The sequence below is a fragment of the Lepus europaeus genome, chromosome X (assembly GCF_033115175.1).
Source record: "Lepus europaeus isolate LE1 chromosome X, mLepTim1.pri, whole genome shotgun sequence".
In the NCBI taxonomy this organism is placed as follows: Eukaryota; Metazoa; Chordata; class Mammalia; order Lagomorpha; family Leporidae; genus Lepus; species Lepus europaeus.
The window spans coordinates 1,792,302-1,850,105 of record NC_084850.1 but is presented as its reverse complement, the minus strand read 5'-3'; the positions used below and the strand labels follow the sequence as shown (position 1 = coordinate 1,850,105).

Below are 57,804 nucleotides of genomic sequence, written 5' to 3'. Positions count from 1 at the left end.
TTAAGGAAAGAAGAAAGGGATGCTCACAGGACATCTCTTAGTATTGTCATGTCCTGTTATTACGAACAATGGACCACTACAACAACCCAACCCAGGCAGAACTATGAATGGCACAGACTATTTAAGAAAGAAGGTTTGGGTGAACTCATCAGCTAAAGAATCATAAGCAGCTGAGGTGCTTTGCTGAAGGTAAAGGGAATAGATACAAGGTAGTAAAAGAGGGTAGTTATAAATACCAGCTATGATGCATGACCAGTTATAGAAACAAAGACTATAATTGTACTATTGTCATGACCACTTCTGTTTTTCATTACCAATACATTTTCCAGCAAAATGCCTTTGAGTTTCATCCACATTGCTGAAGACTCTGTCATTATATGGACATACCACACTTTATTTATCCATCACACATGGAAAGATATTTGGGTTGTTTCCAAATTTTGCAAAATATTAATAAAGCTTCTATAAATCATCCTATATATGATTTTTGTGAACATAAGTTTTTTAATGATCCTTAACCACTCATTTTTTAGATCTATTTATAAGCTAATATTACAGAGACAGAGACAGAGACAGAGGGAGAGGGAGAAGGAGAGAGAGAATGAGAATCTTCCATCTACTGGCTCACTCCCTAAATGGCCACAAAACCAGAGCTAGGCCAGGTCGACATCAGGAGTGAGGAACTTCTTCCAGGTCTCCCACGCGGGTGCAGGAGTCCAAGCACTTTCCACAGTGATTATACCACTTTTCATGCCCACAAACAGCCACTGCTAGTCCCATACTGAAACCAGGATCCTGGAACCCCATCTGGATCTCTCACATGGGTGACAGGGTCCCAAGCATGTGGGCCATCACCTATGGGATAGGAAACAGAGGAGCCAAAATTCCATCCGACACTCTGATATGCAGGCAATCCCAGGCTATGGTTTAACCCTCTGCATCACAAGGCCACAATGCCTGCCTGTTATATGTTATTATTGACTATAATTACCATGCTGTATATTTGATCTCCAGATTTTCTTCATCTTATAACTGTAATTTGGTATCATAGGTCAAAATCTTCCCATTCCTCCTAACCTTCATCCCTTAGCAACCTAGAGATTCCCTGCTCTCTATTGCTATGAGTTTAACTTCTTTAGATCTCATATCTATTAAGATGATCATATGATTTTTGTTCTTCATTCTATTAACATAGCACATCACATTCATTGGTTTGTATATGTTAAACTATCCTTGTATCCCAGGGATAAATCCCACTTAACCATGGTGTACAATACTTTTAATGTTCTGTTGAATTTGATTTGTTAATATTTAGTGGAGGTTATTTTCGGATCTATATTCATCAGAGTCTCATAATTTTTTTCCATTCTAATTCATGTCTCTCTCCATAATCTCTTTGAAGCAATACATTTACTCAATAAAAGATTGTGGTATCATTTTGATTGACATTGTTTTCGATGTATGACCTGGCTCTTGGGCTGCTTGCACCCAACTTTGTAGTGCTTGTGGCAGATATCAACTCCCATGGTGATGCTTCCTGCTGAATGAAGTCTAGAAGGCCTGATTGGTTCTTTGCACCAGATTGGAAACTAAGGACCATTTTTCCCAGAGCTTACTGTGTGCCAGATTCTGACTGGTAGCCAAGAAGTTTGATGGGGTGGAAGGAGGCATTTGACTAAGCAAGATATCTAGAGTATTCCTTTCCCATCCATTCAAGACCCACTGCAGCCATAGTGTTCACTTTGGTCAGCCTCCAGGTGAAATTGTAGGAAGAAAAGAGCTGCAAGAAAGAGGAGGAAAGATCAATCACTAGACTGTCCATTATGAAAGCAGAAACAGATGAGCTACATAGAAACATTGGGAAAACAGAAAGGAGAAGCAATCCCTTTGTTTGTAAGAGAGTTTCTGGAGTTGTTGGTCTCTGCTGAGATTCTATTTCAAACACAGAAACCTGACTTAGTAGTATTCCAGAAGTGCTGTGAAAGGGAAAGTGAGGCTCTCAAGAGAGCAGAAAGATAGCATGAAAGTCAGAAGTGTACAGCTAGCCTAGACATGGTTTTCTGAAGAGGCCATACAAACCCCAAACTGTGGAGACTGCTGCTGCTGAAGAGCTCTTACCCCTACCTAAGGCATCATTTGCCTACCTGGGACAATCTGCACTGTAGAAAGATATGATCCAGGTGTAATGAATGAGTTTCTACACTCCCTCAAGCGACATTGCTGCCCAGTACTCTTCTCTTCCTCATTCCAACAGCGAGACGTGTGTCAACTTCTAAATAATCAGAAACAAGGGCTGCAGATATAAAATAGGCTATTAAGGAGTAAAAAAAAAAAAAACAGTCCTTGGTCCAAGTATCATACAGAATGATTTAATTTTTTTTTTACTTTTTTTAGAAAGCTCAGAATGACTTAAATACATACTTCCCACTTTGAATATAAAGATACTAAGTGGCACTGAGGACAGGGGGAAAGGATATTAAGAAACCAAGGCTGTCAGCTGGAAGGTGTACAGCCAGGGCCTCAGGCCTGTGTGGAATAGCAATTTCCCCAACCCACTGCCACCCACATGCCTGTGTGACAGCCTTCCCCTGATCCCCTTCCAGATCTACACTCCTTACAGCCTGGGATGTGCATAAAGCAACCCCTAAAGGATGAGCCTGACATTGTGAGGAATAATGGTGGGTTGAAGGGCTACACTGATCCTTATTTACAGTCTACTATAAAAATGATTGAAATCTCTCTCTAAGTAAATAGCAGCCCTGTTTTTAAAAAGGGAAAGAGGACAAAAATAATATGAAATAGGTAGGGAGGAAAGGAAGACAATTTTTTTAAAAAGAACCATGGAAGAGACAAGGGCTCCCATTGAGGAACAGTGCTTTGTTTTGTTATGTTTTCTTTCTCTTCATACTATTTGTTGAATTCACATACTTAGAGTAGGGTTAACTATATGAACATTAAGTATACTGAAAATAGATCACTGTAAAAATTAAGAGTAGGAATGAGAGGGAGAGGGAGGAAGGGTTGCAATGTGGGCAGGAGGGAGGTTGGGGTGAGAGTGCTACTATGTTACTAAATCTGCATATATGAAATATATGAAACTTGTATAACTTAAATAAAATTTTTAAAAAGAACCATAGAGGAAAATAGCAAAAAGAAATCACCTGTTTTTGAGAAGATAGAATGGAAATGAAGGGGAAAGAGAAGGACATAAGAATGTGAATAACTAGGCTAATCCTCCGCCTTGCAGCGCTGGCACACCAGGTTCTAGTCCCGGTCGGGGCGCCGGATTCTATCCCGGTTGCCCCTCTTCCAGGCCAGCTCTCTGCTGTGGCCAGGGAGTGCAGTGGAGGATGGCCCAAGTCCTTGGGCCCTGCACCCCATGGGAGACCAGGAGAAGCACCTGGCTCCTGCCATCGGATCAGCGCGGTGCGCTGGCCGCAGCGCGCCAGCCACAGCAGCCATTGGAGGGTGAACCAACGGCAAAGGAAGACCTTTCTCTCTGTCTCTCTCTCACTGTCCACTCTGCCTGTCCAAAAAAAAAAAAAAAGAAGTTAAAAAAAAAGAATGTGAATAAAAACTTCTAAGAGACTTCTTTGGATAAGAGGTTAGGCGAATCACATTCTAGTTCCTGCTCTGTCACCAACTCGCTAAGTAATGAATGCCATCCTTTCCTTGGGTATCATTTTCCTCAACTGATCATTGTGGGCATGGGGGAACTTAGAGCCACCACCAAAACCCCTGCATATACTACTATCTTGGGGAAAGACAGACCTGTTCACAAAATGAGGCCATCGATGTCGATAAATATCATGTAATTAAACTGATGATGAGTTTCTAACACACCCAAGCACCCATCAATTTATATGAATGGCATCATATCTTCTCATTTTATGCTTCAATTTGATTTTTTAAAACACCCGGGGCCAGTGCCGTGGCTCATTTGGTTAATCTCCGCCTGTGGCGCTGGCATCCCATATGGGCACCGGGTTCTAGTTCCGGTTGCTCTTCTTCCAGTCCAGCTCTCTGCTGTGGCCCAGGAAAGCAGTGGAGGATGGCCCAAGTGCTTGGGCCCCTGCACCCATATGGGAGACCAGGAAGAAGCACCTGGCTCCTGGCTTCGGATCGGCACAGCTCCGGCCGTGGCGGCCATTTGGGGAGTGAACCAATGGAAGGAAGACCTTTCTCTCTGTCTCTCTCTCTCTCTCACTGTCTAACTCTATCTGTCAAATAAATTTTAAAAAATTAAAAACACCCTCTTTGAGTTTTTAGCTATACTTTTGACACAATGTGAGAGACTAGCATATCTCTGGAGTTCCTGAGCCAAGAGAGTCCCAAAGGAATAGGAGAACACAAGAAGAGAGTGTTAGGACTGCTTGAGCAAACTTCCCCTTCCTGCCTGAAAAGTCTTTTTTCAGAGTTAATTTTTGACAGTTTTGAGGTTTTTAAAATAGAGACAATGTACTAGCACACCCATTATCTTATTAGGATTATAATAGAAATTGTATATGATTTTTAAAATTATAATGATTTTAGGGTTACAATAAAATATTTATGATTCTAAAAAGCATCCTTGTTAAGATATAATTCAAATATCTAAACTGTACAATTTAGTGTTTTTAGTAGGTCCACATTATTGTATGACATCACCATCATCCATTTTATATTTCTATCATCCCAATGAGAAACCCTGGACCCATTAGCATTCACTCTCCATTTCCTCTCATCCTAAGCTATCGCTTATCTACTTCATGTCTGTTTAAGTTTGCCTATTCTAGACCTCTTGCGGCATCTTGTGAATTATTTCTTTCCTTTAGCATAATGTTTTGAAGCTTTATTCATATTGTAGCATATACCACAACTGCATTGATTTTAGGGCCAAATAATATTCCATTATTTGGATATACCAAACCTTATTTACCTCCTCATCCATTGGTGAACATTGAGGTTGTTTCCACTTTTTAGATGTTGTGAATAGTACTGCTATAAACATTTGTAGACAACTTTATGTGTAGACATATGCTTGCATTTTTCTTGGATTTATACCAGGAATTGCTAGATGAAATAACAACTGAATGTTTCTTTTTTTTTTTTTGAACAACTGCCAAAATGATAAAGTAGTTGAACCATTTAACAGTCCCACCAGCAAAGTATGATGATCCCAATTTCTCCACATCCTCACCAACACCTGCTATTATCTGTCTTAGACTCTAGCCATCTTAGTGGATATGCAGTGGTATTTGACCATGGTTTTGATTTGTATTTCCCTAATGACTAACCAGCTTGAACTTATTTTGTTGTGCTTATTGGCTATTTATGTCTTCTGTGATAAAATGTCTATTCAAACATTCTGCCCAACTTTCAATTTATCTTTGAGTTGTGAGAGTTCTTTATATAGTCTATAGTAACATATATATATATATATGTAATCTCATAAAACATGTAATTTAAAGATATTAAATGTGTTTTTCAAGGTGTCATTTTTCCTTCCAACTAATAAAAGGCCATAATGAGCAAGTTCCTTTGCCATCTCATCTATCTGATAGTGTAGCAAGTTCCCAAACAGATCTAAACAGCACTCTGACCTCAGAATCAGCCCTTAGGGCATTCTTGTCTGGCTGAAAAGCCCATGAGAGCGTTTCAGGCACTGTGGCAAAAAAAAAAAAAAAAGTCCTATGTGAAGGATCTCTGTGAGTAAGATCTCAGTGGAAAGAAGTGGCCATCAAAGAAGGATGTACTTTTCTCTGAAGGGAGGAGAGAACTTCCACTTTGCTTACGGCCTTGTCCAAATACTGATGGAGATTGTGGATACAAAGGCTTCCACAGCCTTGGCAGCTCATGTCAAGAGCCTTGGGTGATCACTGATGTCATACATAAAAGTGTTATTTGTTAAATCAACAACAGGACTCACTTCTCATGTAGGACTTTTGTCCTCAGTATTAAGAGAATTAACTGTAAAACTTATTCTCCAACAGTTTGTGTGTGTGTGTGTGTGTGTGCAAATTATTGAAATCTTTACTTAGTATAGAGTTGCTCTCCTATGTATAACGTTAATCAAAGATGAATCTTAATGGAGAATGGGACAGGAAATGGGAGAGAGAGGAGGAGGTGGGGTGGGAGTGGGGGTGGGACGGTGAGTAAGATGGGAAGAATCACTACATTCCTAAAGTTGAAATTTGTACTCATTAAATAAAAGGTTTCTTTGGGGGAAAAAAGTTCCCAAGCTGGTAATCTTCTATTAGACCTCTTTTAATCTCCCATTGGACTTTCTACCTTGAATAGACTCTAGGCTTCATCTTCTGTACTCTGTATTTCATGACACAGTGAAAGCTCAATACTTAAAGATTTTCCAGAAACTCTAAGAATAAAAGATGACATTGACACTCTCTCACTTCCCAGGATTCTATCATTTTATTCATGAAGCCTGTGAATTTCATACTTTAATGCCAATGAGTAATGCATTTTTGAAAGATTTATTTATTTTCTTTATTTGAAAAGAAGAGTGACAGAGATAGGTAGAGACAGAGACAGACACAGAGAAAGAGATCTTCCATCTGCTGGTTCACTCCCCAAATGGTTGCCATAGCCAGGTCAGGGCCAGACCAAAGCTAGGAGCCAGAACTCCATCCTGGTCTTCCACATGGGTAAAGGGACCCAAACACTTAAGCCATCTTCCACTGCTTCTCCCAGGCACATAGGCAGAGAGCTGAATAAGCTGTGGAGCAGCTAGGATTTAAACTAGTCCTCACATAGGATGCCAGCATTGCAAACAGCAGCTTAACTCGCTGTGCCACAATGCCAGCCGTGGAATGATGTATTTTCTAAAGATTTGATTCATTTACTCAGCATTTTTGTTCTTTCTGTAATTACGTTTGTTCAGAGTATCTTTTTAAATATGTTGTCAACAATGGAAGCCTGCATTTTCTTTAAAAAAAAAACATTTTATTTTGAAACTATTATAGATTCAAGGAAGGTACAAACACAATAGAGAAGTCCTAAGTATCTTTCATCTAATTTCACCATTTGTTACTAAAACATCCTATCAAACCCAGGAAACTGATATTGATGCAATGCGTTTATATAGTTCGGTTAATTTATCAGAAATGCAAATTTGTTGAGTGGACATAACAAGATACAAATCAACACACAATCAAGATAGAGAACTTTTCCAGCTACAAAGACTTCTTTTGTGCTACCCCTTTATAATTACACTCATCCTCCTCCTCACAAAATTCATAACCTCTGAATATCAGTTGTGTTTCCCATTGCTATAACTTTGTTATTTGAAGAATGTTGTATATATGGAGTCATACAGTATGAGATCTTTTGAGATTGTATGTTTTCATCCAGAATAATGCTGTTGGGGTCTTATAATTTGTTGTATGGATAAATAGTTTGCTCATTTTGATTGCTGAAGACTAGTCCATGGTACTATCACAGGTTGTTGAACCATTCATTTATCAAGTGATATTTTGGTTATTTCCAATTTTTAACCATTAAAAATAAGAGTACTATGAACATTTGTTCTTACTTTCAATGTACTTACATTGTTATATTTGAAGTGAGTTTCTTATGGAAACCATGTAGTTGGAACAGTTTTTAACTCTGCTCTTCCAGTCTATTTTTCAAGTGGTGTATTTAGGACACTTTCTACATTTGAAAGAGCTCATAGCACTTTTCTGGTCTCCATGTTTTCTGAGGAGAAATATCCTGTCAAATCTTCCCATGGCTCCCCACTTTCCTTAGAATCAAGTCCAAAATCCTCTCCATGGTCCACAAGGGACCTCGGCCTCCTATCCAGCCTTGCCGCCTGCCACTCCCTGCTGGGCTTGCCATCTGAGGCTCAGGACCACCCCCATTTCCTTTTTGCAATGAAAGGGTCCCTATGGATACTTTATTTTAAGCTTCTGTGGCCAGTGAAGGTAGCCCTGTCCAGGAGCTGAGGCAAACCAAGCCCCCATCACCTCTAGCTCCTTTGTGGGGTTGTGGGGCAATGCCCATAAATACTAGCTAATTCATCCTCAAATGGCAGGACCACACAAGGAGGTTGTTGATTCCCTATAAGTTCCCTGCCAGGAGTCTTGGGCAGCTTTCTCCCTGATAAGGCATTTTTAAGCCAGAATTCTTCCTGCTCCTTGTTTTGTTTTTAATTTTGGTGGCAAATATACACATAACATAAAATTTACTATCTTAACCATTTTAGGTATACAATTCAATGGGATTAAATGAATTCATAATGTGCACCCATTACCTGTCATCCTTCCCTATTAAACAACTCCCTATTCCCAGCCCCAGCCCCTGGCAACTACCATGTTACTATCTGTCTGGATGAGTTTGATTACTCAATGGACTTCACATGAGTGGGACTACACTGTATTTTTCCTTTTATGACTTGTTTAGTTCTCTTAGCATAAGGAAATACTGGCACGTGTTACAACATGGGTTGTTTCCAACTCTAAGTTATTTGTGAATAATGTGCTCTGAACATGAGTGTGCAAATATCTCTTTAGTCTACTTTCAATTCCTTTGAATAAATACCCAGAAATGGGAGTGCTGAATCCTATAGTAATTCTATGTTTAACTTTTTTAGAAACCTCCATCTGTCTTCCACAGCAGTAGCAACATCTTATAGTACACCTGGGTTCCAATTTCTCCACATCCTCATCAAAACTTGTTATTTTTCTGATTTAGTGGTAGTCACCTTAATGAGTGTGTGGTGGTATCTTACAGTAGTTTTTATTTTTGTTTCCCTAATATTTGATGACGTTGTGCATTCTTTCACGTGTTTTTTGCCCACTTGAATATTTTCGTTAGAGAAATATCTACTCAAGTTGTTTGCCCATTTTTTGATAGAGTTGTGTTTTTTATTCAGTTGTAAAAGTTCTTTATATATTCTGTAAGATAACCCCTTGGGGCTGGCGCTGTGGCATAGCAGGTAAAGCCGCCGCCTGCAGTGCTGGCATCCCATATGGGTGCTGGTTCAAGTTCTGGCTGCAGCACTTCTGATCCAGCTCTCTGCTATGGCCTGAGAAAGCAGTAGAGGATGACCCAATTCCTTGGCCACTGCACCCATGTGGGAGACCAGGAAGAAGCTCCTGGCTCCTGGTTTCGGATTGGCGCAGCTCCAGCCATTGCAGCCAGTTGTAGAGTGAACCAGCGAATGGAAGACCTCTCTCTCTCTCTCTCTCTCTCTCTCTCTCTCTCTCTCTGCCTCTCCTTCTCTCTGTGTAACTCTAACTTTCAAATAAATAAATAAATCTTTAAAAGAAAGAAAATAACCCCTTGTCTGATATATGAATTGTAAATACTTTCTCCCATTTGGTGGGTTAGCTTTTCATTCTACAAGTGTTTCCTTTGATGTGAAATTTTTACTTTCTGTAATCCTGTTTCTCTGTTTGTCCTTTTGTTGCTTGTAGTTTTGGTGCCCTATCCAAGAAATTATCGTGACATCCCACACCATGAAGTTTTATCCTGTGTTTTTCCCCTAAATGCTTTATACATTTAGGTTTACATTTAGGTCTTTGATGCACTTTGAGTGAATTTTTGTATGTGGTGCAAGGTGAGGGTTTAACATTGCCACTTTGCATCTGGATATCCAGTTGTCTCAACAATATTTGTTAAAAGTCCTCAGCTCTTATAAAAAGTAACAAAGCGCAGGGTGGTTGAGGATAACAAGGATAATCCCTTCCCCTTTCTGAATCTATCACTCGCTCAAGGACTCTGGTTATGAATTCATTCATTCATGCATGGTGCATTCATGCATGGTTCAAGCCCATAGTCCACAAACTCCAAAATATTTAGGGAGTCTGTGGTATTAGATGGTAGAATAATACTTCTTTATTTTCACTAACCTTTAACTGAAATTTAATGTGGGTAATGAATGCCAGCAACCAACCACAGGAAGATTAGCAGTACCTGTGACTTTGTCACCAAGAAAAATCCATGGTATTTTCATGTCACATTAATTGTGGCAGCAGCTCTCTCCAAATATCCTCCACACTTGTCTCTTTTTCCAAATTATAGTAGTTATTAGACATGCTACTCAATTTTACTATTTCATGCATTAATGAATATGCATATGTATTTTATGATATTATAATTGTGATTTTAAAATGTTTTGATAACTGCATTTCAATAAAATTGCTTTTCTTTGTATTCCCACTATTTTATTTCATGCATTCAAAAATATTATTCTGAGTGAGGTCCCACAGGTTTTCGCAGAAGCCCTACCCTGTTCTGGGCTCTGAAGACACAGCAGCCCATGACACAGACTCAGCCCCTGACTCCAGGAAGGTCCTAGCATATAGGGGTAGGAGGGCACATGGATATGTAAATACAGTGCTGATTTATGTGCCAGTGATATCAGGCACAGGCCAGAAGCCCACATAAGTTGAAATTGAGCATCCATGTCTTGGAGGTTTGTCTGTGAGGTAGGACTATCCACTGTTCAGCCTTGAGGTCTGAGCCCACCATGGTGACCTGTTTTCCCCTCCTTGGATGAGATTTAGAGAAGCCAGATCCATTCCTCTTGGCAGCAGCAGATCAGCTCCCTTCCCCCACTTCTGCTGACACCAGATATATTCAGCTGTGGAAGCAGAGATGTGCAGTGTGCTCTTGGTAGCTATGGAAATCCCAGGGTTTCCCTAGCAACGGCTTTGAATGGGTCTTGTTGCTAGGGAACACTGGGATTTCCCAGGCTGCCAGATGAGCAAGTCGGCTCTAGCTCCAGGGCAGAGGCTTGAGCTCAGCTGGGAGTCTGAGCCCCAGGGGATAGATAGTTCCCGTTGGCTCTGATCTTTTCAGGGAACCCAGGCCCATAGCCAAGTGAAAGGGGGCTACACACTGGTGAGGGAATCCTGAGAAGGGGATGAGGAGGGCATTGTGGGAAAACAAACTCAGCAAAAACAGTGCAAATGAGCCCAAGATATGCCAGGAAGTCCAGTTCAAACTAAATGCTTAAATAGGCTTGACTTTAGGAAGCTTCTCAACCTTCTTTAAGTCCAGCCTTTGGCTGTTTCTTAAGTTTGTGTTTTCATGAGAAGGCCCAAAATCAAAACCAACACTGCTCTCTTGAGTGTGCAGCCAGGCTCTCATGCCTAGAAGGGCTCTTCAGGATTGATTTAGTACTGTGCTGTTAGCGACTTGAAACAAGGATTTCCAAATTTTTATTTTGCACCAGACCCTACACATTATGCAGGCAGTCCTTGTTTGAATACGCATATTACAAAGAAGTCTGATCCAAGCTCACTAGTTGGAAAACACACCTTAGGGAAAGCATACACTGTGTTTGTCCTTAGCAACTGAGTCAGTTCCCTCACTTGTTTTAGGTGTTGAACTAAGAACTCAAGAAAGCAAGGCCTGAAGGAGTTCCCAATGTCAGAGGGAAGATGGACAGCATTAAGAAAACACAATTGGAATAAGGGCTGAGAAGGTGGCAACAATGAGGCCCTGGCACGTGATGCTATGTGGTATGAAACCCTGAAGAGGGTGTCTACTTCTTTCTGCTACGTTCCTAACTAGGGCAACAGGTATGAGCTGAGTATACGCCCTCTCCGCCACATTCATATGTTGAAGTTGTAATGTCCTATACTTCAGAGTGCGATTGTATTTGGAGATAGGGCCCTTAAAATAAGGTCATTAGGCTAGGTCTTGATCCAATCTAATTTATGACCTTCTGAGAAGAGGAGATTAGAGCAGAGACACACAGAGAATACCACATGAGGACACAGGGAGAAGAGGATCACCTGAAAACCAAGGAGGGGGACCTCGAGAGAAAGCAGCCTTGCCCACACCTTCATCTCAGATGTTTCCATTGGTGCTGTGTTACGGCAAACTGAGGTAAGTACCTTGGCTGCAGCCCTTGACAGAGGGACCTTGGGGCCCTATTGGTATTTTCTGCCCTGAAAACCAAACAAAAGAGCAGATATTAGAGGCTTTTGAAAAGTGTCACAAATGAAAGCAGCAGCTACAAGGGGTCCCCAATCCTTCATTACCAGGAGAAAATCCTTCCTTCAGTGCCAAAGCAGCTGTACAATAAGATCCCAGATTATGTTGTCCTCACACAGAGGAGCCACTTCTCTCTCTCTCTCTGACTCCTTTCATCCCAAAGGCAGCCAGGTGTCTTAAGCTATTCACCCAGAAAGCATACACACACACACACACACACAAGCAACTGCAGGCAGTTAAACTCTTTTTTTTTTCTTGTTGAAAATTTTTTTAGAAATATAAGTGTATGAAGTGACAGATAAGCTAAATATCTTGATTTGATTATTATGCAATGTATACATGTACTGGAATATCCCCTCGCACCCCATAAATATATGTAATTATTATGTGTCAATTAGAAATAAAATTTAAACATATTTTAATGTTTTAGGTTAGCAGTACCATATCAGCATATAATGTACATAGAATAAATTTCATAGATCTTAAGTGCTCACCTAGATGGGAACATTAACAAATGTATGCTCCCATGTAACTACCTGGCAATTGTGTTTGTAGCTAGAAAGCCCCAGTCTTCTCTTACAAGGTTTCCATGACCTTTCTAACCCAGTAAGACAAGAGCAATGGCAGAAGGGACCCGGGCTAGGGCAACACTAAAGAAGAACAGAACTGGCCTGGAGGAGTATGACAAGACTCCCCTACGCTGGATCCTGTACAATAAGAAGGAGTCAGCTGAGAGGAGAGGGCACTCAGATGCCATTGTAGACATAAACATGTGCAAAGGCTTAGGGCATTCAAACACCTCAGAAGAAACAGTTCAAACTAAATGCTTCAAAGGATGGCACATGGGATGCTGCTGGGGGTCAGGAGCAAGGTGTGATTATACAGAAATGAAACTGAGCTTGTTGTCTGATAGAAGCTCTTTCTGAGGCCAGAACAGTCAGTGCCTGCCTAATGTTCATGTCAGGTTTTATTGCTTGTGGTTAGAGGCTGTTGCACAATAACTGAAGCAAAGAACAAGAACCGCATGATTTTTCAGAGCAATGTCCAGAATAAATGTCAATCTCAGCCTGAAAAGTGACACTGCAGAGCGAGTTATATAAACAGGATTATCTAATAGATCATAGCACTAATTGATCAAGATATGTAAATCAGCTTGGTATTGATGTTTAAAGCAGTCTGTATCAAAGAGATATTTAAAGTTATAAAATTTAGGGGGGGAAGCCATTGTAATCCATAAGCTGTACTTTGGAAATTTATATTCATTAAACAAAAGTTTTTAAAAAATTTTAAAAAATAAAGTTATAAAATTTAAATGCATGCTTCACTTCATTGTCCCAACATGTTATTTTCTGCCTCTTTAAGCACTTGTTTTATACTGTCATGTAGAGTGTTTTTCTTAAAAAAATTTTATTTATTTATTTGGAAGGCAAAGTTAGACAAAGAGAGATCTTGCATCCACTGATTCAGCCCCCGAATGGCTGCAACAGTCAAACAGAAGCCAAGATCCAGGAGCTTCTTCCGGGTCTCCCATGCAGATGGCAGGGGCTCAAGCACTTGGGCATCCTTCCATTGCTTTCTTTGGCACACTAGTAGCAGGTATCTGGATTAGAAACAGAAATCTGGGACTCGGAACTGTTGTTCCAATATCGGATGCTGGCGTCCCAAGCAGTGACTTAACCCACTGCACAACACCAGCCTCAAATGTGTCTTCTTAAGCTCTTTTAAAACTTTTATGGAAAAAGAGTATGAAAATAACCATACACATAAATACACACCTGTCTGTATTAGAAAGAGTCCCTTACTCCACATCAGTTTTAATACCTTCCCTACCATTAACCAAATTGCCATATACACGTGACTCTGTTTCAAGACTATTTCTTCTGTTCCTAGTCTATTTATTTGTTCCTAGGTATATATCACATTTTTATTAACTATAGTTCTTGTATTTAACCTTCAAACATTCTGAAGCATGTCTCATTAAAAAAAATTCTCCCCCATGCTACTGCTGCTTGTTCACTAGCTACTATCCTATCTTTTGTGATCAAATTTCTCAAAAATTTCTTTATATGTTCCTCTATTTCTTCATCCTCATTTCGGTCCTAGCTACTGTATCCTTTTTAAAAAAAATACTTTTTTAGGGGTCAGCACTGTGTTACAGTGGGTTAAAGCCCCAGCCTGCAGCACTGGCATCCCAAATGGGTGCCTGTTTGAGTCCCGGCTGCTCCTCTTCCATTGCAGCTCTCTGCTGTGGCCTGGGAAAGCAGTGAAGGATGGCCCAAGTGCTTGAGACCCTGCACCCATGTGGGAGACCCTGAAGAAACTCCTGCTCCTGCCTTCAGCCTGGCCCAGCCTGGTCATTGCAGCCATTTGTAGAGTGAACTAGTGAATGGAAGACCTCTCTCTCTCTCTCTCTAACTCTGCTCTTATATAAACAAAATAAATCTTTTAAAAATTTTGTTTACTTTTTATTTATTTTGAAAGAGAGAGAGAGAGAGAGAGAGAGAATCTTCCATTCACTGGTTCACTCCCCAGATGGCTGCAACAGTGGAGCTGGGCCATGCTGAAGCCAGGATTCAGGAGTTTCTTCCGGATCTCCCATATGGGTGGCAGGGGTCCAAACATTTGGGCCATTTTCCACTGCTTTTCTCAAGCCATTAGCAGGGAGCTGGATTGAAGTAGAGCAGCTGCAACACAATGGGATGCACCCATATGGGATGTCAGCATCACAGGCGGCAGTTTACCTGCTATGCTGCAACACCTGCCCTTTTTTGCTTTCTTTATTTAAGAAAGAGACAGAGTCAAAAACGGAGAGCTCTCATCTGCTGGATCACTCCCCAAATAAATGCATGCAATAGCTGGGGTTGGGCCAGGCCAAAGCTGGGCATGAACTCAATCCAGGTCTCCAATGTGGATGGTGGAGATCTAACCACTTGAGTCATCATTATTGCCTCTCAGGGTCTTCATTAGCAGGAAGCTGGAATTTAAAGCCAGAGCCAGGATTCAACCCAGCTAATCCAATAAAGGATGACAGAGTCTTAACCACTAAGCCAAATGCCTGTCCCATTCTAAAATTTTATTTATGCTCCCACCAGACCACAGAAATAGCTTTTGCTAAAGTTATCAATGGTCTACATGTTGCTAAACCAAAGGTCAAATTCCCAGCCTTTGCTAACTTGACACAGTTGATCACTGCCTCTTTTGGTACACACTCCCTTTGATTCCATTCAATTCTCTTGGGTCTCCTGCAGTCATGTTTCTTATTTTCAGTCTCTCCCTTCTCTGTCTCACTGAAGCTCCCAATATTTTGGTCCTGAGCTACTTCTCTTAGCATGCTCACTACATTCCTCTGTGGTTTCTGTCATTTCCTGTGATAGATCAAGCTACATGTCCACTAGACACCATTTCCTTTCCTCCTTTATATGCAGCTAGTCCATATTTCCAAGAACCCCACATGATTAGGTGCAGTCATGTGCCTGAGTTCTGGCCAAAGTCATGTAGGGAGAGGAAAGGACATATTTCAGGCTCCTGTGTATTGCAGGTTTGGCCATTCAAATTTCACATGTAATTTTTCACTTTATCCCTCTTCACTCATCTGCCAGCCAGGTATAATAGTATGCTATTTCGAAATTAAAGTGGTTGCACTATTACATTCCTACCATCAGTAGATCATAGTTCCATAGCCTTTTCTTTGTTATTTTACCTTTTTTAAGAAATATATAATTAATATATATAATATATAATATAATATATAAAATTATATATAATATATAATATAATATATAAAATTATAGCCATCTTGGTGCAGGCATTGTCACACAGCAGGTTAAGCAACTGCTTATGATGCCAGCATCCAGCATATCAAAGCACCATTCAACTCTTGGCTGCTCTGCTTCAGTTTCAGCTCCCTGCTAGAAAGCCAGCAGTAGTGTTTGGGCCACTACTCCCACATGAAAGACCTGAATGGAGTTCCTGGCTCCTGGCTTCAGCCTGGCCCAGTCCTGACTGTTGCAACCATCTGGGGAGTGAAACAGCAGATGGAAGATTCTCTCTCCCTCCCCCCCACCAACCACTCTGTCTTTGAAATAAATAAATAAATATAATTCTTTAAAAATTACAGTCATCCTAGCAGTATCTAGGAATATTTTATTTTAATATGTAAAATCATACATGAATACACTCTTTTTTAAATTTTATTTTTTATTTGAAATTCAGAGTTACAGAGAGAAAGGGAGAAACAGACATCCCTACATGGGATGCTGGCATCACAGATGGAAGCTTTACCCACTACACCACAACAATGGCCCCCATGAACACAAGCTTGTCCTAAAATATTCAACCCCAGAACAAAATAAAAGGAGAAAGCCAATTTCAGCATAGCTACCTCCAAACTTCTAATCTTCAGAGAAAACCACCATTAAAAGTTTGGTGTGGGGCTGGCGCTGTGGTAGAGCGGGTTAGGCCTGTAGCGCTGGCATCCCATATGGGCGCCGGTTCAGGTCCCGGCTGCTCCACTTCCGAACCAGCTCTCTGCTGTGGCCTGGGAAAGCAGTGGAAGATGGCCCAAGTGCTTGGGCCCCTGCACCCACATGGGAGACCTGGAAGAAGCTCCTGGCTCCTGGCTTCAGATGGCCATTGCAGCCATCTGGGAGTGAACCAACAGGAACAGCTCTCGCTCTCTCTGCCTCTGCCTCTCTGTAACTCTGCCTTTCAAATAAATAAATAATCTTTAAAAAACAAAGTTTGGTGTGCCTCTTTCCTGACTTTGTTCTCTGTGTCTGTATGCTTTCATGTGTGGAAATGTAAGAGGCATACCTTTTCTGTCAATAATGTTGTTTTGCATCCTTCCTTCCACTCATTCCACTGTTGCCTCTCTCAGAGAAACTCCATGTCTGAAACCTTTCCCCTTATCCCACTGGTTTCAACACAGAGTAACTTGGTTTGAGTAGAAGTTTGGTGGCTGCCTCATGCAGAATGCATTGCCTTGCTTGTCTCAAGCCTGTTCTAGGCCTTCCTTCTACTGTCACGTATATCAACCACATTTTAAGCTCTTCTATTTCCTTAAATTACCCTCTTTTGTCTAAGAAATGAGGAATTAGATTTTCTCCTCTTTGAAGAAAACAACTGTCCTATGGTACCAACATAGGGAACAGATAGTGTTTGGTGAGACATCGCCCTCTGCTGGCTGTATAAATCAGGGCTCTACAGAGGGGAAAAAATCAAGAGGAGATATTTAATTTTAGATTATATTTAAATATACATATTATTTAATTCTAAATTTATTATATAAATTTAGTCATTTTATATATATATATATATATAGAGAGAGAGAGAGAGAGAGAGAGAGGAGAGAGAGAAATTTGTTGTAAGAGACTAAAACAATTAGGAAGGTTGGCAAAACCCAGGATCTGAAGGGTGAGTTAGCAAGATGAAGACCCAAGAGAGCCAATGCTGTTGTTCTAATCAGAGTTCAAAAGGTCTAAGAACCAGGAGAGCTGAAGGTGTAGTTCCAGTGTGAAACCCAACACACTTGAGATACGGGAAAAGTTGAAGCTGCAGCTCAATTCTGAAGGCCAGAAAAAGCCAAGGTCTGAGTTTGAGGAATTTTCTCTTATTTGGGGGAGGGTCACCCTTTTTATTCTCTCGGGCCTTTGGCTGACTGAAAGAGGCTCATGCATATTGAGGAAGGCAGTCTGATTTATTCAGTCTACCGATTTAAGCATTAACTTCGGCCAAAAACACCCTCACAGACACACTCAGGAACTCAGGATATTTAGCAAATATCTGTTGACCCCATGACCCAGTCAAGTTGACATAGAAAATAAACCATCATAGTGGCTATGTGGACGTTCTTTGGGGTCATAAACCTATAGCAGGAGCTGCAATGCATCTAACCAATTGCTCTGACAGGCATGGTAGGCATTCAAAATTCTAAGCAAGAACATAAAGAAAAGGAAGCATGTAAGCCAAATTGGAGAGAAAGAGAATTCAATGGCAAAGTGTGTTAATTTCCTGCCCAAAACCCATATCCCTGTCACCCATAGAGCTTAACCTTTGCTGATAGAGTGTATGAGATCTGGACCACACTCTACCTCCTGCTACAACCACATGAGTTTCTCCATTGTTACTCACTGGACCAAGCCCACTGCCATCTGAGAGCCTTTGCACTTGCTGTTGCATCTGCCTGGGCAATCTTTCTCAGATCTTTGTTTAAATGTCAGCTCTATGGCAAGGCCTGTCCTGATCACCCTGCCCTAAATTATATCTCCTCCATTGTCTTCTGCTTCTTTACCCTCTTTGAACTGGTTTTCTGTCTGTCTGCTTCACTGGGATATAAATATCATGAGGCCAGGGGCTTTATTTTATTCACTGCAGGGCCTGTGTCAGAATGATGCTAAGCATTTGCTGAATGAAAGAATAAATGAATGTATGCAAAAGATAGGAGGAGAGAAGAGGCCAAATGATGGATTTAAAAACACATACACAATGGTGTGGATCCAAAGAAATAATTAATTTCAGGAAGGCTAAAGCTGAAAATGAATTGAGGCTTTCAAAAACACTAAAGACAGATAAGTAAAATGCTTCAGAGTAAGGAAAGAAGAGAGCAATTTCCTGGAAGAAAATAAATCCTCTTTTGTTGGTATTTTGCTTTCAAGAAGATCAATCTTCAAGGTAAGAAAGCTGAAGGGAGTGAGGAGAGATAGCAGAAAATTCAGGCAAGCAGTGAGGTTGCTGAATCTCAGAGGCTCCAAGGAACAAATCTAGATAGGGACAGAGATAGCATCCTGGAGATCCCAAGGTCCCAGAGCAGCAAGGAAGCAACAGTGTTATGCCTTAAAGCATGGCATGAGAATGTTGCTAGGGCTGACCCCCTGGAAAAATCTGGGCAGGTCCAGAAACAAGAAGGTCTCAGGAATGGTTGTGTGAACAGAGCATCTCAGAACCACATGCTTCCCAACCAAATGCACATGTGTACACACACAACACACACACACAAACACACACACATTGCTATGGTACAATGCTATGGGTTTGCATATCTTTTTCTGTGCCCCAGTTGACAAAATCCAATTCCAGGACAATGCGTTTGAATGTTTTTTGGTTCATGAATTCTTTGGACAAATCTGGAAAAAAAAAAGTTGTCCACCTGCACATACCCACAAATTGTATATGGTATTTCGGGAGATGTTAAGAACTTGCTCAAGGTGATTCATGGATTCCTGAAGTCTAAGTGTCACAGGTTAGGAAGCACTCTTTCAAAGGTAAACCCCTGAATTCTAATGCTGGGATTAATGACGTAACTCCTGAACCTCATAGTTGAAGATTGCAGCCAAATTCTAAATTCATTCAACCAATATTTATTGAATAACTATCATCCATGGGCTAGCCCTGTTGTAATCCTGTTAAACCCTCACAACTGCCCTTGAGAAAGATTATATTGGTGTCCTTCTCCTCCTTGACAGATGAAGCCACTAAGGTGCCACCAAGGCTTTAGGTGTCTTGCTGCAGGCCATTTATTAATAAAAGTGGAGTCAGTAGTGGAACCCCAGAACTCCGCCCTGGAAACATTCTACAGCTGCCATAGATGCCTCTCACAAGCTTTGTGTCTGTTCTTTTACATAGCCATGTTCACACTGAAAGCATGTCTCTGAAATTCTACAGTATGTAGCAGGTGAGAGACAGCAACCCCCTCTCCCACCATCCTCCACTCATTCATCTTTTTTTAGGCTTTGCTGACTCCATTTTTAATCTTCAGCATGCCTTTTGGGTCTATTTGAGTGCATGTGCTAATATTTTCCAAAATCCAGCATCTCACAAGGAGATGGTCTCACGAGAGTCTATGTCAGCTCATTTCTCAGGAAAGCCACATCCAGTATCCATGGAAAAATGAGTTCCAAGTTCAGGGTTTTGTTTCCTTGGCATCACTGTATGCACTTCTGATCAGTAACTTGTGGGGACAGAGGAAGCTTTTCTGTAACAGAAAAGGATATATGAGTTTGCTAAAGCTGCTGTAACAAAGTACCACAAAGTGCAAGCTTAAAGGATAGAAACATATTGTTGAGCCCCTCATCTTGGAAAGGACGGTCATCTTTTCCTTGCATTCATACTATCTTCCTTCTGTGTGTCTGTCTCTGTGTCCAAATTTCCCCTTTCGATAAGGATACTGGTCTTTTTGACAAAGGCTCACCATCATGAAATAACTCTAACTTGAACACCTCTGTAAAGACTACTAGGTACTGGTGATTAGAACTCCAACACAGGGATTTTGGAGGACACAATCCATTAATAGCAAATAATTCTTGGAGGGGGGCAGATAGGAAAGGCACAAAATGCTAGAAAATTTTTTTTGAATTTTTATTTATTTGAACGGTAGAGAAACAGAGAGGAACACAGAGAGAAAGATAGGAAAAGGGACACAAGAGGGAGGGAAGAAGAGAAAGAGAGAAATCTCCCATCTACTGCTACATGTTTCAAATGCCCACAACAGCTGGGGTTGGGCCAGATTAAAGCCAGAAGCTCTGATTTTTTTAAAGATTTATTTATTTGAATGACATAGAGAGGAGACACACAGAGAGAAAGAGTTCTTTCATCCACTGATTCACTCCCCAGATGGCCACAATGGCTGCGACTCGACCACGCCAAAGCAGAAGCCTGGAACTCCAACTGGGTCTCCCACATGGGTGACAGAGGCCCAAATACTTGGACCATCTTTCACTGCCTTCCCTTGTGCATCAGCAGAGAGCTGGATTGGAAGTGGAGCAGCCAAGACTGAAACTGGTACTCTGCTATAGGATGCTGGTATCATAGGCAGCAGTTTAAGCTGCTACACCACAACACCAGCCCCATGTAGCCCAGTCTTAATCTGGGTTTCCCCCAAGGGTGGCAGAGACCCAAGTATTTAAGCCATCATCCACTACCTCCCATGGTGTGCATAAGCAGGAAGCTGGAATCAGAAGCAGAGCCAGGACTCTAACACACATGTTCACACTTCCCAAGTGGCATCTTATTAGGTATGTTAAACACCTGCATCTGCAGAACTTTTGAATGAGTTAATATAATCTTGCCATAGGATCAACAGACTTAGTAAATGAGCAAACCTGATTGTAGATGAAGTACTGTGCCAGACACAAAGCATGACTATGGACAAATCAAAGGCACACCTGTGCTGTTCCCTTGAGAACTGCTCAGCATAGATGGGTGGCTTCAGTAAGCTCATGGAACAAGCAAACTATTTTGATTGCACACATTCAGAAATGCAAACATGCCACTTTATTCTCTTTTAATGAGACTTAATAAAGTAACCACTCAAATGAACTATCATTCCAACAGTGCCCTCACCTGGTGGCCTTTTCCAAGGGTCCACAACCCCATCAGGAGTCTCCTCACTGTGGCTTCCACTCCATCATGCCCCAGGGCTATTGGAGACCACAACCTCTTGGGCACCAAGAAAATACAGCTTAAACCACTGCTGTACTCAAGATAATTTGGGGGTGATGCCTGGGGTTCTGTGTCTTGTCACTCCATCAAATGGGAAGAGACATACATAACTGCAAGGCTGCTGTCTCCAAGTATTCCAGCTCAGAAGTCCTCTCTACTCTCAACAAAAGTTTTCTGGAATGAAGGAGCTCTGAAAGAGAAGTTTCATAAGGGCAACACGGATTTCAGGGGAATGATGGGGAAACAATATTTCAAGGGAGGCAATGCTGGAGGCCTGAGTACTTACATAGACATCTACTATACGCCAAAGGTAACATACATAGGCACTTTTTAAAAACAGTGTGTCCAGCTAAGGGGAAAAAAAGAAAAACAGGCTTATTGATGGACAGTGATCAGCAGTGTCCAAGAGTGGTATTGTGGCTCTAGATGAGGTTATGAAAGGAGCTATCATTCATTGTGCATTCAACAGACACCAAGCCCTACAGTAGGTACCTGATATTTGTTAGCTCACTTTGCGCTAACTGTACCCATTTTTTAGATGAACAAGCTAAAGCTTGAGAAAGTTAAGCCTCCCCATCCCACCCCAAGGACACAGCTGCCAAGTAGAAGAGTTGGGGTTTGAACTAGGTGTGAGTGAGTCTAAAGCCCATGCCCATTCCCTGAGCAAGGTAATGGCATGAGAAAGATGACATCACTGATTGCCTTGGAAAAACCCAGACAGGAAGGTCAGCTAGGGGGACTGAGGTAGTAGGCTTCAGAAGTGTAAAAGGAAATGGTGGATCAGAGTGCCTAGCATAGGGAAAGTCTTGTTGACTAGAAGTTCTGGGCAAAGAAGAGAAAGGAAATTAAAATGCCATCAAGTCTCAAAACTGTAGCAATGTAAAGATTCTACTCATATCAATGAAAAGATAAGGTGAAAGGCAGGGTAAAAGGAAGGCTTGGAAGACAGGAAAACTAAGAATGCAGTCAGTGGAGAAAAAGCTAAAGAAGATGACTTGAGTTCCAGATACATCAAGTGTTGATGGTTATGTTCTTAGAAATGGGCCCACAGCCCCTTAGCAATTTGGATGGCTGCTGCTAATGACTTGGGCACCAAATGGGTCCATCATTTCCCAGAAGAACACATGAGGGTGGTGTTTCTGCTTTACAATTGCATTCTAAAAAGACCAATTTTACTACAATTGAAGATGCAGCCCAGGATATAGGATGGTGGACTGAACAAACTGAGACACAAGACCTGGCCTAGAGGAAGGAGCAACTTGCTGTAAGATGTTTATCCTGGTGGTGATGGAGGGCTCAAAAAGCATACTTTCTGGACTGTGGGGGAACTGTGTGGATGAGCACCATCCAGGCTGTTTTCTATGGTATAGTTGAGGAAGTCACAAGTGTCATAAAACTGCCATTTTTTATGTAGTGGTCATTCAAGTATGCTGTCAAAATTCCAGTATTTGAAAATGTTACAAAACCATATAGTTGAACAGTCCTTGCATACATATGTCATTGAAAGCCACAGCTCCCCTAAGCAGGATCCAGGTCACAGGAAGAGCTGACCTGGGATTGAGTTTCCAAGTTAGCCAAAAGATAACCCAAGGTTTGGGCACTTGGCGTTGTGTTGTTCCAGCATTTTACAGATCAGATTGAAAGCCAGGGGATGGTGAAGATGACCCCAGCTGTGAACCACACAGTCCCTGGAAGCCCTGGGTATAACATCATGCTCTAACTGTAAGACTTCCTGAAAAGCCAAGAAAAATGGTCAGACACATGTTCTTCCTTGCCTTCCTGGTGAGCATTGAACTTACAAAATCAAAACAGCCCCAAACAGAGAATTTTAAACCCAACAGGACAATGAAGCGACCTCAAAACAGCCCCTGGGGAAGTCAGCCTACATTCAGCCCTTCACTGTTCTGCCAACGTTCTGTTTCCACCTCCTTTCTTTAGACAACTTCCTTAGATTCTACTCATCTCAAGCCCGAGTGTCGACTGACAAATTTAGCTATTCACAACAGTTCTAACACTTTGAAATAAAAGAGGCACTAATGCACTGGATAGTTTTTTCAAGAAAATTTGAGTTCATCCTTAAAAGTTTTAAGGAAGCGCATAAGGCCCAACACGAACTGACCTCTACTGCCTCTACCTCTGTTTTTATTTTGCCCTGAAAATATTTCCAAAGGAGTTAATTAGCTCCACCTAGTATTCCACAATGTATACATATTGCAAAACATCATGTTGAACACAGTAAATATATACAATTTTTACTTGTCAATAAAACTTTTTTAAAAAAAATGCTTTTCAGGGCTACTGTTTACAGTAAAATGGGAGGCAGGGCCAATCTTGTCCTTCATTTCCAATACTGCATGTCTTTTATCAGGTCATGTGCCTGTTGGTAGAAAACAGCAACAGGACATCTTTCCAACACCTCATTTTTTTTAAAGATTTATTTTATTTATTTCAAAGACAGAGTTACAGAGAAAGGTAGAGACAGAGAGGTCTTCCATCCGCTGGTTCACTCCTCAGGTGGCTGCAACGGCCAGAGCTGTGCTGATCCAAAGCCAGGAGCTTCTTCCGGGTCCCCCACATGAGTGCAGGGGCCCAAGGACTTGGGCCATCTCCCACTGCTTTCCCAGCCATAGCAGAGAGCTGGATTGAAGTGGAGCAGCCGGGTCTCGAACCGGCACCCATATGGGATGCCAGCACTTCAGGCCAGGGCATTAACCCACTGCGCCACAGTGCCGGCCCCACAACACCTCATTCTTCACCATCCACCATAAAGCCAGGCCCTGAAGTTTCTATTACAGCCCAGCAATTCTGAGTCAAGCAACTCTGTTCTCTCCATGGCATCTAGAGTAGTTGGCTCCAAATTGCTGGCCAGGAGGTGCTAAAGGTCATGAAGAACCCAGGTGTGAGACCAGTTTGGGTTCTTTCCCCTCAGTATTTCTCAAAAAGCAGTCCCTCTGCACGAGACATGTCTGCGTGACACAGTAAAGCCCACACCCTGGGCACCTGAGGCCTCCAAGATGCCAGGGTGTGGGGATGCTGCCCAGGTGGAGTTGGCAGTTGAAATACATACAGAAGGCCCAGTGAACTGGAATTTCAGATCAACAATGAGTAAACACCACAAAGTGCAAAAGGGATACACTTACACTAAAAAAAGTACTGATCAGTGGCCGGCGCCGTGGCTCAACAGGCTAATCCTCTGCCTAGCGGCGCCGGCACACCGGGTTCTAGTCCCGGTCGGGGCACCGATCCTGTCCCGGTTGCCCCTCTATCAGGCCAGCTCTCTGCTGTGGCCAGGGAGTGCAGTGGAGGATGGCCCAGGTCCTTGGGCCCTGTACCCCATGGAGACCAGAAGCACCTGGCTCCTGCCTTTGAATCAGTGCGGTGCGCCGGCTGCAGCGGCCATTGGAGGGTAAACCAACGGCAAAAAGGAAGACCTTTCTCTCTGTCTCTCTCTCTCACTGTCTACTCTGCCTGTCAAAAAAAAATAAAATAAAATAAAGTACTGATCAGAAATTCAAAGGTACCCAGGTGTTCTCTTTCCATTAGTTAAATCAGGCAACCCTATCTCCAGGGGGCTAAGATGCCCCCAAAAGTTTAAAAGCCCTTTCCCACCCTTTCTACATGTGGGTAACTGAGCATCCCATCATTGTTATTCATTTTCCATTCCCATTCTTGCTACCTACCTGGAGCAGAGACTTTAATGCCATCTACCAGGGTTCCTCTTGCAGGAATCCTGTGAGAGGCCAAGAGGGCAACTGTCAGGACACACAGCTCAACCCAACTTCAAGGGACAATGGACACTGCAAGCAATTAAACTCACCAGAGATTAGCTGCATCTGGCCTGTCACAGCAAACTGGCTCTCCTCAACAAGATTCTTTTTTCCAGACTTATACTTTGTCAAAATTCTTTGCAGGGCATCATTTAAGCTTAGGAGAAATGGAAAGTCTATGAGTTTTACAAACTCATGGATTTCCAAAGCAAGAAACAATCCATACCAGGAAATTAGCAAAGGACTATTCTGGTTTTGTCCATAAGGTTGTAAGTTTTGTATGTACCAAGCTGCCTTCAATGATACCTTAGAAGATGAACTCACAGTCAAGGATAAAGAACTCATCCTTAAACAAAAGCTCAGACTAAGAAAGGTTTTATTTTTAAGACAAAACAAATAGCATTAACATACATCCAAATGCCAATGCAAGAGTTCACTGGGTTTTATAAAATAGAAGATTACACTCTGGTATCAACTAGAAACTAGAACCACTGAAAAACGACCAGTGCTTCTGGTGACATGGGTACAACATGTGCTTGTCTAAGAAGTCATTCAGTGTGCATCTCTGTGAAATATATGACAAGAGCGAAGCAATGCAAGGCAAAATGGAAGGTGGGCAATGCTTTAAGACCCTTTTCTCCGCTCCAATGTGCTCTTATTCTGCTTTGGAGAACTCAAGTAATCAGCAGGTCATTTTACAAAGAGTTTGAGTATCAAAGAACACTTTAAAAGTCTGAAATAGATTAGAGGCCATAACTAAAATTATGTAGGGAGGTCAATGTGGGAGAAAATAGTTTGTGTTCTCAAAAGCCAGATTTTACACAATGGCAGGCACTAAATCTAGTTAGGTGTGCTTGCAGTAGAAAAGACGACATGGATCTTAGTAGAGGCTGGTCTTTTTCATGATGCGCAGGAACTCTTGCTCATTGACTTCTCCATCTCCATCTCGATCAGCTTCATCAATCATTTCCTGCATGACAGTAAAGATTCAGAGAACATTAATTCATAAAATAAACAAAAAGGTGACTACATCATAGGCTTTTAACATTGCTGCGTGAATAGACAATTGTAGTCTACTCAATACATTATAATAACTTGGCTCTTGAAGAGTCATTGGAAAACCAAGTCATATTTTGTCATACATGTCACCTGGAAGGAAGTTTGAAGGTCTTGACCAGAAGGACTCCCAAAACCTAAAACAGTAAATAAAACTGTACACACACGCATTTTTCTGGAAGCAGGGTCATAGGATTGTCAGTATCAAAGGAAAGTTACGTTGTTAGCAAAGGGGCCAAAGAACAGTACCTTTCATCCAAAGAGGTTTTCCCACCAGGGAAAAATCAAAAGCAGAGAAGTCTCAGAGGGCTCAACAGTGGGAATTCACCGTTCCAGCCCCACACATGACAAACCTGTAGCTCCTCATCTGTCAGGTTCTCGCCCAACTCCTTGGCCACGCGTTTCAGATTTTTGAATGATATCTTTCCAGTTTCATCATCATCGAAGAGCTTGAAAGCTTTCAGAATTTCTTCTTTGGTATCTTTCTCAGACTTAACAAGTAGAACATAAAATGCATTATCAGGAAAACACTATGGTTACCCATGTTCCATAGCCCTACCTCTGCCCAGTCCCCCCCTCATTTACAACAATACAAGCTAAGAAGACAAAGGACAGAATTAGAGGCAGCTGCCGAGACACCTAGTGAACCTGACACTGCACATTGGCATGCTAAGCCCTGGTATTTTGCTGTGTTCTCCTTTCTCCTGTTCAGAGTTTGCTCTAGTTCAAATGCCAAGGAGGGACTTCCAGGGGAATCAACTTCTTAGATTCATTCCCTAACCCTCCACCTTGCATTTAAAAATTAATGGTGTTTACAGTTTTTCTATTTGGGTTTATCACAGATATATCAGTTGGAAAAACAGTGAAAAACGACACTGTTGCTACTTTACAAAGGGTGAAATGACTTCATTAGTTTGTGACCTTGAAGAAAGCCAATAAGAATTTAGGCTAATTCTCAGTCAAAAATACTATCTTTTATCAGATGAATTCTCCAATCTTTGTCAATTTTTCTCCAATTAAGTCATTTTCACATCTAGACTAGATAGATAGACTTTATCACTATTTTAAAATTATTTTTGCATTTACTCTAGATAGACATTATCTATCACTATGAGCAAAAACATGTTAATGGGCATCTCAACCAGCTTACCATCTTCTGAGTCATCACAGTCAAAAAGTCACTAAAGTTCATTTTTCCAGTGCCTTCCTTATCAATTTCACTTATCATTTTCTTGATTTCTTCTTTCTTGGGTTCAAACCCCAGAGCTCTCATTGCCACCTGTAAGGAAACAGGAATGTCTCAATATGCATATCTGAACCTAGCAGGAGCAAAAATAATTGTTGAGAATATGAAGCCAGCATCTATTATAATAATGGTAAAATGACTACAGAATAACCATTGATGTAACTGACCTTTGTTATAAATTTTATTTAGTAACACTTGGCATAATAAAAGACAGGAAAAGAGAGCACAAAAATTCCAGCCCTGTTAGTTTTTACAGGAAGGAGAGGGCAAAAGGGGTAGAGTTGTGACAGAGAAAGGGTAAGGAAGAGGCAGAGGTAGTATAGCAAGAACATGTAGGGCTTACCTTAAGTTCTTTAACATCTATGGTCCCAGTTCCATCAGCATCAAAGAGATCAAAAGCTTCCCTGATTTCTTGTTTCTGCTCTTCAGTAAGCTCAGGCTTAGGACTCATCCTTTTCCGCTGGGCACTAGATGTTATGTTTCCCTTCTTAAAGTTAGAGGCCTGTAGAAATTATCCGAATACATGAGCACACTGTTATGTAATACAGTCCATAGTTACAGACACTGCTATCTCTTTTAAAACTAATTTATACCAACCAATTCCCAATTTCTGCTTAACAAGAGATAAGGGGTTTATTGGAAAGAATGAAACTTCCCGTGAAGCGCTCTCCCTCCCTTTTCTTTAGTGTTTTTAGAAGCAAAGAGATCCCTTGTTCTTCTGATACATCACTCTGAGGCAGTTAGCTAAGGAAGTGACTGTAGATAACTCAAGTGAGTACTGCCTTCCCTGAACGCAGGGATCCTGGCTCCAAAAACAACCCCTCGCGGTACTCGACTTCCCAAGAGGTACTCTGACTTTCCAATTACTTCTGCCCGTATCAAATAGTAAAACTTAATCTATTTGGCACCTTCATACCCTCCCCAAGATGCTCAAAGCATCTCCGGAATGCCCCATATTTAAATTGTAAAATACAAGTTAACAATCAGAACATAACAAAGCTTCTCCCAGGTGAGGGAAGTTTGGCACAGAGAGGAGGCCAAGACCTGAAAGGGCCAGGATCTGAGAGGGGTTGGGCCCTCTTCTTTGCCTAGGGAGACCCCGAGGCGGGTAGAGAAAGCCAGGGGGACCCGAGGGATGGGTAAGGGCCCGCTGTGCATGACGGGGAGGCTAGAGCGAAGCGCAGGCCCAGCGGGGTGGCTGGCGTGTCTACTCTACCCTTCCGGGAAACTACTCAAAGGAAGGATCAGTGCACCAAAGCTGAGCAAGGTGCAAGAGAGTCAGTGTGGTGTGGCGGGGCCGCGGCCGGGGCCGGGGCCCGAGAAGGACTCAGTCCCTGGGTGCAAGGCCGGACTGGGGAGCCAGCACTCACCATAGCCGACGCACTCCGCAGCCCGTTGTTACGGCAACCTACGTACACACCGACTCGGCGCCATTCCCACCGCCCCGCGCGCGCGGCCCCGCTCCCTGTTGGCCGCCGGCTCACCTCCGGCGCTCCCCATTGGTCTACGTCTGGAGTGGGTAGGGCTAACCTCACAAAGCCCGGGCCCAGACGGGGGGCGGTGCGCTGGGAGGGCGAGACCTGCTCTCATTGGACAACATCACGCTGAGAGCTCCGACTGGCTGAGCCGACTCTAGGCCCGGCCAATCCGCTTGGAAGAAGGAGCTCGGCTGATTCTCAGCTCACACAGGCGGGGGAAAAAAGGGTGGCCTTCCTAGGCTGGAGCTCGCTCTATGCCGGCGGCGGGCTAGCTGAGATTGACTGGGGGACATTTACGGACCGAAGGGTAAGAGTTGCCTTGTAGGCTTCGGAAGCCGCTTTGTATCGGCGACAGGGCAGGGCGGGCGAGCGAAGGACTAGGCGGGGCGGTCTGAGTGGCAGTTGTTTCTGGTCTGGCCTAAGACTGATTTAGGAACAAGGGCATCAGAAAGATCCCAGGACCTTCGTGTGGGAGCTGGGACTGTACTTACTCACAGGATAGCTGAGACCCTGACAGGGGAAGGGGCGTGCTGAGTGTCGTCGCAGAGGGTTTGACATCTGGCACGTAGACTGGTTGTTTGAGAGAGTCCTTTGTGCCAGAAGAATACAGCAGGTTCCAGGAGCAGCCCGGTACGGTGAGTCGGAGACCTTGACAAGGGGTGTTGAACGACGTGAAGGAGGTTCCTCCTCATACTTGTCTCAAAATACACTCTTTTTGACAGACACTCAAGGCAGTCAGGGAGGAGAACTCCAGGCCGAGACACCCTTGTGAGCAAAGTCACGGGAACTGTGGAAGAAGATCTCCAAGGGAGCATGAGTAATGGTAAGGGCTGACTTGAAACTGCAAAAGGACCGGGATCTACCCTCCTAAGACAGCTCCGCGGCTCTCAGCTTTACTACTCATGCGGCATTCAGGCGGTTATTCGGGGAGGCAGAGGACAGAGCAGAGGTTTCTCTGGCTTCCAAAGGCCTGAGGCATCCTAGCACACCTTAAGAGGAGTGTCTGCTTTTTGCCCTCTTCCTCTTTACAGCAGTGAACTGGGTTCAAAACTTGGTGTTCATGTTTAACTTTCCCTGCCCTCTCCCCTGTATCTAGTCTCTAAGTTCTATCGGTTCTGCCCATTAAATGCCATTTCTTTTCTGTTTTCCACCTGTATTCCTTTCCCAATTGTAGCATTTATCATCCGCCTCCCAGCTAGTACAAGCCAGAGTTCCCACCGTGGTCTGTTAACCCTGGTTCAACCTCCAAACTGCTCTCCTCTTCTGGCCTGGCTCGCTGCACTCCCCCTCTCTCCCCAGGACACTGGCTTCCTTGTTGGGCCTCAAGTGCCAGGCACATTCCTGCGTTGAACTTTTGTAGCTACTCTATCTTCTTCCTGCTGCTCTTGTATCATTCACCCTTCCAGGTCTTTGCTCAGCTTCCTTGGTGAGGCTACCCAAAGCACCTTAGTTAGTACTATACTCCCAGTATACATCTTCCCCATAGTACTTGTCACTCTGTACTTACTTACCTCGTTCTTTGTTGCCCCTTCTCTAGAGAGCAGGCTTCCCAAGGGCACACTTCATTGTTTTGTTCACTGCTGGTGCTTCAGTGCCTGCATCAGACATGGAGTACACTGTAGGCAGTTTGGATGACTGATGAGAAGGCCCCTGCATCCCCAGGTTAAAAGCTGCCATGAATAGCTCTGGTCAAATCTACCCCTGCTCTTAAACCTTCAGAGGCTACTCATAACTGCAGAGTAAAACTCAGAACCTTCAGCTGGCCGTATGAATCTCCTGCCCAGCTCAGCCCCTGCTAACCCTTTTAGCTTCATGTCTTTTCACACCATGCTTCCCAGTCAGTCTGTGGGGTGGCAATTTAACAAAGTAGAAGGAGCAAACACAAGCTCTCTCCAGGCTGTGTGACCTTCGATGACTCACTTGACCTCTCTGAGCCTCAATGTTTCATCTGTTGAATGAAATCAGAACTAACTGGATGCTTTTTGGATCTTAACGAGATAATGTTCTCCTGCATAAAAGGGTCTGACATTTAGCAGGTCTGGAGGCAATGTGAGTTCTTTTCTCAGATTTGCCCCCTACCTAGCATGCCTGAAGCCTTCGGCTTAGCTAAAATCCCTTGTCCACACTGCAGCCAAAACAACCTTTCTGATCATAATACTTAGCCTTGCCTACCACTTCCAGTGGCACATGGTCACTACATGTTCTGAACTTTGCTCCAAATCTTGCATCACACTCAGTGTGACACACTTTGTTACAGTTAGCAGAACATGCTGGCTTGTGCCATCACCTTGCCCCTCCCAGCCCTGGCTATGCAATGTCTAGGTTGCCTACACCCTCTTTAGCTCCTGTGAGGCCTCCAGCACTCACCTGACTCAGCAGTTACAGAGTTGCACAAGTGTGAGGCCCCCCTGTCTCCTGCCCTGCACAGTGAGTCTCCATAAGTGTAGGCACTCCTCTCTTCCAGGCAGGGGCCCCCAGCCTTAGTGGGCCAAGATGGGAGTGAGAAAAAGCATCATGCAGTGTGCTCAGTGTTAGCGTGAGAGCACAAGCAGGTGCTGAGGAAGGAGCTCACCTTTCCTGGGGAGGGGGAGAAGGCTTCAGTGACAGGAAGGTGGAGCCATGCCATGAAGGAGGAGGAACTCATCATGGACAGGGGCCAGAAGGTATTCCAGGCAGAGGGAACAGCATATGCTAAGCTCACAGGCCTGCTGATGAGCTTCCAAGTGGCCCGCCCCCAAGTCAAAGCTAGGGACTTTCTGTCTTCTACAAGTAACCAAACAAGCACATACAAACCACTGACCAAAACACAGGGACGTGGCAAGTGTGTGAATGGATGAGGTTGAGCTGGATTGCTCCAGCGTAGTAAGGGCTAACCTGAGGCCTCAGTGATATTAACCTGCGTGGTTTTCTCCCCCATATCGCATCTGTGAATTCTCAAAGGGAGGCCTTGCTTTTGTTTCTCCAGGACTCCTGCTTTGCAGTGTTTTCTGAAAGAAAGGTATCCATAATGAAAGTTTGTGTTTGTGTCTGCATTGGGCAAATCCTACCCTTTATACTAGATTCTCAGACCCAGTCTTGTGCAGCTTGACAGGAGAAAGGGGAATCCTCTTTCAGAATCCCAGGCTTAGTTCCCCATATCAGGAACCCAACAAAACATCTGAAAAATGTTACTTTGCTTTCCTTGCCTAGCCACACTCTACAGCTTGGGTGGTTTGGAGGAAAGTGCTTCTTGCTTGGAGTCCTGTTTGCACAGCCTTGCTTAGGCCAGAGTTGTTCACACACAGCCAAAAATGATGAGCTTTTGATGGCCACAATCCAGCTTCCAGCACAGAACAGCATGGAAAGTAGGGTATGGATGACCTTTCTCCTTTACAAAGAGGCTGTGCAAGGACACCCTCATCCCTCTCTGCTTTGAAATGGACAGACTATCTCCTCCATTTTTCTCTGGTAGTGAGTGGGTGGGAACTTTCCCCAGGAGGAAGGAGGAAACTGGGCTCTCTCACTTCTCTGTTCATCAGATCTTGTCAGCAAGCCTCTTCCCCTCACCCAAAAGTGGAACAGGGGGCTTGGGTTTCACCAGCAAAAGGTGGTATAAAACTTTGTCCCAGTGTATATAGTAGATACACATATTAGTTTTTAACAGAGTGTAAGACCTACCATGCTAAAGGCAAATGATTTGAGGAGGCTTTCAATAGTTCAGAGCTAGTTTTCTGCGCATGGGTATGGTCAAATAGACATAACAGAAAGTGTACCATCAACTATTTTTAGATGTATAGTTCAGTGGCATTTAAGCACATACACACTGCTGTACAGCCATCCATTTCCAGAAAACTTCATCTTTCCCAACTGAAACTCTGTCCCCCTTAAGCACTAACTCCCCAGCCTCCCCCAGCCCCTAGCATCCGCCATTCATTGATTCTGACTGTGACTCCTCTCGGGACCTTCTGTGAGTAGAATCACTGCTTGTCTTTCTGTGCCTGGCTTGTTTCACAGAGGGTAACATTGAGGGCAGGGGGAGGGCAGGTGTTTAGCATAGCGGTAAGTCACCGCTTAGGATCCCATATCACAGTGCCTAGGTTTGAATCCTGCCTACACTCTTTTTTTTTTTTGTAGTGATTCATTTATTTATTTGAAAGGCAGAGTTACAGAGAGAAAAGTAGAGAGAGAGAGAGAGAGAGAGATCTTCCATCTGCTGGTTTACTCCCCAAGTGGCTGCAACAGCTGTGACTGGGTCAGGCTGAAGCCAGGAGCTTATTTCGGGTCTCCCACATGGGTGAAAGGGGCCCAAGGACTTGGGCCATCTTCCACTGCTTTCCCAGGCGCATTAACAGGGAGGAAATGGAACAGCCAGGAAGTGGAAGTGAAACAGCCTGGACTCAAACCAGTGCCCATATTGGACCCTGTCACTACAGGAGATGGCTTAACCCACTGTGCACAGCACCAGCCCCCTGGCTGCTGATTCCAGCTCCCTGCTAATGCATACCCTGGGACGCAGCAGGTGATAACTCAAGTACTTGGCTCTCTGCCACCCACATTGGAGATCTGGATTGAATTCAAGGCTCCTGACTTCAGCCTGGCCTAGCCCTGGCTGTTGTGGGCATTTGGGGAATGAACCAACAGATAGAAGATATTCTCTCTCTCTCTCTCTCTCTCTCTCTCTCTCTCTCTCTCTCTTTCTGTCTTTCACATGAAATGAAAACAAATACAATTTTTAAAACATCCTTCAAGAACATCCATGTTGTAACTTGTCAGAATGTTCTTTTTTAAGGTTGAATAATATTCACTGTATCGATTTTATCTATCTAATAATCTTATCAATGGACGCTTGGGTTGCTTTCACTTTTTGGCTACAGTGAATGAAGCTACTATTAATATGGATGCACAAAAATCTGTTTAAGTGCTTGCTTTCAATTGGGGGTGAGGGTAAGGGTGTGGAATATACCCAGAAGTGAAATTGCTGGATCAGATGGTAATGCTGAATTAAATTTTTTTGAGGAACTGCCACACTGTTTTCCATGGTGGCTGTACCATTTTACATTCCTCGTAACAGTATGTGAGGGTTTCAGTTGTTCCACATCCTTGCCAACATGTGTATTTTTCTATTTTCTGGTTTTTGTAATAACCATATATCTTAGTTTTTCATCACTGTACCAAAATACCTGAAGCAGCTAGCTTAAATGTTTACTTAGCTCACAATTTTGGAGAGTTAGCATCTATTCAGCATGGTACAGGCTTTGGCTTTGATGAGGGGCCCATGGCAGCTGGCAGAGTGCATACAGTAAAAATCATACAGTGATCCAGGAAGCAGAGAGTATGTAGGCCCAAACTCTGGCCTTTATAACAACCAATTTGCAAGAACTACCATTCAAGGGCACGACCTCACCTCCTAAAGGTTCCACTACTTCCAAATAGCATCACCCTACAGGCCAAGTCTTTAATACATGGGTCTCTGGAGGAACATTCAACATCCAAACTATAGCACTGTAGTTTGTGGTACCATATTGTGGTTTTGATTTTCATTTCTTTCATGACGTTGAACATCTTTTCCTTTGCTTCTTGACTAGTGGGCAGGAGGAGATGGTCTTGGCCCCAGGCACACAGTCCTGAGATCCCTGCCAGCAGGGGTCAGTAACGGCCATGGGGGGGCCAAGACCCGATACCCATAAATGCCATCTGCCTTCATGCTTGTTCATGTTTCCTAGAGTGTCTGGGGACACTGAGACAGAAGCCAGCAGTTGATGTTCAGGATTGTAACAGCATCATACAAAGCACAAAGCCATTTGCCAGGCAAAGCCCCTACATCTTAAGTGGCTGTAGGCGTGTGTGGCATGGATATGCATGCATACAACATGGCCCTGAGTTCAGCAGATGTGTGAGTGTGTTGCATATCCAAGACATGGCAGCAGCAAGACAGGCAGAACCCGTGCTCTGTTCGTAAGATTCGGTGCAAGACATCAAAATCCTTATTCTTCAGCTACCTTGGTGCTGATCCACATTGCACCAAATGAGCCAAATCTCAGCCACATCTGTTTGGGGTGAGCTGCTGAAAGGGTCCCTGCCAGTGTGAAGGAGACTGCAAGATAAGGAGTGGGAGGATGGGACACAGAACTGCAGGCTTGGGAAAATCAAGTTTTGAAATTTATTTTCCTCATAGTTTCCATTATGAGTTCAGAAAAAAGCTCCCCACAAATGACCTTATCAGACAGGGAGGCTCCTAACATCCATCAGAAGGCCAGTTTGGCCTTTGATATGCCCACAAACTCAACATCATTCCTGACAGGGACACCTGGTAGCCCCCAGTAAGAGTGGCAAGGAGTGTACAACTCATGATATGGGGTAACCTGCAGCAATCATAGCATTTGAGACCCCAGTGCCAGCAGCACACCTGCTGCCTCCTCACCAAATAATGTTCTCTGAACAAGGCTTTCACAAACAGTAGGTTTTCTAGGCCTGTGCCCTGCCACCATCTAATGAGGACCACAAGAAAAATTGAGAGTAAGTGGTACAGTGGGAATAATGGAGTGCTGTGGGGAAAGCTACAGTGCATCAAAGGATATTGGAGTGGATCAGAGGCAGAGTGGGAAGTCGGGTTATTTGCCAAGTATCTGGTGAGTTATGGACCCAGCAAGTGCCCCTTTCTAAGAGAGCAGCCTACATTGCAGGATAGCTGAGTGCTGCTCAAATGGGGAATGGCATCCACCTAGAACAACTAAGGATGTGTTGGTTTGTAGCACATTAATGTCTCTCTCTAAATATATCTTTTCCCAAGAGAAAAATTAGTTGCCAGCACAACGATATTTTATGCTAAAATGGATCAAGAAGTTGGTGAGCCCCCGAAAGACCTGGACACCCAGACACACTTGACAAAGGACGTTCCTGAAGTAAGTACTGACATTTAAAAAAGCCTAGCCAAAATCAGATAAGAGGAAAGTCAAGCGTGTGCATACTAGCAAGTCATTGGCAATTAAAAATTGTATCTAGTACATTTATTAAATCAGTATTGGAGATTTTTTATATAAGATAAATATCTTTAAGATGTATCAGTTACTTATTGCTGTATAGCAAACAACATCAGAAAATAGTGGTTTAGGGACCAGTGTTGTGGCACAGTGGGTTAAGCCACTGCCTGTGACACTGGCACCCCACACAGGCACCTGTTCGAGTCCTGGCTGCTCCACTTCTGATCCAGCTCCTGCTAATGTGCCTGGGAAAGCAGCAGGGGATGGCCCAGGTGCTTGGGCCTCTGCACCTGCATGGGAGACACAGATGAAGTTCTAGGCTCCTGATTTTAGCCTGGGCCAGACCTGGCTGTTGAGGCCATTTGGGGAATGAACCAGTAAATGAAAGAACCCCTTCCCTCCCCCCTTTCTCTCTCCCTCTCCCTCTCTCCCTCTTCCCCTCCCCCTTGCCCCCCTATTCTGCCTTTCAAATAGATAAAATAAATCTTTTTTAAAAAATAAAATAGTGGTTTAAAAGAACAGCCATTTCTTTGCTCATGGCTTTGCAGTTTGGCCTAACCCAACTGGGAGGTCCTTTCCCCTGGGCTTACTCATGCAGCTGCTGTCATGTGGGGACCCCTGAGGTATATGTTCCTAGGTGACCTCACTCACACATCTGGCAGTAACTGTCAGCTAGGTGCTTTGGTTTGCCTTCTAGACTGCTGGCCTCCAGTAGTCTAGACTATGCTTCCTGGAAGGGTGGCAGCATTCCAGATGGCAGCTGTGGCAGTTACAAGGCCCATGAGACCTAGCTGATGAATCTCAGGAGGGACTTGAAGGGATTGTTGAGTCCAGCTGTTGTAAGGCCTCCAGGAGGTTCTTTTTTTGTTCCCCAAAGATTTATTTTATTTATTTGAAATGGAGAATTACAGAGAGAGGGAGAGACACATAGAGATCTGCCATCCATGGGTCCACTCCACAGATGGCCGCAACAGTTAGGGCTGGGCCAAGCTGAAGCCAGGGGCCAGGAGCTTCATCCAGATTCTCCCATGTGGGTGCAGGGGCCCAGGGACCTGGACCATCCTCTGTTGCTTCCCAGGTGCACCAGCAAGAAGCTGGGTTGGAAGTGGAGTAGCTGGGACTCAAACCAGTGCCCATATGGGATGCCTGTATTGCAAGAGGTGACCCAACTTGCCACGACACAATGCTGGTCCCCTTCAGCATATTTTATTTAGATTTATTTATTTATTTATTTATTTATCTATTTATTTATTTATTTGAAAGTTAGAGAAAGAAGGAGAGAGAGAAAAATTGAGAGATCTTCCATCCATTGGTTCACTCTCCAAATGGTCGTGATGGCTAGGCCAAAGCCAGAAGTAAGGCACTTCTTCTGAGTCTCCCATGTGGGTACAGGGTCCCAAGCATCTTCAGCTGCTTTCCAGGTGTATTAGCAGAGAGCTGGATCAGAAGTGGAGCAGCCGGAACTCCAACTGGCACCCATATGGGATGCCAGTGCTGCAGGCTGTGACTTTAACCTGCTGCGCCACAATGCCAGCCTCTATCCCCCAGGGTATTCTTAATGTAGATCTGCAAAGGTTTGTTGTGATTCACTCTTAATGGATGTCACACTTCAATAATGTAATTACACTGAGGCAAAATATATTGGTAGGGAATGCTAGTAAATTAAAGATCCTCAGGAGTTGCCCATTGGCTACCACATCACCCTACTTTTTGTATAGAGCTCAAAATAACTCCTCCTCAGTGGTTGAAGCTACTTGTCAAGTGTGGTTCATAATTTGTGTAAATTAGGATTTTATTGCTACTCAGCAGCCCCAAAAATCTACATTCCATTGGTTACATCAAATAGCCATTGTCAGAGCCAGCGCAGTGGCTCACTTGGTTAATCCTCTGCCTGCAGCGCCGGCATCCCATATGGGCACCAGGTTCTAGTCCCGGTTGCTCCTCTTCCAGTGCAGCCCTCTGCTGTGGCCCAGGAAGGCAGTGGAGGATGGCCCAAGTGCTTGGGTCCCTGCACCCACATGGGAGACCAGGAAGAAGCACCTGGCTCCTGGCTTCGGACTGGTGCAGCGCCAGCTGCAGCGTCCATTTAGGGGGAGTGAACCAATGGAAGGAAGACCTTTCTCTCTGTCTTTCTCTCTCACTGTCTAACTCTGTCAAATAATTAAAAAAAAATTTCTTTTAAATAGCCATTGTCATCTAGTTTCAAATTTTTGTATTCTTCAAACTAAGAATTCAGAATTGTGGGTGAATAAAGAAAGAAATACATCTTAAGGCCTTTCACTCTGGTAATGTCGTCTGATGCTTCTGCTCATTGATTGCTTTATAGAAAGTAAAATTTAAGCCATTAAAATAAGTGGCTACTTTTGTCTTCACTTACATATACATTCTGCCTAAAAATATGGGTGCCAGTTCAAGACCCGACTGCTCCACTTCCAATGCAGCTCTCTGCTGTGGCCTGGGAAAGCAGCGGAAGATGGCCCAAGTCCTTATGCCCCTGCACCCACATGGGAGACTCGGAAGAAACTCCTGACTCCTGGCTTCAGATTGGCACAGTTCCGGCCATAGCGGTCATTTGGGGAATGAACTAGCAGATGGAAGACCTCTCTCTCTCTATTTGCTTCTGCCTCTCTGTAACTCTGCCTCTCAAATAAATAAATAAATGTTAAAAAAAAGAATGATTTGGCTGGCACCACAGCTCACTTGGCTAATCCTCCGCCTATGGCACCGGCACCCCAGGTTCTAGTCCCGGTTGGAGTGCCAGATTCTGTCCCGGTTGCTCCTCTTCCAGTCCAGCTCTCTGCTGTGGCTTGGGAAGGCAGTGGAGGATGGCCCAAGTGCTTGGGCCCTGCACCCACATGGGAGACCAGGAGGAAGCAGCTGACTCCTGGCTTCAGATCGGCACAGTGCACCAGCCATAGCATCCATTTGGGGGGTAAACCAACAGAAAAGAAAAGACCTTTCTCTCTGTCTCTCTCTCTCTCTAACTCTGCCTGTCAAAAAAAAAAAAAAGAATGCTTTGAAAAAGGCACTTAACTGCAAAACAAAAGGCAAAATGATGAGACAGAAAGGGTTCCCATCCCCTTGTTAACTCCCCCAAATGCCAGCAAAAGTTGGGACTGGACAGGCCAAAGCCAGGAGCTGGGATCTCAGTCTGGATCTCCAGTATGGGTGGCAGGAATCCAGCTACTTGAGCCATCACCTGCTACTTCCCAGGTTGCACATTAGCAAGAAGCTGATATCAGGAGCAAAGCGACCCTATCAAGACAGTGTTAGATGGCCAGGCTAAGGCAGGAAGCAGTTTGTAGGTGAACCCAGAGCCACATGGCCCAGTCCCCCTGTGATCAGGAAGGAAAGGGCCCTGACTTTCCTGTGAGTAGAAGACTATATTTCTTCTTTGTGATGTTAGGTGCAAACTTTTTTTAAAAGATTTATTTATTTTACTTGAAAGTCAGAGTTACACACAGAGAGAATGAGAGGGAAAGAGAGAGGTCTTCTATTCACTGGTTCGTTCCCCAATTGGCTGCAATGGCCAGAGCTGTGCCAATCCGAAGCCAGGAGCTTCTTCCAGGTCTCCCACACGGGTACAGGGGCCCAAAGGCCTGAGCCATCTTCCACTGCTTTCCCAGGCCACAGCAGAGAGCTGGACGGGAAGTGGAGCAGCCAGGCCTCGAACCGGCATCCATACGGGATGCCGGTGCTGCAGGCGTTGGGTTTACCCACTACACTACAGCGCTGGCCCCTAAGTGCAAACTCTTAAATGGCTGGCGCTTTTTTGCCTTAGAGAAGTGTCAAAGGATCAGTTACTAGAAGCAAGAAAGTACCACATTTCTGTGGGTTTTTTAAAATTTATTTATTGATTTGAAAGGCAGAGTTACAGAGAGAGGGAAAGATGGAGAGAGAGAAAGAGGTCATCCATCTGCTGGTTCACTCTCCAAATGACCACAATGGCTGGCTGGAGCCAGACCGATCCAAAGCCAGGAGCTTCTTCTGGATCTCCCATGTGGATGCAGGAGACCAAGGACTTGGGCCATCTTCTGCTACTTTCCCAGGCTATCAGCAGGGAGCTGGATTGGAAGTGGAGCAGCTGGGATTTGAACTGGCACCCATATGGGATGCCAGCATTGCAGACGGTGGCTTTACCCACAATGCCATGGTGTCAGCACCGACATTTCTGTATTTTTTTCAGACTTTCCAGTTTTTATCCTAGGTCATTTAGTTTCCTTTCACCAAATAATACAAAGCATGGATCTTGTTATGAAACCCAACCAGTCTATCCCAGTATTGTTTGCTGTCTCTCTCCCTTCCTCACTGATCCCAGGAAAGGAGATTACACTGGTGACTGAACACAGGAACTCTTTAATGCTTCCAAGTTGGCTAAGGAAGTTTCCAGCAAACAGATAAGATGGCTCTTATCATGTTAAGTCTGGGCTCTTCATAACTTCCAGTTCTCACCTCGCTGATCCTCGCCACCATCGCTCTCTTTCTGCAGGCCAAGAAATGCACAGTGATCGGAGGCTCTGGATTCCTCGGACAGCACATGGTGGAGCAGCTGCTGGCAAGGGGCTACACTGTCAATGTATTCGATATCCGCCAAGGGTTTGATAATCCCCAGGTGCAGTTCTTTCTGGGCGACCTCTGCAACCAACAGGTAAGGACCATGCAGCCTTGCTTAATCCCCACAGACCCCAGCAGGGAAACCATGGTACTTGTGTTCAGAGGCCAGCTGAATTGTGCTTTGGAAAAAAATGCCTTATCTTGAAAGTTTTTAACATTATAGGAAAGAGCTAAACACCCACCACATTCTTATTCCTACTCAGAAAGCAACTACTCAGTTTTGCAGCAGTAACATAGAAGCATCCATGGTCAGTGCTTAAATAAACAGATGTAGCTGTATGCCAATCAAATTTACCAAAGAAGTTTTAACAAACAATTTTCATGGGTTGCAGTGTGCCAACTGCTGCTTCAGGGTATTTACCCAAAAAGATGAGGACTGGGCCACAAGGTATTCATTTTTTTAAATTGAGATATAATTCATGTGCCATAAATTTTATATTTTTAAAATATGCAGTTCAGTGGCTTTTAGTGTAGCCACAAAGCTGTGCGGCCATTCTACACTATTTAATTCCAGAGCGTTTTCATCACCCCAAAAGGAAATCCTATACCCATTCCTTTTCCCTCTTCCCCCAGGCTTTGGAAACCACTTTTCTGTCTCTATGTATTTGCCTGTTGGTGACATTTTATAACAATAGAATCATATAATAGGTCATCCATTGTATCTGACTTCTTTCACTTAACATACTATTTGCAAGTGTCATCCATGTTGTAAGGGTGTTAATATTTGGAACTTTATTAGAGGTTGGAATCTTACACATGTTAGCAGTGGGACGGAATCCCCTTTGTCCTACTTCCTTGCCAACCCTGGGCATAGTTAGGCTGTTTGCTGTTGCCATTCCGAAGAGTATTAAATGGTACCTGGGTGATGTTCAGAGTCATGTGTCCCCTGTCGATCAGGTGGTTGGCCACTGTGTCCATTGTTGATCAGCACTCATGTTTCCTCCTTTTGTGACCTTGGCCTGTTTTTCTTCGAGGTTACTTTGTTTTCCTTATTGATTTATTTGGTGTGCAAATTCTTGGCATGTTGCACATATTGCAGATGACTTCCCCCAGCCTGTCATTTGGCTCTTATTCCTGGCTTTGGTGTCATTTGCCACATAGTTGTTTTTGAATTGTTAGGGCATTGCTTCCCTTGCAAAGTCATGAATATTTTCTCTCCCACACTGCTCACACCTCAGACCCTGAAGATAGGGTAGAAGCCTTCCTTGATCATCACTGTCACTTCCAGACTATTCTCCCTCACTCTGTCTTAAGTCCCTTCAAACTTTGAAGGCAGATACCATCAGACCATACTAACCTTGCCAGCCTTTCTTTTCTTTTCTTTTTTTTTTCTTACAGGCAGAGTGGACAGTGAGAGACAGAAATGTTTTCTTTTTCTTTTTTTTTTTGACAGGCAGAGTGGACAGTGAGAGAGAGACAGAGAGAAAGGTCTTCCTTTTGCCGTTGGTTCACCCTCCAATGGCTGCCGTGGCCAGCGCGCTGCGGCCAGCGCACTGCACTGATCCGAAGGCAGGAGCCACGTGCTTCTCCTGGTCTCCCATGGGGTGCAGGGCCTAAGCACTTGGGCCATCCTCCACTGCACTCCCAGGCCACAGCAGAGAGCTGGCCTGGAAGAGGGGCAACCGGGACAGGATCGGTGCCCCGACCGGGACTAGAACCCAGTATGCCGGCGCCACAGGCGGAGGATTAGCCTAGTGAGCCGCAGCGCCGGCCCCCTTGCCAGCCTTTCTCGTGGTGGCCATCCACAACCACCTGAACCAGGTTGCTCCACTTCATTGCTTAGTGATTTGAACTCCTGGCTGACATCAGCTTTGTAAACAACACTTGAGGCACAATTGTTGGTGAATTCAGTATTCATGTAGATGACCTTACTAACTAACCAGTTGACTTCTCCTTTACTTGCCCTCTTCTCACTCCTTGTTGTTCCCTCAACCAAACATTGTCTTTACCAGTAAAATATGACCTGTGCTTCCTCTGAGTTGCAGGCCCTCCACTCAGCACCACTTCCTTTCCTTCCAGCTCAAGCCCTCCAATAGTCTATGCACCAATTCTTTGACTCCACACAGACATTTAGCAGATTCCCTATCGCTCACCCTTCATGTCATCAATGCTTTTGTTTCCATGGTCCTCTTGTTCTTATGCATAGCCTTCATCATCTTTACCCCTTTTGCTTCTTACTGTGTATCACTCAGGGTCCTCCAGAGTAATAAGCAGCAAGGTGAGAGGTAGGCGTATAGAGGGAGAGAGAGACAGCAGAAGAGAGATTGAGGCAGGGGCTAAGATTTAATTCAAGGAATTGTTTTTATGGGACTGTGGGAGCTGGCTGGGCAAGTCTGAAGTTTGTAGAGAGATGGGAAACTCAGGCAGGAGTTGACAGTACAGGCCTGGGTTAGAATTTTGTCTTCCTACAGGAACCTCAGTTTTGCTGTTAAGGCCTCCACTTGATTGCACACAGCCCACTTTAGACTATCCACCATCATCTCTCTTTCCTGAAGGCAGCTGACTGTAGACACCAACCATGGCTACAGAACACCTCCACAGCAATGTGTTCACAGAAATGCCTTTTAGGGCAAAATTAATGAGGATGGGTCAAAAGAACAGAGAAGCCAACCTGAAGGGCCTGCACTGATCAAATGCGGGACATTCTGAGCCTCAACAAAAGATAATACTAGTGGATTATATTAAATTTAATTTTAAAAATTCATGCTTCCATAGAAATACTGAAAAGTTGGGATAGGGGAAGGGAAAGTTCTACCTTATAGAGGAATGCTATCTTTTATAAATGTAAAAGACATCAGTATTAGAATGTCACCATTATGCAACCTGTACATTGATAAGCATTCCAGGCAAGGTCCATCAATAAATGCTGGAATTAGTTGGTAGAATTTCCTATTGATTGCAAAAGATAAAAGCAACATTTTCCATGGCCATAATCTGGCAACCATCACCTTTCCCAAATGGTCCAATTTAATGTCACCAACAGTAGAACAAACTCGGGCCTCCTGAGATAATGCTCTCAGAAGGCCAGAACATCAGTGATATGGTATTCTTGCCAAAACTATTCAGCCTGAATATAATTGTGAAGAAATAGGCAAATGTAAATGTTGAGGGGCAGTCTATAAACCTGACTTCCTGAAAAAATGAAATGGCACTGTTACAAAAGACAAAAAAGAAAACACAGCGAATTGTTCCAGAATAAGACAAGAAGGGGCAGGCATTTGGCCTAGTGGTTAAGATGCCTGTGCCCCATATCAGAGTGCCTAGCTCGAGCCCTAGCTCTGTTCCCAAGTCAGCTTCCTGCTGATGTGTGCCCTGGGAAAGCAGCAGTGATAACTCAAGTACTTGGGTCCCTACCAACCACAGGAGAGACCTGGGTTGACTTACCAGCTCCTGGCTTTGCCCAGCTGTTGCAGGTATTTGGAGAGTGATGGGAGCATCTCTCAAGTAAATAAAATATGTTTTTAAATGAGATAGAAGAGATATGAGGACTGAATATGAAGATACTTCAAAAAGTTTTTGGAGGGGCCAGCGCTGTGGTGTAGTAGACTAAAGCTTCCACCTGTGGTGCCAGCATCCCATATGGGCTCTGGTTTGAATCTTGGCTGTTCCACTTCAGACCCAGCTCTCTGCTATGGTCTGGGTAGACAGTAGAAGATGGCCTATATGGGAGACCTGGAGGAAGCTCCTGGCTCCTGGCTTTGGATTGGCCCAGCTCTACCCTGTGGGACTACTTGGGGAGTGAACCAGTGGATAGTGACCTTTCTCTCTGTCTCTCCTCTCTATCTATAACTCTACCTCTCAAATAAGTAAAATCTTTTTAAAAAAGTTTTTGGAAAATGAAAAGACAAGTTTATTTTGATGCACAAAATTTTAAAATCCATGCCTGTTTCTTTTGGTTTTTCTTTAATATTTTTTAAGATTTATTTTTTATTTATTTGAAAGACAGAGTTACAGAGAGAGGTAGAGCCAGAGAGAGAGAGAGAGGTCCTCCATCTGCTGGTTCACTCCCCAGTTGGCCACAATGGCCAGAGCTGGGCTGATCCAAAGCCAGGAGCCAGGAGCCTCTTCTATGTCTCCCACGTGGGTGCAGAGGCCCAAGGACTTGGACCATCTTCTACTGCTTTCCCAGGTACATTAGCAGGGAGCTGGATTGGAAGTGGAGCAGCCAGGACTTGAATCAGCGATGCCGGTGCTACAGGCCAGGGCTTTAACCCGTTGCGCCACAGCGCCAGTCCCATGTGTTTGATTTTTATAATATGCATTTTCCATAAACTTTTTGAAGGCCCCTCTTATGCATGGATGTCAATATTTTGTACCAAAGTAAACTAAACTTTTAGTTGCATTTTTCCACAAATGTTTTGAACTACTGTTGTATAATCCATGATTGGATCCTAGACCCAAAGATAGAAACAACTAGGTGTAGGTATTTGGCAGTTTAAGATGCTAGTTAGGATCTCATTGGAGTGCCTGGTTTGAGATTTGGCTCTGTTTCCAATCCAACTTCCTGGTAATGGGCACCCTGGGAGGCAGTGGTGATGGCTAAAGTACTTGAGCCCCTGCAACCCACATAGGAGACTCAGTGAGTTCCATGCTTCTGGCTTCAAAGTGGTTCAATCCTGACTATTGCAGGCATTTGTGGAGTGAACCAGTTGATAGAGAGTGTCTGTCTGTCTCTCTCTCTGTCTCTCTCTCCCTTCCTCCCCTCTCCCTCATGTATGCCTCTCAAATAAAATTCAGAAAATTTAAAAAATTAAAGTGGTTATAAAGGATATAATCTGGACAACTGAGGAAATTTGAATATGCAGTAATTATTGGATGAGAGTGTCATATCTTTTCGAATTTTCTGAGTGTGAACATTGCTTTCTGATTATTCATGAGAATGTCTTTGTTCTTAGGAGATACCTAGTAAAGAGTTGAGAGGCAAAGTGGTTTCCTAACAAAATCATGTGTGTATGTATAGAAAGGAAACTGGCAAAACATCAGTTGATGAATCTACACAAATAAGTCATGAATCATATCTAAATCCTGTTATTGAATTACGGTTTGGCAAAAAGGTAACATGCTATCATTCTCTCTTCATTTAGCAGCTCAAATCTTTGTACCATATGTAGATTTGATATTTGATTATTTGTCTGCTGACCAGTTTCAGGAAAAAAAGTCCTTATTCTTACTGGTGATCAAATCATCCCCTCTGGCCAGTGGCAGCTTCTTTATGACTCATTCGAAAATGACCACTGAGTCTAGGTGAGCTTCCTTACTTCTGGTATGCCAAGGTGTTCCTGCTTCATCTTACATTTCCTGCCACAGATCTGCAGTTAGCATTTTTGATAGGAGCTGTGGTTCCTTTTCGCAGTAAATTACACATGCCTATTTTAAAATCTCTTTCAGGTTGTTGTGTCGTATCTAGTTTCACAGGGAGGAATGCAGCTGGGCGTTGGTAGTTCCATCATCTTTAATGGTTAGGACTTGGGTCACATGATTCATAACTTCTATCTGTAAGCTCTCCTTCCTGGGGAGTTTCACGCACCCTTCCCCCCAGGTATCCCAAACACCCAGAGAGATGCAGCCTCCGTGTGGGCCCCACAGTTTTCTGAGGCCCCAAGCCCCTATTTTATTGGCAACTTATTAAAGGGGAGGGAGTAATTAAAGGACCAACTTGGTTTCTAGCCCATTTCCTTCCGTATTGTTTGAGTCTTTTGCAAGAATGTTTTTCTGTGTCAATTGCAGAATTATAAAAAGGCAAGAAGGCCTACAAGTCACAGATTGTAGGAGAGTGAGAATGTGAGAAGACTGGTGACCTGTCCAAAGCAGGAGTGATTATTTTGTCTTTGTTTGCTTTTCCAGGACCTGTACCCAGCTCTGAAAGGCGTAAACACAGTTTTCCACTGCGCTTCGCCCCCACCATCCAGTAACAACAAGGAACTCTTTTATAGGGTGAATTACCTTGGCACCAAGAATGTCATTGAAACTTGCAAAGAAGCTGGGGTTCAGGTAAGGAGAAAGCTGGAGTGAGTGCTGTCAGGAACATGTGATGGTTGGGGCCTCACCAGGGTCACTTCTTAGAGCCCCCTAAGTCACTGGTGTCTTGAAGGGCCACTTGCTGAGGCCACTTGGAGTTGTCCTAGTCTGTGTACAAATAGATCAATCATGTGAGGCCCCTAAGGCTTATCAATCTTTGATGAAGAAGCTGCAGAATTCAGACATTGCTGTATTTGTTACTATGATAAAATGTATAGAACATAAAATTTACCAATTTGCCCATTTTTAGTGTTCAGTTCACTGACACTAACCCACTCACGTTGTGCACCCATCTCCAGAACTTTTTCTTCATCCCAAACTGAAACTCTATGCCCCGTAAACAACCTCCCCCCAGCATCTGGCCCCCACCTTTCAACTTTCCATCTCTATGGATTTCACTGCTCTAGGGACCTCCTTCTGTGACTGACTCATTTCACTCAGCATGCCATCTTCGATTCATCCATGTTACAGCATGTTTCAGAATTTCCTTCCTTTTTAAGGCTGAATAATACTCCACTGTGCAGATGGACCACATTTTGTTTATGTTATCTATTGATGTGTATTTGTGCTGTTTTTACTTTTTGCTATTGTGAATCTTGCTGCTGTGAACTTGGTTGTACAAATATCTGTGTCAGTCCCCACTTTTCATTTTTTGGACAGTATATACCAGAAGTGAAATTGCTAAATATAGTAACTCTGTGTTTAAATGAGTAACTTCCAAGCCATATTCCAGACCCTGATTATATTTAAAAACAAAACAAAATAAGTTGCGTATACTTTTAGATAATAGGAACTTCTGGTAAACCAAACCTAAGGGCATACAAACGCCCACGCTGTTGTAGTTGCTGCATTACTGTAAATCCTGGGCTCAGGAGCACTTTTTCAGGCCATCGGTCACTGAATGCAGCAGCTCCCTCACACTGACACATGCCACAGGTGCCTTGTGGTTGGCAGAAAAGCCTGCAGTGAGCTGGTGGGTGATGGGGGAAGATGTCCCTTTCCTAACACACTGCCTTTGTATGATCAGCCAGTCCCTGGCATCACCGCTGGCCTGGCTCAGCAAGAATATACAGTAAAGAGCTCTATGATTTGAGCTAGTAGTATCCACTGTTGGATGAGCTGCTTTTAACCACAGGCTGGGGGTCCAGGGACCCTCATAAGAGCAGAATTTCTTCAGCAGTTGTATGTATGTGTTCATATAGCAAGGTTGGTATCAGAATTGTTCTGGTATCAGAAATGCTCTGATAGCAGTGGTCTTTTTCCAACAGTGGGCTGTTTTCCCCCATGGAGAATCACTCCCATAGTGAGATACCATGATAGTCTCTTCTGTCCCTAAGATGTGATGAGATTTCAAAAACATAGAAACAAACCAGAAAAACTGTGAAAGCCACTGTTTTATAATGTGTGACCATAATGCATCTGGAATCCACCTAACTACAAAAGATGGTGATCTTTGGATTATTTTAAGAAGGCTTAACAATACAGGCATGGCACCAAGCAGTCTGTACAGTGCCTTGTATATGAGGCTACTGAAGAGATGCCATTTCATTCTCTTTCATAGGCAACCGTTGGTCAGTTTGAACAGTGATAATTCCTGACTGTTATCTTTTAAAAAATCTTCTCCCGCCAGAAACTCATTTTAACCAGCAGTGCCAGTGTCGTCTTTGAGGGCAATGACATCAAGAATGGAACTGAAGACCTCCCTTATGCCGTGAAACCCATTGACTACTACACAGAGACTAAGATCTTACAAGAGAGAGTATGTACCTTACAGCTAATTGATTGGGTAGCCATCTAAAGGTTGTATATTGTTAAGAAAAATATTTGTAAGAACATAATAGCTTAATGAAACAAGACACTGTTCTGAGTATTTTTGAGGAACTACCTTGTTTAAACTTCGTGGGTACTGTTAGGGTCACTAGATTATAAATGAGGACATTGGTGCACGGAGAGATCCAGAACCTCCCTGAAGCCATGCAGAACTTAGTAGGTACCTGAACCACACAGTTTGTCTCCAAAGCCTATGCATCCAACCCCGCCCCACCCTGCCATACACCCTTGCTTGCTGGCTGTGGGCATCAGAAACCAGGGGCAATTTGTGATGATCCCCAGTGTGCAGGCACAGCTCTGGCTGAACATACCTTCCTAATAGCACTCTTGCCTTCTCCGTTTTTAAAAAATAAACAGAAAGATCTGGCTTTTTTAAGTAATAGTACTTTTCCACTTGGCAAACCAGCATCCTCAAGAGGCACTTGAGTTTTGGATGGTTGGATTCAGCAGCAGTCTGGGTGGAGCAGTAGCCACTACGCCTTCAGGCTGCCAGGGCTCCAGTGACCCTGACAGCTGCTGGCTCCAGGTGCAGGATGTTGATACTCTGAGGTTGTCCTGAGCTGCAGACATTTTGCCTTACCTGGGCTGCTGTGAGTTTTCCTCTCCCAGGTATTTTCAGCATGCTGTACCCACTGAAGCATCCTTTCAAAGCCAAGACACAGTGAACTGGAGCTTAGCACTGAACTGGCTGCCTAACAGGCAGCTGCCTCTGCACCGTTGGTTATGCCTTCAGCTCAGAAAGTCCCAGCAGAACTGGTCATCAGGACATGAGGACCTCTGAAAACCAGAGAGTGGAGGTCTAGCCTTTGGCCAGCTGGAGTTCTGTCTTCTGGATAGTCCATCTTGCTCCTTGGAGCTCTCACCTGCTCAGACTAGATCCACGGAGCAGTAAAGCTTTCTCTGGGCCCTGTAAGAAGTTCAGCCATGCTTGAGACCCTGTGTACTCTCATCCAAGGTACCTGGGACCCCTACATTGGGATGAAGCCCATCTAGACCCAGAAGTTCCATGTGGTAGCTGAGACTCAGACTATAGGTAACTCACTTGCAATGACTTTTTTGAGTGCACAACTGGAAATCAACAAAGTCTATATATGACTGTGGACTCCAACAATGGCTCACTGATAGTCACCTTTCAGCCAAGATTGACACCTGCTATTGGGTTTAAAGTCTTCATATTGATAATAAACCAAAGGGGTTACGAATCTAGGAATCAACCAATAGTTTAAAATTGCTAGAACCAAAACATGCATAAGCATTTTGCCACCTTGGAGTAGAAATCTTAGGTCATGCAATAAAACAGTAACTATACATGTACATATACTGAAGCGATTGCCATGGGTCATCTTGTTTAGCCAGTGTACAGCCCTGTTAGGTTAAGTACCATTATGATTTATGATTCTTGTTTTTAGCAATGATGTAACAAATCCTTCAGGAAGGTGTTTTGTTTTTGTTTTGTTTTTTTTACTTTTGAGACAAAACATGTTTTTCAGTAAAGTCATGTGTCACTTAACGACCAGGACATGTTCTGAAAAACACATTCTTGATGATTTTCTCATTGTGCAAACATCATAGAGGACACATAAACAAACTAAGACAGGTACAATATCAGTAGGTGATTTTCTGTACGGAACCACTGTTGTTCATGGTCTACTGTTGACTGAAATGTGTGGCTTGTGGCTGTACTTCGAGTTTTTGAGTTCTGCCATGCCCATAGCTTGTGGTGATGCCAGCCCCATCGGAGGTCCATGGCTACAACCCTTGGGTCTTTTCCACAAACTTCTGCCAAGGCACATCTTTTGGCTGCATTTATGTATTTTAGCTTTTGAACCCAAACCCCAGGCTTCTGACTTGAGCTTCCTGGTTTTTACCTAGCTATCTCTCCTGTATTTTCAGATTTGGGAGGGTGAATGGGATAGAGAGGTAACTCAGAATTATACTGGTGCCTGATGTGGGTTGTCAGCCAGGGTAGAGTGCTGCTTGATGACCTGCATACCAACAGAGCATGTCACCTCTCTGTCTCCTAGTGGAGGGGCCCGTATGTCATGGCTCAGACCTGTGAGTTTGCATTGGACACACTCCTCTTGTTCTCCTACAGGCAGTCCTGAGTGCCAATGATCCTGAGAAGAATTTCTTAACCACAGCAATCCGCCCTCATGGCATTTTCGGACCCAGGGACCCACAGTTGGTCCCCATCCTCATTGAGGCAGCCAGGAATGGCAAGATGAAGTTTATGATTGGGTGAGTAGGCCCCCAGCTGCTCTTCTCCACTCTTCCTGATGGCTGCAGAACAGGATCTCTCATATTCACAGAGCACTTTGTCAGTAGCCAGACAGCTTTGTCCCTCATTTCTTACGTGACTTGTCTTATATGTTGAGGCTACTAGAATGGAATACCTGAGACTGGTTCACTTACAAACAACAGAAATGTATGTATTGCTTGCAGTTGTGGATCCCAGTACCTGTGGATTTGGTGTCTAGTGAGGGCCCATTCCTTTTAAATGGTACCTGGATGTGTCCTAATCCCATTCAGGAGCTCATGAATCACCTGCTGACCACCTAAAAGCCGCACTTCTTAATTCCAACATAATAGGAGTTAGGATTATAACATATGAATGGGGGTCTGGGGAATACAACAAATTACCACAATCTTAGTGCCTGAAACAACAAAAGTTCTTCTGGAGGCTGGAAGTCTAAAATCAAAGTATTGGCAGGGTTAGTTTCTTCTAGGCTCTGAGGAAGAATCTGTTCCATGCCTCTGGTGTTGCCAGAAATCCTGGGCATTCCTTACTTATTGATGTATTGCTCCTATCTCTGCCTCCAGTTTCACAAACTGTGTTCAGATTTCCCTTTTCATATAAGGATACCAGTCATATTGCATTAAGGACCTAACCCACTGCGGTAGCACCCCAACTTAATTACATCTGCAAAGATCCTATTTCCAAATAAGGTCACACTCAGTAGTTCCAAAGGAACATGAGTTTTGGCCTCCTGTCAGGTAGGCTGGGAAAATATATGTGTTCTTGTTCGGGAACTGAGGAGACTGAGGCTCAGAGGAGAAGTGACGGGTCCAGAGCATTACATTACTCCTCCAGGAACATGCAGATGGTAAGACATCCACAGGAGACAGCAGAGTGTGGCTGTCTCCCAAATATATCTTCTCTTTCTTCACTTCTTTCTTCTCCCTCCTCCCTTTCCCCCTCTCATCCCTGTGCTTTCCGCCACTTCCCAATTTCTTACTAAGCCTCACTGCTGCCCTGATTTCTCACTTTGAGAGATTATAAAGAGACAGGTTAAAAAAAAAGCATAAGACCAAAGCAAGACTGACCTAGCATATCTTGGGAAGAGGTTGAAGAGCTGCTACCCAGATTGTAGCTGGAGCAAACAGCACCAGTGTTGGCCACACTCAAATGAGGTGGGCAGGGCACCAAGATTTCAGATTCACTGATTGATCCTTAAATATTCTACTACCCCTGAATGTCCCAGGAGTTGCAGTTGCTGCACATTTTTAGCTGTTGTGGGTATCCTGGTATGCCAGGGGCTGGCATTGCCAAAGCAAATACTAACTTTCATGCAGGGCATAGTCTCTCAAATACCAAGATTTTTGGCCCTGTGTACAGGGGCTCGTAGCATGGACTGAACCATTTCTTGTGCACCTGCAGGAATGGGGAGAACTTGGTGGACTTCACCTTCGTTGAGAACGTGGTCCATGGACACATCCTGGCTGCAGAACACCTCTCCAAAGATGAAGCCCTTGGTGGGAAGGTAAAGAACATGCCTCATCCAGCCCCTACATGTTTGCCTTTCTTCCTGTTTCTTCTCCTTGCCATGGGATTTGCTTTTGCCCTGTGACCTGGTGTCATGGTAGATCCACTTTATGCCCTCTTGGGGGGAACATATACCAATGAAAGAATCACATCACTCAGGGTAGCCAAAATCTGGAAGCTGATGAGCTTGGTTATCTTTTGTTGTCCCCACCCATCTGTTACATCCAAGATAAGATTAGTTTTACCATAATTATCAATTAGTAGATTAACAAATATAGCTGCCTGAGTGCAGTCTAAGCTTCACTTAAAACCCTGGCCCACAGAAACAACGTTCATTGCCTTCCCTCTCTGCCCCATAATGTGGCCCACTTACCAAAGCTAAGACCACTCCCCATGAAATCCTGTGACAATTGAGCACATGAGGATACAGTCTGCATGGGCTGAATGTATGCCTCATTCTGGGGCCACCCTACAGAACAGCTGGAGTGGTGGATGGGGGGAATGGAATAGCCACTGCTTTCCGAAAATATGAGTTCTGTGCTGTGCCAGCTGCTTGGGGCTGAGCTCCAAGTTTCAAGTGTGGCCTGCTCAGCAGCACCCCCACACATGCACACACCAAGCTTATGAGGTATTTCTAACATTTTGTTCTCTTACCAGGCCTTTCACATTACCAATGATGAACCCATCCCTTTCTGGATGTTCCTGTCACGCATCCTGACAGGCCTCAATTATGAGGCCCCCAAGTACCACATCCCCTACTGGGTGGCCTACTACCTGGCCCTCCTACTGTCCCTGCTGGTGATGATCGTCAGTCCTGTCATCCAGCTGCAGCCCACATTCACACCAATGCGGGTCGCGCTGGCTGGCACATTCCACTACTACAGCTGCGAAAGAGCCAAAAAGGCCATGGGCTATCGGCCCCTGGTCACCATGGACGACGCTGTGGAGAAGACTGTGCAGAGCTTCCACCACCTACGGAGAGTCAAGTGAGGGACCTGGGACCGATAACTGTCTCCCCTGTGGGCCAATGAACTAACAGCTTTCAAATGAGTTTTTCTGAGTGTATGACTCTTCCTGATGGTTCGATGAAAGCACACCTGCCCCTTGTATGACTTTGAGGGTGGCAAAAACAACAGATATTCCTTCCTTCATAGGACTGGACTTAAATGTCTTAAGCAGGCAGCTTCATATTCTACTGTTTTGTTCTCGCTCCCTATTTCTCTCCTGAATTTCCTATCACAGAGAACACCTTGGAAGTCACCCATTTCATTCCAGTGTCATTTTACATAGTCAAGGCAGTTATAAGGAATAAACAACCCATCTACTGATTTAGGGTGGGTAACCAAATTTGTTCCCATGCAAACCAATACTAGCTTACAAACTGCTAGACTATTGAAGGGACTATTAGAAGAAAAGCAGAAGTTGTAAACACCTGGGTGAGACTTCAGATATACATTGCATCTGACACAGTTTAGAGCAAAATATTTAAAGAAAGAAAAAACACAAGCTTAAATGTGATCCTCCTAATCCCTGGGGATGAGGATTCCTGGGGGGGAAAGCATTGCTGGTTGTTCGCTTCCTTACAACCTTTCCTATTGGTCTGTCCATCTGTGCTTCTCTTTATGAATAGGGTCTTATTGTCATTTCTAGTGACAACATAGTGAAGTGGCCCAGTGACATGCTATGTTAACTTTTTAGTTCCTATCTTAATGTGGGAACTGGGGCTGATTGGCAGTGACCAGAGAGGAGAGAGCCACCTTTATCTCCTTGGGGTTTTCGCTACTGAAAGGGCTACTTCCTGCTCTCGCATGCATAGACTCCTTCTAGTCAATTTCCAAAGGACATGTAGTAGTCCAGCCTTCTTTAATTCCTGATGATGGTCTTACAGAACCTGGTTTCTTCTCAGATTAACTGAAATGTAATTTTTAAGAATTCTTTTTATCCACCTGTGCCCAAGGACAGGGAGATAGCTGGCAACATTGCAATAAAATGACAGTCTGATGCAACCCATGCAGTATCTGTTTTAGGAATACAGGGGTACTTCAGAAAGATAATGGAAAATAGGATCAAAAATATAAGTTTATTTTGGTGCAAAAAAATTTGAAATCTACGCGTATGAGTTTTCTTTTTAAAAATGCTTATTTACTTATTCTGAAAGTCAGAGTTACAGAGCAAGAGGGAGATAAAGAGACACAGAGCTCTTCCATCGGTGGTTTGCTCCCCAGATGGCCACAATGGCCAGCACTGAGCCAGGCCAAAGCCACGAGTTTTATCCCAGTCTCCTACACAGGTGGCAGGGCCCCAAACACTTTGGCCATCTTCCACTGCTTTTCCAAGGCCATTATCAAGGAGCTGGATTGGAAGCAGAGCAGCCTGGACATGAACTGGTACCCATATGGGATGCCAGTGTCACAGGCAGTGGCTTTATCTGCTGTGCCACAATGCGAGCCGCATATATGAGGAGTTTTCAAAAACAAGGAAAATGCATATTATGAAAAAAATTATGCATGAATTTCAAAATTTCTTACACCGAAATAAACTTACCATTTCATTTTATTTTTCCACAGACATTTTGAGGTACTCACTATCACCTCTGCCTGAGGACAGTTTGCTAGGTGTGGGGAGATGTAAGATAAATATAAATAAGACATGATCTGCCTAAGACACTTAGAGTAATGGAGTTGAGACATTCACAAGTCCCTGCAGTACCAGGCAAGAAATGATACACATATTTGTGATCAAGTGGTATCAGTTGAGAGGGTGGAGACATGGCTTCTTCAGGGCAGGTGGCACATTGAATTGGCTCTGGAAGGATAAAACAGTAGGTGCAGGGCCCTAGTTGGCAGTTGAGGCTCAAGGGGCAGTCTCACAGTCAATTGCCTGTGGTACTTTAATTAGTAGCATGTTGTATTTCTTAACAGCACATAAAATAAGGGTGTGTCTGACACTCATTGATTTGGCTTAGGCTTCTGAAGGACAGAAGTGCAAGGTTTGGGATTGGGGGCGGGCGGTGAGGGGCAGGAAGCAATGGGAGGTCAGGCAGGCTGAAGAGGGTGCAAGAGCCATGGATGCCAAGCTCCAGGGAATTATCTTGTAGGTATGGGAAATCAGTGATGGTTCAAGCTGTGGAGGGCAAAATCCTGGGAGACCAGAGAGGAAGTAACAAACCCAAGCTGTGACACATTGGTGGAACAGAAATGAAGCTGCAAATAGAAGCACCTGCCGAAGGGCCAGAACTCAGCCCAGAAAGAAGGGCACTTTGGGCTGGGCTGAGTATTTTTCTAAGAAAGCTGGAAGGAGGAAGCTGAAGGCAGTTTGGTCCTCTGGCTTTGTCCTTACAGTTTGCTAAGAAAAACTGCTAGCAACTATTTGGGCCACAAATGTTCTTTGTTGAACTCTAGACGGTCCCATCCACCCCTGTCTTCTATTTCCTCAAGAAACCTCTTCTCCATTCTAGTTTTATTCGCTCATTCAATCCGTACATACCTGTTGAGTGCCCTCCCCGCCCTTCAGTGGTGACTCAAACAGACACAGCCCCTGATCGCTTGAAGCACACATGCTTGTGGGGTCCCCAAAATCAATACATAATTCAAAATTGCCCCAAGTTCCAAGAATGGAAGGTTCAGAGTGCTGTGGCCTGGCCCAGGTGAAAGGGCATAATAGTCACAGAAGCTGTATCCACTCAGATCCCAAAGGTGAGACAGGTTAATTAGGAAGAGGCTGGGAGCCTCCAGAGAGCCCAAGCCCCAGCTAGCCAAGCAGATAGATGCCCTCCCTGCCTGGAGGGTGCTTTGACCTTTGTGTGTATTTCCCTGCATTCTGGACCTAAACTTATCTCGCCTCCCACCCCATCCCATTTGGAGAAACCCCAACTGCCAGGAAACCACAGCCTCCCCCTCAGAGCTCATTAGAAATGGAAACTATTAGGCCTCACCCCAGACCTACTGACCTAAGACACTGGGGGCGGGCCTGGCATTATTTGTTCACAAACCCAGTGGATGATTCCAGACCACTGAGCCTTGCCTTGATCACTGCAAGACTAAACTTGCCCTGCCCGTAGGCTTGAGTCCTGAGTACTACCCCACACATTCCATTCCTGGCTTATTGATAGCTGATGGCTTCCTGGAGCCTAGACACTGGCCTGTACCTGGCCCCCATGGCATATCCTGTCTAGAGAATCAGAGCCAACGAAAGGCATTTTCTCTCCCAACTTGGGGACAGCTAGCTCTGTGTATCTCCCATTTCAGTTTGTCTTCCCTCCACACCAGAACTGACCAAATTCAGCGCCCAGTCCTGCCTGCACGTAGGTCAGGTATGCTGGGACAAGCCAAGCTGATCTGTCTGCATCCAGTGTGGCCTCTGCCGTTCCAGAGTGTCCCAACCAAAGCAGCCCATGTTCCCAGCTCCTTCTCATGGGCTTCGCCCCTGCTGCATTCCAGCCAAATTGAGCCACAGTTTCCTGCGCATGCCCTGTCATCCATGCCATTATGCAAGTTGTCCTGGCTGCCTGCAGTGTCCCTTTCTCCACCCTCTTCCCTGAGTCCTCAGGTTCAGATGGCCAGCTCCTATCCTCAAAAAACCTGGCCAGATCCTCCCAAATAGAAACCATCTCCTCTCTCTGGATTTTAAGTCTGTGGCACTTGATCTCTGCCTCATGTTCCCTGTTGGTATGTTTTCCCACCTTCACTGGACCAGGAACTGCTTGAGGGTAGAGCCAACCAAGGCCCCACAGCATAGAGCAAGTGCTCAAGGAATGCAGGCAATCACCTCCCTGCCTTGGAATCCTAGATTAACAGGAGCCGAAGGAATGGGGCGGAGAGCAGCCAGTGGAATGGGTTGGAGCAGAGATCACAGGCCCAACATTCCTGTGTGGACCCAGGAGCTCTGTGACCTCCATAAATTGGATATGCCCTTTGGGATGTCAATGTGCATCTTTGGGCAAGAGACACCACATGACTTGCACCAGCTTTTGAAAGAGGACTGTGGCCTGGTAAAACCCATGAACCAGTGATGGGCCAGCAGCTGTGGGGAAGCAGGTTTCAGGGAGATAGTTCAGGAGAGACAAGCCCAGGGCCTCCCAGACTTCATCAGCATCTCTGGCTAAGTGTGAACTGAGACTAAGGGGGTGTCTGTAGACTATTCCATTATTAAGGCCTTGGCTCCAAAACCGGCTGTGCTGGAACCAGCTTAGGACAGACATGGTTGAGATCTCTGGCCACAACCCACCAGCTGCTGCATATTTCTACCACTGACAAGGAACCCCAAATTTCCTATCAGAGATTCTTGGCTTGCCATGTGAAACAGCCCTTGCCAGTAGAAAAGTGTCCCTCGCCCTCCCTCCTCTCCCCCGACCCAACCCCATTGAGTGCATCTTATACTGGGGTGTGCCCTCCAGCTCCCCCAGAAACTCCTGCCTCCTCAAAAGCAGTCCTCCTTTCCCAGCTCCATTTCACCTGTGGTTCTGCTGGGCCCAGAACTCTCCTGCTCTGCTTTCAAGCTCCATCTCTAGTGACGTTTTGTCCTTGAAGCTTGGCCACACATGTCTCCCTCTGGCTTCCAACCTGTCAAAGCGCTTTCTCAATCCTACAGTAACCATCAGCTCAGCTGCCCAGACCAAGAGTGCACTTCTCAAGTGTCAGGGGCTTGGATTCCAGGGAAGGTGCCCAGTAAGTGTACGTACAGAGCTTGGAAGGGC

At 44.2% G+C, this 57,804-nt stretch overlaps 2 protein-coding genes across 3 annotated transcripts; one reads left to right on the top strand and one right to left on the bottom strand.

Moving 5' to 3' along the window:
* Nucleotides 1-25,504: 25,504 nt before the first annotated feature.
* Nucleotides 25,505-28,935, bottom strand: CETN2 (centrin 2). Of its 2 annotated transcripts, none has more exons than XM_062183229.1 (5): nucleotides 28,818-28,935; nucleotides 27,791-27,949; nucleotides 27,352-27,480; nucleotides 26,555-26,692; nucleotides 25,505-26,115 (listed from the first exon to the last, which is right to left on the bottom strand). In XM_062183229.1, exons 1-5 carry the CDS (start codon nucleotides 28,818-28,820, stop codon nucleotides 26,026-26,028), a joined length of 519 nt encoding a protein of 172 aa, XP_062039213.1. In that variant the 5' UTR covers nucleotides 28,821-28,935; the 3' UTR covers nucleotides 25,505-26,025. The 2 variants fall into 2 exon arrangements, with proteins under 2 accessions (XP_062039213.1, XP_062039212.1); XM_062183228.1 differs by lacking the exon at nucleotides 28,818-28,935 and adding an exon at nucleotides 28,492-28,620.
* A 183-nt stretch (nucleotides 28,936-29,118) lies between these two features.
* On the top strand, nucleotides 29,119-54,115 carry NSDHL (NAD(P) dependent steroid dehydrogenase-like). Its single transcript, XM_062182944.1, has 9 exons — nucleotides 29,119-29,232; nucleotides 29,648-29,748; nucleotides 35,695-35,806; nucleotides 40,374-40,532; nucleotides 46,343-46,489; nucleotides 48,147-48,275; nucleotides 50,442-50,584; nucleotides 52,005-52,107; nucleotides 52,767-54,115. The coding sequence occupies exons 3-9, from the start codon at nucleotides 35,735-35,737 to the stop codon at nucleotides 53,097-53,099; spliced, it is 1,086 nt and encodes a 361-aa protein (XP_062038928.1). The 5' UTR covers nucleotides 29,119-29,232; nucleotides 29,648-29,748; nucleotides 35,695-35,734; the 3' UTR covers nucleotides 53,100-54,115.
* Nucleotides 54,116-57,804: the final 3,689 nt, after the last annotated feature.

What these genes read in the sequence shown, in the direction of transcription:
- NSDHL (XM_062182944.1), top strand. Translation starts at nt 35,735, where the DNA reads ATGGATCAAGAAGTTGGTGAGCCCCCGAAAGACCTGGACACCCAGACA. An exon ending in GCGACCTCTGCAACCAACAG is followed by an intron (nt 40,533 to 46,342) that starts GTAAGGACCATG and finishes TTGCTTTTCCAG; the next exon opens with GACCTGTACCCAGCTCTGAA. An exon ending in AAGATGAAGTTTATGATTGG is followed by an intron (nt 50,585 to 52,004) that starts GTGAGTAGGCCC and finishes GTGCACCTGCAG; the next exon opens with GAATGGGGAGAACTTGGTGG.
- CETN2 (XM_062183228.1), bottom strand. Translation starts at nt 28,605, where the DNA reads ATGCACAGCGGGCCCTTACCCATCCCTCGGGTCCCCCTGGCTTTCTCT. An exon ending in TCAGATCCTGGCCCTTTCAG is followed by an intron (nt 27,950 to 28,491) that starts GTCTTGGCCTCC and finishes TAATTTCTACAG; the next exon opens with GCCTCTAACTTTAAGAAGGG. An exon ending in TGACAGATGAGGAGCTACAG is followed by an intron (nt 26,116 to 26,554) that starts GTTTGTCATGTG and finishes ACTGTCATGCAG; the next exon opens with GAAATGATTGATGAAGCTGA.